The sequence below is a fragment of the Procambarus clarkii genome, chromosome 23, assembly GCF_040958095.1.
Source record: "Procambarus clarkii isolate CNS0578487 chromosome 23, FALCON_Pclarkii_2.0, whole genome shotgun sequence".
NCBI lineage: Eukaryota > Metazoa > Arthropoda > Malacostraca > Decapoda > Cambaridae > Procambarus > Procambarus clarkii.
The window spans coordinates 23,083,852-23,155,940 of NC_091172.1; the positions used below are offsets into that span (position 1 = coordinate 23,083,852).

The 72,089-nt window shown below is 41.1% G+C and overlaps 2 protein-coding genes and 1 long non-coding RNA gene across 7 annotated transcripts in view; 1 reads left to right on the forward strand and 2 right to left on the reverse strand.

Annotated features, from left to right (window-relative positions):
* The first annotated feature begins 5,211 nt into the window (after positions 1–5,211).
* LOC123763944 (formylglycine-generating enzyme) lies at positions 5,212–47,641 on the forward strand. Of its 5 annotated transcripts, none has more exons than XM_045751282.2 (8): positions 5,212–5,279; positions 10,093–10,602; positions 16,877–17,030; positions 19,368–19,539; positions 21,616–21,799; positions 25,604–25,677; positions 32,489–32,658; positions 47,541–47,641. In XM_045751282.2, exons 2-7 carry the CDS (start codon positions 10,156–10,158, stop codon positions 32,589–32,591), a joined length of 1,134 nt encoding a protein of 377 aa, XP_045607238.1. In that variant the 5' UTR covers positions 5,212–5,279; positions 10,093–10,155; the 3' UTR covers positions 32,592–32,658; positions 47,541–47,641. The 5 variants fall into 5 exon arrangements, with proteins under 5 accessions (XP_045607238.1, XP_045607235.1, XP_045607233.1 ...); XM_045751279.2 differs by lacking the exon at positions 5,212–5,279 and adding an exon at positions 5,907–6,270; XM_045751277.2 differs by lacking the exon at positions 5,212–5,279 and adding an exon at positions 5,909–6,247.
* On the reverse strand, positions 35,602–40,694 carry LOC138367883 (uncharacterized). The gene is made up of 2 exons (XR_011229442.1): positions 40,532–40,694; positions 35,602–35,650 (listed from the first exon to the last, which is right to left on the reverse strand). It is a non-coding gene; the product is annotated as an uncharacterized lncRNA (long non-coding RNA).
* A 24,213-nt stretch (positions 47,642–71,854) lies between the features above and the next one.
* Positions 71,855–72,089, reverse strand: part of LOC123763942 (endoplasmic reticulum-Golgi intermediate compartment protein 1) — a 23,876-nt gene continuing 23,641 nt past the window's right edge. The window contains exon 8 of the mRNA XM_045751273.2: positions 71,855–72,089. This exon is cut by the window's right edge and continues 3,023 nt beyond it. The gene's annotated coding sequence lies outside the window, so the exon portion shown is untranslated.

Genomic DNA, 72,089 nt, shown 5'->3' on the forward strand with positions numbered 1-72,089 from the left:
AATCTATATCTATCTTAATTATGGTATCTGTGCATGGGGTTCAACCACTGCAAACCACCTCAAATCCATCATCACTCAGCAAAAATCTGCTGTCAGAATAATAACAAACTCTGCTTTCAGACAACACTCAGCCCCCTTGTTTAAATCCCTCAACATGCTAAACAAACTCACTCCACACATTCTCTTGTGTCACTTATATTTACAAAACTCTGTTCTTAAATGCAAACCCTGCTCTGAAACTCTCCCTGGACACATGTAATAGGACCCTTTATCACCACACCAGAAATAAATATCTCTTTGATATCCCCAGAGTCAATCCCCAAAAATAAAGGGACCTGGTCTATGGAACTCACTCCCTAATGAATTGAAAAGCTGTCCAACTGTTGCCTCATTCAAAAAAAAAAAAACTAAAAATTACCTAATTTCATCTTCATAGTTTCCTACCTTGTGCCTTAAAATTGCACTGTATCTAGTGCTACCCAATCTTTATGTACCTAATCCAAACAACTTTACCATTATGATCATTGCTGTCTTCTTATATGTGCTATCAATATGCTGTTTTGTGCCTATTAATCTTTGTTAAATTACTATCAAGCTATCAATACAATCAATCAGAGCTACCGATGTGCTTTAATATACCTACTAATCTCTCTCATCTCATTTTTTTCTTGCAATGTATCTGTTATCATTTTATTAATTCCTCTAGAATTTACCTACTTAAAATTATCTGTTAGATTAAGGACCTGCCCAAAATGCTGCGCGTACTAGTGGCTTTACAAGAATGTAATTACCATGCTATGTATCCTCAAAAACCCAATGTACATTCTTGTATATAAATATAAATAAAAAGACCCTTACTCGACCAAGTACTCTCTGGGCTTGCACACATTGTTCCTGTATTGCTAAACTCAAACTGATAATTATTAAGCCATCAACATCAAAGTAGTGACATTGCACGTCACCACTTTGACGTGGTAACTTGCCATTGCACGTAATTAAAGTTAAAGTAAAGTAAAAGTCCACAACTGTACTATGTTTTGTATGTTTTTTTTTAATATACGATCAATTATTATTAGTCAATACCCTTAATAGATTTGATAATGGATATATAGCACTGACAACTGTATAGATAATTATTTAGCTAATGACAAACAAGTACATCAAAGGAGCTTTTAATACAACAAGCAATTGCAATTTTAGTGAAGCTTGCATGTATGGGATCTTGTATGAGATTACTCAGGATCTTGTGCCAACATCAGAAAAGGGCAACAGTAATCAAAGGATCTCTGTAGTACAGTTGGGTTCTTTCTCGACTCAGTCGGGAGTCCTGGGTTCGAATCTCGTGCAGGGTAGAAATGACTCGGCATGTTTCCTTTCATCTAATGCTTCTGTATACCTAACAGTAAACAGGTACTTGGGAGTTAGTTAACTGTTGTGAGTTGCATCCTGTGAAATGGTAGAATACTAGAATGGACAAAGCAAAGGTTAAATGGTCGTTCAAAATGGAAATGAATCTGACTGGAGAAATTTGATGAGTGGAGTACCGCAAGCTTCCATCTTGGGGCCAATCCATTTTTGTCATAAACATCAATGACATATATGGGAATATTGCAATCCACACCATCAAATTTGCACAAGACACTAAGATCTCCAGAAATCTGATAAATCTGATAAAGATCTCTGATAAAGTAAGAAGCAAAAATTATATCCAGACTTTACAAAGAGATGAACATGAACTTCTCAAATAGTCGGAAGACTGGCAAATGATTTTTGATATGGAAAATGCAGCACCTTACATGTGCTGCATTTTCCGTCTGGCCAGAAAATTTTCGGGGGGTTATGGGCCGCCTCCGTCTGGTCGCCCCCCAGGCCAGACGGGGGCGGCCCCAGTGCTACAAATCGGCATCTATAGCGCCCCTTAACCCCCCCCCCTGCAATTTTCATAAAGTCAAATCTGAAATAGAGATTGTGTTTACCGTAGATATATTTAGCAGTGTCAGTGGTTCGAAATATTACATTTTCCGAGAAAGAAAGTGGGGGAGGGGGAGGTGAAAAATGTTTGAATAGAGGGAAGGGGGAGAAAGGTGGAGAACGGAGATTAGAAAAGAGAGTGGAGAGTTAAGGAGAGGGGGATTTGAAAGTTGAGAGAGAGGAAAAACCTAGGTGCACCCAGGTACCCAATCTTTGCATAATATAAAATCATAATAACAACATGTAATCATATAATGATTAGTATATGATTATGGACTAATCACATGGTCTTTGTTGAAACTTTTGGCAAGGTACCACATGAAAGACTAGGAAGGAAACTACAGGCACTTGCAATAAATGGGAGAATACTGGAATGGATAAAACAATGGTTAAAACAATGAAAACCCGAGTCGTGCTAAATTAGAATAAATCTGACTGGAGAAATGTGGTAAGTGGGGTACTTTTGTCATTATACATCAATGACAGAAAATATTACTCACCACATAATCAAATTTGCAGATGACACTAAGACTTATGGTAAAGTGGGAAGTGAAAATGAGATTGAGACTTTACAAAGAGATCTACATGAACTCCACAAATGGTCATAAGAACGGCAAATTCGTTTTAATATCGATAAATGCAAGACCTTGCATGTGGGGCATAACAATCCACGTCACAACTAGCAAATTAACAGAATTCATTATTCATCATCAACCTTGCAGCAGATTGTCGGATAAAAGGACCTTACCTTGAGGTTACCTTGAGGTGGAGGTTAATTGGAGGTTACCAATTTTTGTCAACTACCATTCAAGCTGTCATTGCAACCAATCTTATATTGTTTCTGCTGTATTGTGCCTACCAATTTTTTGTCAACTACCATTCAAGCTGTCATTGCAATCAATCTCAGCTACCTATGTGCTTTAATATACTGTACCTACAATTTTCTCTCATCTTTTTTTTCATTTCATGTAATATGTTATCATTTTTTTTGTCTATAATTTTTGCAAGTATTTACCTCCTTAAAATTTTCTTAGATTAAGGACCTGCCCGAAACGCTGCGCGTGCTAGTGGCTTTATAAGACTGTAATTACCATATTTGTATCCTCACATTCCTTATGTACATTCTTGTATATGCATAAATAAATAAATAAATAAATAAATAAATAAGGTGCTTCCGGGGCTTAGCGTCCCCGCGGCCCGGTCGTCGACCAGTCCGCCTGGGTGCCGCCTGATCACGTCTTGTTTTCGCGATTTGGCTTTGCTACTGCCGTTTGGCATCCCTTTTCAGCGGTCCGATTGTACGACGCCTGGCGCACATATCGCCTTGGGTCACAGGATTATTGATAGATTTTTTTTTGACGTGTACTGGCTGGTTCTCCCGGCGGAGTGACGGTGTTCGGGGGCCGGCTTGGCCGAGAGGCGCCGGGGGTTGGCAGGTCTTGGTGGGCTCCTGGTGTGCCCTCAGTCGTGGCGGGCGGCTGGCTTCTGCTCTGCCGGGGGACGCTGGATGACTTTTTGCGTTTTAGTTTGGGGCAGAGTTTTGGTTTTGCTACCTGGTGTTCTCTGTGTGGAGAGGGGCCGGTGCTTGTCACCCTGAGGGACTCCTGGGCCTCCCCAATCATCTGATTCAGATTCAGATTCAGATGTTTATTCAGGTAAGGTATATACATACAAGTGATGTTACATTAATGGATTGATATATAGATAGAGCTAGTACATACAATGCCTAAAGCCACTATTACGCAATGCGTTTCGGGCAAGAAAAACATTAATATCTAGAACTTAATACTAATTGAGCATAAAGAATAAAAGATGTTGAGAACAAATACAAATAAAGATAAAAAAAAAGGGGGAACATGACTGAAAAAGCAGCACAAATACAATAGGTTGACAAACAGTGTTGATTAAAAAAAAAGAAAAAAAAAAAAAAAAAAAGAAAATAAAAAAAAGAAAATAAAAAAAAGAAAATAACAGACATGGGTTGACAATAGAGGAGTGAGGTAGATTACAGGGAATTTATTAGGTAGTGTTTAGTTTTTATCTTAAACTGGTTGAGAGAGGTACAGTCTTTAACATGGTTGGGAAGGTCATTCCACATTCTGGGCCCCTTGATTTGCAGAGCATTTCTAGTTTGATTAAGACGTACTCTAGGAATATCAAAACTGTATTTATTTCTGGTGTGGTGCTCATGGGTTCTGTTACAACCTTCTATGAAGCTTTTAAGATCAGGATTGGCATTATAGTTTAGCGTTTTATATATGTATAATACACATGAGAGAATGTGCAGTGACTTAATATCTAACATATTAAGAGATTTGAGTAGGGGTACCGAGTGATGTCTGGGGCCAGAGTTAGATATTGTTCTAATAGCGGCTTTGTGTTGGGTAATTAGAGGACGTAAGTGATTTTGGGTAGTAGAACCCCAAGCACAAATACCATAGTTGAGATAAGGATAGATAAGGGAGTAATAGAGAGTCACCAGAGCAGGGCGTGGTACATAATATCTGATCTTAGAAAGAATGCCCACAGTTTTTGAAACTTTTTTTGATATATTTAGAATGTGTCCCTGGAAATTCAGCTTGTGGTCAATGAGAATGCCAAGGAATTTGCCATCTAATTTGTTACAAATTTGGGTATTGTTTATTTTGAGATTTATAAGACTAGAGGATTTATTGCCAAACAGAATATAGAAGGTTTTGTCAATGTTAAGGGTGAGTTTGTTGGCAGTTAGCCAAAGATGGACTTTATTTAGCTCAGTATTTACTGTGGCATTTAGAGCAAGAGGGTCAGGACTGGAGTAAATGAAGGTTGTGTCGTCAGCAAATAGAATTGGTTTGAGGTGTTGGGAGGCATTTGGAAGGTCATTAATGTAGATGAGAAAGAGGAGAGGGCCAAGTATGCTGCCCTGAGGAACACCCTGAGGAACATCTGCCTGACTGTGCGTTTATTTGCCGTATGGCATATTAGTTTTGTAGCGAGTAGATTATCCCAATAATATACTCGCTCCAAATGCATTGTTAATATTCCTGTCAACCTTTGGAGATGAATGAGGTGAGGCGTTGCCTGGGCAACACGGTGAGGTGTTGCCCGAGCATATAAGCAACGCTTTGCGTAATAGTGGCTTTAGGCATTGTATGTACTAGCTATACCTATAAGTTAAACAATCCTTGTAAATATTTATTGTATGTATGTACCTTACCTAAATAAAATTGTATTGTATTGTATTGTATTGTATTGTATAAGTGTGGTCTAGAGCAGACACTTGCGAGATACTGTACCGACGCTCAGTGCGCTCAACTCACACCAAAGTATCACCGGTGTACTTCTGTATATTCGACCATATATATATATATAGTATCTTAGTGTCTGTGTTTATTTGTCACCATACTTTACGTAACAATAGAACCGTTACAGTTTCTAGTGATTGGCGTCACTCGTTTTGCGATTTGGCTTGGCGTTCCACCTCTCCAGGCTTCGCGATTCACCCTTAACGGGTACGCCGGGGCGCATCAGATCCCACGATCGTCGTCGCCCCTAAATCAACAACAACTGCCCACAGAGACTGCTTTCCTAAATGCCTTTCTTTTCCTTTCCTTTCCAAAACGAAAGGTTGGATGACATTGCCCGAAACGCTGCGCGTGCTAGTGGCTTTACAAGACTGTAATTACCATATTTGTATCCTCACATTCCTTATGTACATTCTTGTATATGCATAAATAAATAAATAAACATCCCATTACCCACACAAATGTTTGAAAAATGTGAAGATACTGAATTTAGAGATATACCCATAAAATAAAAGGTTCGAGACCCATCAGGTGAATGAAATATATCCATAACATGCACAAGAACATATGAAATGAAGGTAAAACTGCCGAAGACCTATTGGCCCATACGACGCATAATAAAATTAGATTGGGCTCGTCATCTAGTCAACATTTTGGGCTCGTTGTTAGCGTTGTCAACAGATTGAGTTCCTTATCCTTATCCTAAATCAACACAACTTATCCTTATCAGCGGGCGCATCCGATCCCACGATCGTCGTCGCCCCTAAATCAAAACAATCAATTATCTTTATCAGGCAATCAAAGACATTGATAACTTTCAATCTGCCAAATTATGAACATTGATGTACCACTGTGAGTGCCGCGTCTTTCACCATCAGCACACTTGCAGGCATCGTGAGGATTAAACCCTTACAAATTGCATCTACCATCAAGAAGAAGTTTTACAACGACGCATATGAGCTGTTTCAAGACCCCCTGCTGTCTACCACGTACTCACCTATTTGTGCTTGCGGTGGGGTTGAACTCTGGCTCTTTGGTCCCGCCTCTCAACTGTCAATCAACTGGTGTACAGATTCCTGAGCCTACTGGGCTCAGTAGGCTCAGGAATCATATTTACATATGGTTCATATTTAGATTCTGACCTTATCATATTTATATTATGTATGGAGTCAGCCTCCACCACATCTCTGCCTAATGCATTCCATCTACTAACTACTCTGACACGGAAAAAGTTCTTTCTAATGTCTCTGTGGCTCATCTGGGTACTAAGTTTCTACCTGTGTTCCCTTGTTCATGTTTCACCCATGCTAAAGAGTTTGTCTGTCCACCTTGTCAATTCCCCTTAGAATTTTGTAGGTGGTTATCATGTCTCCCCTTACTCTTCTGTCTTCCAGGGACGTGAGTTTCAGCTCCTTTAGCCTTACCTCGTAGCTCATACCTCTCAGTTCCAGAACGAGTCTGGTGGCATACCGCTGAATCTTCTCTTTGTCTTGTGTTTAACTAAGTATGGACTCCAAGCTGGAGCTGCATATTCCAGGATTGGTCGAACATTAGTGGTATACAGGGTCCTGAACGATACCTTACATAAGTTTCTAAAGGCAGTTTTTATGTTGGCCAGTCTAGCATATGCCGCTGAGGATATCCTTTTGATGTGGGTCTCTGGGGACAGGTTCGGTGTGATAACCCCCAGATCTTTCTCTGTATTTGACTTGTAGGATTTCACCTCCCATATGGTACCTTGTGTTCAGCCTTCTGCTCCCTTCGCCAAATTTCATTACTTTGCACTTTCCTGAGTTGAACTTTAGTAGCCATTTTCTAGACCATTCCTCCAGCCTGTCCAGGTCATCCTGTAGTCTCTGTCTATCATCATCTGTCTTGATTCGTCTCATAATTTTTGCATCATCAACAAACATTGAGAGGAATGAGTCTATACCCTCTGGAAGATCATTTACATATATTAGAAACAGGATGGGTACAAGTAAAGAGCCCTGTGGGACTCCGCTGGTGATATCTCGCCACTCTGATGTCTCCCCCCTCACAGTTACTCACTGTTTCCTGTTGCTTAGATACTGCCTTATCCACTGGAACACCTTACCTTTTACTCCTGCCTGTTGCTCCATCTTTCGTAATAGCCTTTTATGGGGTACAGTACTGTGTCAAAAGCTTTCTGACAGTCCAAGAAAATGCAGTCTGCCCACCCTTCTGTTTCTCACCTAATTTTTGTTGCTTGGTCATAGAACTCTATTAACCCTCTGAGGCACGATTTACCATCTCTGAACCCATGCTGGTGGTGTATTACAAAGCTATTTCCCCTCCAGATGCTCTATGAGCCTTTTTCTCGCAACCTTTTCCATCACCTTGCATGATATACAAGTTAGGGAAACTGGCCTGTAGTTCAGTGCCTCTTGCTTGTCACCCTTTTTGTATATTGGGACTACATTAGCTGTCTTCCAGCTTTCTGGTAGGTCTCCTGTTTCCAGTGACTGTTATACACCATAGAGAGTGGCATGCTTAGTGCTTCTGCACCTTCTTTTACTATCCACGGTGAGATTCCGTCATGCCCAATAGCCCTTGTCACATTCAGCTCCATCAGATTCCTTTTGAACTCATCACTGGTGAGGTCAAAATCCTCTAAAGGTTGCTTGATTTGCCTCCTCATTTAGCGCAGGGGCTTCTTGTTCTTTCGTGAAGACCTCCTGGAATCTCTTGTTGAGTTTTTCACACACCTCCTTGTCATTCTCTGTGTATCTATTCTCCAAGAGAATATGTATATTTGTATATATATATTTACTGTCACTAATTCGCATATACGTTTATCAACAGTCTATAATGATGCTTACGAGCTATTGTTGATTTAGGGGCGAAGACGATAATGCTTATAAGCTGTGATGCCCTCCCGCTAACCGCAATACATGTATTCCAAAAGATGTGTCGGGGGACAGGAAGCCAGAGTGTATTCATCTACATTTGGTTTTTATCGAGACATTTATCGATTTTATTTTTAACATATTTATATGATTCTACAGTATATTCCTTCAGATTTAATTGTTTATATAGACAATAAACATTATTGTTCCTAGAGCTGAACCCTGTGGTACTCCACTGGTAACACTTGTCTAGTCTGATAAATTGCCTCTGATTACTGGCAACATTTTTGTCAGAAATTTTTTCATCCATGTCAGATGTCACCCCTCCAGCATGTTGCAGTTAACATAACAATCTTTTATGTGGGACTCTGTCTAAAGCCTATTTAGGTCCAGATAAATGCAGTCAACCCAACCCTCTATATTTTTTTCCTGTTAAAACTTTGTGCTCCATCATATAAACTAAGTAAAACTTTTTCCAGGTGTTCTACCTATTTGGTTTTAATATATTTTCCAATGTTTTGACTAGTATGCTTGTCAGGTCTATAATTTAGAGGGTCTTCCCTGCAACTAATTTTATTCCCTTCCCTGCAACTAATTCGGTACAATGCCCGAAACGCTTTGCGTAATAGTGGCTTTAGGCATTGTATGTACTAGCTCTACCTATAAGTCAACCAATCTTTGTAAAAATTTCTTGTATGTACATTACCTAAATAAACATTTATTTATTTATTATTCTAGATTGGAATTATTTACCTGAATTTACCTGAGGGCCACTAACACTGTTTTGATGAGGACAGGATGCTGGCAGCTTGTCAAAGGTCTCCCCCCCCCATTTGCCTTGATCTTTTCCAGTTGGACTTTAAAATTTAACAGAGTTTTAGCATTTATGACTTTGTGCCATGGGTTTATAATCCTGTGGGTGAAAACGTATCTCCTGTTCTCCACCTACATTATGGCTTGTTGAGCTTGAAACAGTTGCTCCTCATTCATGTTACATCTGACCTTTTGAAGAAATTGTCCGAATCAACATCCTCCAAATTTTTCAGTATTTTAAAAGTTTCAAGTTTAATGAGATGAGTATATTCTAATGAATTCAATGAGATTTGCCCTGTCATGACTGGTTTGCAGTGACAGGTTATATTAGTCTTATTCCATATCTGCCAAAGCTCCTGTGATATTGATATACTATGTGTTAGTAACTTCAGGGATCCACTGGAGCTTACCCAGAAATTGACGTTTCATCACATTCAATGCTGGATTTTTTGCTTAATTTCTCTTTGCACTTTTTTTGCTTTATTTATTTAAAATATGCAAGGGAGTACCACCTCTGGCTGGAAGAAGGGGACCCTTAGCCTAGGAGGAAAGCACACACAACACATTATAACGGATGTTTAGGTCAGCCTCCAATACAGTTTCAATGTTTTTTTCTCCTACCACCCCTTCCTTTTGTGTTTTGTGTTTTGTTGTGCTTTAATAGATATTGACAGGTTACAAGATGAACATTGGTTGATACAGTGAGTGCTTGAAGGTTATAGATCTCTTGGAGCTCCTCCACTTCCAGACAGGAACCAAGGATGCAGCAGGCATTTCATTTATTTATTTGTATACTATATCTGGGACTTTGGGTCCCGGTAGTACAGTAGGGCTCATTCCAACTCACAGTCAAGAATTCTGGGTTCGATTCCTGGGTGGGACAGAAATGGTCAGCACATTTCCTACCATCTAATGCTACTATTCACTTAGCAGTAAGTAGGTACTCAGGAGTTAGTCAGCTTGTTGTGGGGGCTGCATCCTGGGCAGGGTCAGTAATTCGACCTGGGGGAGAGGGGGACTCAATATAACCCTAATGTGTATTAATACACTCTGGCTGCCTGTCCCCTGGCACAATGAATTATTATTATTAATTAAGTACTGTACTATAATTATTTCTTCCTAATGTTTATTGGAGATCTCTTTCTCTCTTTCAGATTTTATTCGCTGGTGAAAAGAGGTTTTCCTAAATACTGTATTTACATGAAAAATCTGTCATAATGCCAGATACCAAATATTTGATCTTTTTGTTGTTGGGACTCGGTGCAATCAGTCTCTGTCTTGGTAATGAGCAATACATTACTCCACAAGTTTGTGATAAAACATCTGAAAGTACATGTGGATGTGCTGCCACCAGCAGAAAGCAGTCTGAAAATATTGTTGAAACTGATGAGCTTAATGATAAGATAACAAGAGTGTCTCAAAATAATGACCCAAGTTTTAAATATAGCCAAGATGCCAACACAGTTGATAACTCAAGACGTACCAACCAAATGGTTGAGATTCCTGGAGGCAGATTTGTAATGGGTACCAATGACCCTGTTTTCCATGCTGATGGAGAACAACCTGCCAGATGGGTAGAAATTGATTCTTTTTATATGGATATGTATGAAGTGACTAATGCAGAATTTGAACTGTTTGTTAATGCAAGCAGCTACAAAACAGATGTAAGTTTCTAGTATCTCTTGGATGTTCTAATGAAACACACATTACATGTATTATAGTTTTCCGAGTGGTTGTCTAAGGTTTGAAAAGTCTAACTTATGGATCTTTCCACAAGTACACAATGTTAAAAAATATGCATGTGATACATGAGTTGTAAACAGGTAAATAGTAGATTGCCTGATCACTTCAACCCTTGCAGGGTGCAAATTATATATACATACAGTGGAACCTTTGTATTCTAACTTAATTGGTTCCTGAAGATGAGACGAATGCCGAAATGTTTGAATACTGAACAAAATTTTCCTGTAAGGAATAATTAAATTGGATTAATCTGTTCCAAACCACAAAAATAAATATATTAATGCAATAATTAAATGAAATAAATGGTAAGATAGTACGCACTTTACTTGCACTTAGAGTTGATGGCATATGTGAAGGTGGTGAGGCAGAGGAAGAGAGATGTTATTCTTTGGCAGGGGAGACCCCTACCATTATAATTCTGGTAGTTGTGCTTCTGGGGTTTACTCTTTTCTGTCTTGTTTTGTTTCCTTCATTAGGCTCACTGGATGCTTTTCTTAAAGGAAACTTGTCCAAGGATGATTGCTTTTGCCTGCACTTTAAAATGTTTCTAAAGCGAGACATAGCATTGTCATTCAACAGGTTTATAACATGATTGTCACTGTTTACCCGGATGCCCTGAGGCTGCTCCATTTGGGTTACAAGGACCTGTACTTAGAGGTGTTAGTCACTTCAACTTTGGTTTCGTCCACGCTCCCGAGTCCTTCCCAGGTTGGTGTTGTTCGTCCTATTCTTTCCCCCCTTCTGGTTCCCAAACATCTGAGGGTTTTAGAGTCGGGCAGGGTTTATACGGTAGTGAGACTTGGGCGACTTCAGGGGCTGCTCCATCCCAGTTGGCAACAGAGGCATTTGAGCCAGTTCTTCCTTCTGAAGCTTGTGTGTCTTACCAGCAGGCCCCATTCTTTTCTGCTGGACTCGGTCTTTTCTATGGGGGTTGAAGGCGTGGAGGACGGCTCTGCCCCGTGTCCTGGGCTGGAGAATCCTGCGGCTGGGGAGGAGTAGACTTGGAGGCTTGGGCTCTGTTTGACCCCGCTTGGGTGTTGGTACCCTCTTTGCAGGACAGGAAATGGCTTGGCGCTTTCCCCCCTGATAGTTCAAGTCTCCCTGTATGAGTATGACTTGGTGTCGGCTCATCCCCAGGTTTGGTTCTTCGGGGCCTTCTTTCCAGAGGTTTTCAGCTCGTCAAATCTAAGGAGGTTTGGGAGGCCATTCCTGCGAGACTCGGATTACGCCTCGGTGATGGATCTATCTTCTTTTGAGTTAGGGTCAACTTTTCCCTATTAGGTGCATTATGAGGTTCTGGAGTCTTCTTGGCTGGTGGACTGCACTTTCTTTTCATTGGGTGCATGGCATGGGTTTTGTCGGACCCACATGCTTAATTGGCGGGAGACTTCTACTGTTATACAGGTTTCCCTGGAAAAGGAAGTTTGAGTGCCTTAATGTGTGCTTGTTTGCCCATGTGCTTCCTAGGGATGTTGGCATTGTGCAGCTCCATGTGCAGGTTCCTGCCCTTTCGGCTGCCTTGGTTGCTTAGGACTTGAGTGCCTGTGGTGCATTTAGCCTCTGTGTTGCGTTTCTTTGCCCTTCTCGGGCTGTCCTCAGCAATCTGAGGACAGCTTGAGGAGGATGTGGAGGCGCTGGGTGTCAGCTCTTCCTCTGGTGCACTTGCCTCGGTGGCTCAGGTGTCGGCTGCCTTGTTGAAGGCAGCGACACCTGCGGCTGCGGTGTCGGCAGCCGCAGGTTTGCGTCGACTCTCAAGGAGGCGGTGTCTCTGTTTTTTGCTTCTCGCCACGGGTGTCGACAGGCTGTGCTTGTGCTCTCCTTGGAATCCGCTTGGGCTCTGGTTTTTAGGTTTTCATCGCCTTTTTACCCATTGCTGTTTGCAGTCTGCTGTCACGCAGACTGCATGACAGCAGACTGCAAAAGGCAGGCTGCCTTGTCTAGTTGCCGTCCCATGTCAGAATTGTTGGCTCTCCAGGGGGGGGAGGGCCGTGGAGGGCTTTCTCGGAAGGGTCGTGCCAGGGCTTCGGGGTTCCTCCAGTCATGGCAGGCCAACGGTACCAGTTTCTGAGCCGGTGCTTCCTTTGGAGCTGGCGTTGTCTGGTCGGCGCAATGATCGTGCTGCTCGTCGGTCGGCTTCTCATGAGGGGTGTTGGCCCTTTCGCGGATTGCCCCGTTGATGGGGCGATGCAAGGGTGGCTCGTGTTGTTTGCTCACGCCTGGTCTCACAATTCGTGGGCATTTCGAGTCGTCTCCTCTGGCGGCGTTGGGTGGCTCCTCCTCCTCTGGGGGTGGGTTCGGGGTTGGTGGTGCAGGCCTGTTCCTCCTCGCTTTGTTAGGTCATTTTAGAGTGGGTGCGCTAGGGCATGGTCGAAACCTCTACATCCCTCAGGTGGGTTTCCCCGCCTGTTTCCAGTTCCAAAATGGTACTGTGCGGATCTGAGGTTCATTCTGAACTTATCCTGTCTGAACCCCTGGATCTATTGCTCCTTTTTTTGTATGACCACTCTGTCCCAGGTCCAGCGTCTCTTGGAGTCAGGTGCATGTATGGTGTCTCTGTATCTCTAGGATGTGTATTTTTTTTTTTTTGAGATATATACAAGAGTTGTTACATTCTTGTACAGCCACTAGTACGCGTAGCGTTTCGGGCAAGTCCTTAATCCTACGATCCCCTGCCGCGAAGAATCGTTTTTTCATCCAAGTACACATTTTACTGTTGCGTTAAACAGAGGCTACAGTTAAGGAATTGCGCCCATTAAATCCTCCCCGGCCAGGATACGAACCCATGACATAGCGCTCGCGGAACGCCAGGCGAGTGTCTTACCACTACACCACGGAGACTGCAAATTGTATTGGCACATCTTGATTCATCTGGGGTTTCAGGTTAGGTTTTGTGGTGGGGCGTCAAGCTTTCCGCTTTCGTTATCTTCTGTTTGGTCTGAATCTGGCACCTCGCGTGTTCACGCGTTTTATCTGGGTCATGGTGACCCGTCTGCATCTGTTAGGGTTTTGGGTTTTTGCCTACCTCAACAATTGGCTGATGTGGGCTCCCAGTCGGTCTGCATGTCTACTCGGCAGGGGTGTGGTTCTTTCCCACCTCGCCGAGTTCTGGTTCCTGGTGAATTTGAGGAAGTTTCATCTGGTTCCATCTCGGGTTCGTATTTGGCTGGGTCTTGTATGGGACTCTCGGACTGCTTCCTTGTGTCTGCCTCTGGTGGCGTTTCTGTGGCTGCAGTCCCACCTTCAGCTGTTTCTGGAGGGCTCCCGAGTCATTCGGCAGTTGCTCGAACAGCTGTTTGGGAGTTTGAACTTCGCCACGCTAGTTTACCCGCCGGGTCGGGTTTGGTGTCGACTCTTCTGGTTTCCTCAGGCCCGTCCCTTCCACCACTCTTGTGATCGCTGGGTTCAACCTCCGGGGGCCTTGCATCGCCGGCTTCCTCTTTGGGTTTTTCAAGGTTCAGTACCGTGGTGCCTACCCGAGCCCTTGCTCAGTGTATTCATGAACGCTTCGTCTCTTGGCTGGGGCTTTGTGACCAGTGCTCACCAGGCCAGTCAGGGGCTGTGGATGCCATCATTCCAGTTTACTGAGGGGTATTTTGTGTATTAACAGTGTATAGTGTAGACACTGATAAAGAAGATCAAGATTGTTCACATTCACGATTGTTCTGCACCTAAACCTCTAACTTGCTCCTGCTTCTATCATCCCTGACTAGTACACCCAACTAAACATCAGCATACTATACATACACCCTCCCAAAGCTGGACCTCCCTATAAAAAATCCTTTTAAACAATGGACAAAATCCACCAATCTGAATTCTCTGCAGAAAATGTATATCTGAAGGAAAACCAGTGTTGAATGTAATAAAATGTCTCTTGCAGGGTGAGCCCCAATGGCTCCCTGTAGCTGTCCAAATTTGGCAGGAATCTGAATCCTCCTTAGAGCATGCCAAGAGGCCATAAACTTGAACACACTACTGTATTCACCTAATTGTGCTTGCAGGGGTTGAGCTCTGCTCTTTTGGCCCGCCTCTCAATTGTCAATCAATCAACTGTTACTAACTACTAATTCCCCCCCCCCACCCCCCGCCCCCCGCCCCCAGGAAGCAACCCGTAACAGCTGTCCAACTCCCAGGTACCTATTTACTGCTAGGTAACAGGGGCATCAGGGTGAAAGAAACTCTGCCCATCTGTTTTCGCCTAGTCCGGGAATCGAACCCAGGCCACAAGATTACGAGTCCTGCGCACTGTCCACTCAGCTACCAGACTCCTATGGTTCCATCAGTTGGAATGGACTTGGCCAGCCTGGTGAGTACTGGTCATGACACCTCAGCTGAAAACCAATGCAGCTGTAAACATGACATGGAGTGTTTATGGAGGAAGCCACCGAGGGAACAGAACCCTAAAAAAGCTGATAAAGCAGCTGGAAATGCAGCATCCGATGAAGGCTGATTGCAGTCTGAACCCAATGACTGCAGTAGTGGTGTAGGGGTGGAACTGGAGAAACCAGAACATCCCTCAAATCCACAACATCCCTCAAATCCACACCCTGCCCAGCAAAAAAAATCACCTGGGCATGGTTGAGGTGGCCACATTCCTATGGTGGTGTCCTGGCTGTTCCGGGTCCCAAAGTGGGACTCTGCAGATCTACAGTATATCCTTGATCTTTCAGGGTTTGAAAGCTTCATCCTCGTCTGACCTTCTGCATGACCATTTTGGCGCAAGTTCACCTGCTGTTATAGGCTGGAGCTTTAATAGAGTTCCTGGACCTTAAGGACATTTATTGGCACATCTCTATACATCTGAGTTCAGGGACTGGTTAGGTTTTGTTGTGGGACATCAGACTTACTGCTTCAATTTGAATCTGGCTCCCAGTGTGTTTACCAGGTTAGTTCAGGTTGTGTTTACCAGGTTCAGGTTGCTGTGGCCTTGCTTCATCTCGTAGAGAATCACTTGTTGGCCTACCTCCAACAGAGGGCCTGACGGCTGAGTGAACAGCACTCGGGTTTCGTAGTCCTAAGGTTCTGGGTTCGATCCCCGGCGGAGGCGGAAACAAATGGGCAGAATTTCTTTCACCCTGTTCATCTAGCAGTAAATAGGTACCTGGGAGTACCTATAGTACAGCTGCTATGGGCAGTTTTCTGGGGATGTGTAACAAAAAGGAGGCCTGGTCAAGGACTGGACCGTGGGGACACTAAACCCCAAAATCATCTCAAGATAAGAATCATAGAGAATTTCAGCTGGCCAGGGAATTGATTCTTTCCTAGATTGCTGGGTTCTGTTTCCTGATGAACTAGAGGAAGTTTCAGTTGGTTCCATCCAAGGCTTGGACTTGGCTGGGTGTCATTTGGGACATGCGGTCAGTTTCTACATCTCTGCTTCTGGTGGCTTTGCTCTGCCTGCCCCTTCTCACCGTCTGGTGTTGAATTGGCCCAGGGTGACTTGCAGGTTGGTTGAGCGGTTGTGCAGGAGCCTGCAGGTTGGTTGAGCGGTTGTGCAGGAGCCTGCAGGTTGGTTGAGCGGTTGTGCAGGAGCCTGCAGGTTGGTTGAGCGTTTGTGCAAGAGCCTGAACTTTGCCTGCATTGTCTTTTCCCTGGGCAGGACTTGCTCAAGGCATTATATCAATTTTTCTGGTTCCTCCTACAGTATTTTGCCACTCCTGAGACTGGTGGGTGAGGGGCCCCACCCGCCCTTCATTGGCTTCCCCTTTGGGCTTCAAATTAACGGTGGTATAGTGGTAGAGTATGGGGCTGGCAATGCCTTGGTTGCAGGTTTGCATCGCCTCACAGCCCCCAGTGGATTTTCTCATTGATATATATCACGCTAGTGTGATTTTCTGTGTGCATCATTCAATATTGGGTTTCTGGTGTGGGTATTCTTATTAATCCCCAGCACTCTTTGCCTCTGATGGGGAAGGTGGTTCAGGTTTTGGCCCTGGTTTCCAGTAGGTCAACAGGATTTCTATGGCTGATGTGATTCAGGATGGGAAGCCATCTCAGTGAGATACATTCTGGGAGCCACTTGGACTCTACAAAGAAAAAGTATTTCATTACATTAAATACAGTAAGAATATTGTTAAAACAAAGATTTTAAATTATTTGCGAGTCCTTATTTGCAATCCTTTTTATAATATAATTCTGTGATATTCAATATATTATACTTTGTTGCTATTGTCATCGACACATCTCTAAACCACACAGGCTGAGAAGTTTGGTGACTCGTTTGTACTGGAGGGGGAGTTATCAGAAGCAGTAAAATCTACAATACAAAATGCTGTTGCTGCTGCTCCATGGTGGCTTCCTGTGAAGGGAGCTGATTGGAGACATCCAGAAGGACCAGACTCTGATATCACTGGTAAGATATTTCTCTTGCACCACTGCTTTTTCTTATTTTCATATCAGAACAGAAAGCCATACAAGAGATAAAGAAAAAATCCAAAATATTTCAGCAACCAGGTGGCCTGGTCGACGACCGGGCCGCGGGGACGCTAAGCCCCGGAAGCACCTCAAGGTAAGGTAACCTGTAAAAACCTCCTCAGTATTGGACTCATTTTTACAAGTGAAGGTTCATATACAGAGAACAGCAAAGAAATTATTGAAATTGTAAAAAAACAGTGTTAGGACATGTTTAGCACCTCAATAAACAGCATGAAAGTGGAAGATCTAGACAGCTTCTTTAAGCATGATGTCCAAACCACTGAAAATATAACTGATATACACACAAACTCTGCATATTTTGAAGGAGAAACTGACAACATGCCCATGCACTCAGCCCTGGGTCCAGACTCATAAAATTCAATATTTATAAAGAAATGCAAAGTGCCAGTAGTGCAAGCAATTAGTATAATGTGGGAAAAAACTTGAACACTGTGAGATAACATAAATGCTTAAATCAGTAATTATAGCTCCTCTATATAAGGAAGGGAGCAATGCATTGCCTAAGAATTATAGACCAGTCCCACTAATGTCCCACATAATAAGAGTTTTGAGAGTGAACAGGAGTCAGATATCCAGTTTTATAGAGACCAATGACTCCTACAACCCAGGTCAGCATGTATTTAGAGTGGGAAGATCATGCCTTTTCCAGCTACTTGACTACTTGATTCTGTATCAGTGACAGAATCACTGATACATTAGAAGAAAAACAGAATGCAGATGTGATACTGTATTCACAGACTTTGCAAAAGCATTTGATAAATGGGACAATGGAGTGATAGCCCACAAAATGAGATTAGTAGGAATAACAGGTAAAGTAGTGAGATGGATATTAAATTTTGTCAAACAACTCACAAAGAGTAACAGTCAATACAATAAAAATTGAATCCAACCACAGCAAAAAGCTGTGTACCACAGGGCACAGTCCTTGCACCTCTGCTTTTCCTTATTCTCATATCAGGTACAGGTATAGACAAAAATACAAGTTCCAGCTTCATGTCATCATTTGCAAATGACTAAAAAATCAGCATGAAAGTTACTTACGTAGAAAACTTTGAAAACTACAGGTTGATATTAATTAAGTTTTGATTTGGCTGCAGAAAATAACATGATGTTTAACAGCATAACTTCCAGGTACTTGTGTATGGAAAAAATTAAGACCTTAAAAGAAATGCAGTGTACAAGACACAATCAGACCTACTCATACAGTAGTCCTTTCTCTCTCTTAGCTTTTCCTATTAGATCGGTATTTCATGTCGAATACAACCCAGAACGTGTCTGTGGACACGTTCTGGGTTGACCCGGTTTCTCTGGTTCCCTGTTCAAGGCCTTGTGTATCTCAGGTTGTCCGCAGTGTCATCAAGTGAAGCCAGCCTGTGGTCTACCCTTGTGCCCATGATGTTAGGAAGTATGCCCCTCTTTCGGCTGTGTGGCAATATGTCTTGGGATTATATTTGGGCGCAGGGGTTTTGGAGGTCAAGCAGGGTCCTGGCTTCCAGGTCAGTGTTCCAGACCTTCTGTGGCCTTGTGTTGCTTTGGGGCACCTGTTGTGGCTGACTGTCTCTTTCTCGCATTGAGACCTGCTGTACTGCCACCTTCCAGGTAAGTCTCACTTTCCTTCTCTGTGGGTAGTTAACTTTAGGGAGTTGACAGGACTTCCCACAGAAAACCAGCATTGAATGTAATGAAGCGCCAATTTTATTTCATTCTGGGTGAGCCCTGGAGGCTTGATGACACCCTCCCTCCCTCTGGTTGGTAGCTTTCATCTTTCAAGAACTGGATGGTGGGTGGCCTGGCTCACCTGGGCCGGCTCCCCCTTCCACCATGGGGGGATGGTATTAAAGAGTGGGGGCTTAGTTGAACAAATTGTTGCTTGTTTGTTTTCTTTCTGGGGAGTTTTTTTTTTTGCTATTTTGAGGATGTAGGTCACAATTTTCAACCAGTGATCCGTTTTGTTTCGCCTACCTTTCTGGGAGCCTTCCCTGGTCAATGGCAAGTATGATATACTTTAAATGTAAAGTGTTCATAGGTCATTGCTCCCTGCACCTCTCTGAGGGGGGCCAAGTTCTGGCTCGTGGTTCTCGGTAGGCAACAAGAATTCTGCGACTGATGACCCCAAATAATATAGCGCTATATCTGTATAGATAGTTTCAGAAAGTTTCCGGGGCTCGCCCAGAAACTGGCATTTCATTACATTTAATGCTGTTTATATATGACTACTTTTACTATATTTCATATTTTATTCCTTTATTTCTAGATCGTATGGATCACCCAGTTGTTCATGTGTCATGGAATGATGCAGTAGCTTTTTGCACATGGATGGGTAAACGACTCCCCACAGAGGCTGAGTGGGAACGTGCGTGCCGAGCTGGAAAACAGGAAAGGCTCTTTTCTTGGGGCAATAAATTTACTCCGAACAATCAGTACAGGTATTGGCTGCATATTCAATTTCAATAGATATATCTTAACTTTAGCAAATAAGTAACACAAATTTGCTGTTATTTAAGAATTTATGCAGTATTTACATGATGGTTGGATGTTACCTTTTTGAGAGGAGCCCTTTGGTAGTTTTCTCAAGCTATCGCTGAGATGGCTCCCCACTACTGGGTCACATCAGTCAAAGGAGTCCTGTTTGGCCTGTCAGGGACTCGAGCCAGAACCTGGCCCTCCTTACAGAGATTTTTCATAGTAGATTGTTAACATAATTCTCACTGGAAAACGTCATTGATGAATTTCAGATAACTGCAAGGGTTGATACGAGGCTGGTCACCTCATATTGTGGTTGCTGGCAGAGCCAGCTTGTGTTCTGGGTGGATGTCACTTCTGCCCCGTTTCGAAAGCGTTCTTGTGCTTTGTTTCACGAAAGCCTGAGCCGTCTTGGTCCTTGGACAGGGTGCTTTCTTTTGTCTTCCTCTCAGTTCGTGGTGGCCCCTTTGGTTCAAGATTGTTTTTCCAAGGCTTTCTTTCTGTTGGCATTGGCCTCTGGGAGTCGGGTTGGTGATCTTCATGCTCTCCTCCTGTGCAGGGGTTTCTGCTCTTTCGGTCTTGGTGGTAGGTTTGTTTGGTTGCAGCCTTCCCCTTCTTTTCTGGCGAAGAACAAGATGACCGCTTTCTGGAGGGGCCCTTGGGTCATTGATGCTTGGTTGGTCAGGCCGGGGTAGCATCATGTGTTGTGTCTGGTTGCGGCTCTTTGCTGTTACTTGCGCACCTCGACTTCAGTGGCCAAGGATGTGCTTTGGGTTGATCTGGTTTCCCCCTCATTCCTTGTTGCAGGGCTCAGGTCTTCCAGGTTGTCCGCTGGGTCATTAAGTCTAGCCAGCCTGCAGTCTATCCTCATGCCCACAACGTTCGTAAGTTTGCTGCTTTGATTGCTGTCTTTGGCAATATGTCCTGGGCTGACATTCAGGTGCAGGAATTTTGGAGGCTGAGCAGGGTCTTGGCTATGCGTTATCTCATCAACGTTCCTGGTCCTAGTCATCCTTGTGTGGCCTTGGGTCGCAGGTTGCAGACAGTTGTCTCGACTTTGAGTTGAGGAGCGAGTGGAGTCTGCCTCCCTGGTAAGTCCCCATTTCCTTCTTTTTGGTTATGTGGCTCCAAGGAGATGTAGGGGCTCCCCTCAGGAAACCAGTGTTGAATGTAATGAAACACCATTTTCTAGATGAGCCCCAGAGGCTCCCTGGCAACCTTCCCTCCCTCCCTCCGGTTGGTGGTTCTGTTTCCTTTTTGATGCTCAACCTCTGGACTGGATGGCTTGGGTATCCAGGGTGGTAGCTTGGGTTTGGTAGATGGCTTGGGTAGCCTGTATAACATTCTGGATAATGTGTGGGAGTGCACAGCTGACTGGTGGAAAATTAGTCACTCTCCAAATCTTCAAACTAATCCAGTATGTCCTTGATCCTTTCTTCCATCATCTCTGGGGGCCCCAAACCCCAGGGGATCCGGGGCTCTCCCCTCCTGCAGGGCCATTACTCCCTGTGCCTCTCTGAGGGGGGCCAGGTTCTGGCTCGTTGTCTCCGGTTGGCTAAACTCGTAGACTAATGCCCTGGTCTAATGTATTGCATATTAGCCCGATAGCTCCAGGGTGCCTCTGGGGTTCACCAAGAAAATGGCATTTCATTAGATTCAATGCTAGTTTTTTGTAGTCTGGAATGGATTAATCAAACTTTCTTTATGGGAAATGTTTTTTCAGTAGTCGAACGGCCTTCAGAAACCAGTTAAGTTCAAGTATTGAGGTTCCACAGTGCTCATTTAATTAAAACAATAACCAATGGATTAAACCAGTAACCAATGCATTAAAACATTAAACAATGCAATAAAACAATAAACACACTATGCATTTAAAAAGTAAACACTTAGTGTATTAAAACAGTAAACCAGATATTATCAATTTGATGAATATTTTGAATATTTTATAGCAAGGATTAATAAACATCAATAGAATTTTCCTTGTCTACCAATAATAAGTTAATTACTTAGGAGACTAATACATCTTACATTGCTCACAGGGCAAACATATGGCAAGGAACCTTTCCCAATGAAGACACAGGAGACGATGGGTGGGCGGGTCGTTGTCCAGTGACTGCTTTCCCTCCTAATGGCTATGGCCTGTATAACATCCTGGGTAATGTGTGGGAGTGGACAGCTGACTGGTGGAAAATTAGTCATTCTCCAAGTCTTCAAACTAATCCAGTATGTCCTTGATCCTTTCTTCCATCTGATAATAGTAATAACTAATTTGTGTCCATTGGACAGTTTAGCCAGTATACATACTAATATTTGTCCTCATTATATGACTGAATACCCAAATATATTTGTATCTTTATTTTTTATAATATGGTCACTACCTAATCAATTTTACTAAATAATATTTAATTGCATTCTCATATTATTAGTAGTAATAATGATAAAATCAGTAGGGAGAGAGGCAGACCGGGTCAACTGGCTGCTCCACTATCATTTCTTATGATGATGGAAACCACCCTGATGCCCTGAAAGTAGGGAGGATGTCAGGGAGCCACTGGGGCTCTCCCAAAAATTGGCATTTTATTATATGTTTTTCAAACAACAAGAAATTTAAACAGGAAAATGAAAGGAACAGTGCAGATGCTGAAGCGATCATACCAGTCTGAGGAATTGGAACAGAGAGCTATAAAAGAGATAACAAAAGTTCAAAATATTTTTTTACATATGCAAAATAAAAAAAAAAAACTCCATTATTATAGGACCTATACAGTACTTACAACTGAAGGTTTGTACACAGAGGATGACAAAGAAATTAGTGAAAGTAGTGAAATGTTTAGCTCACCAATAAACAACATGAAAGTTGAAGATCCTTGAATGACACCTAACCCCAGATAATATAACTGATATTAATACGAACGCAGGAGACTTTGAAAAAAAAACTGACATGATGCCCATGCACTCAGCCTCACGTCCTGACATGTGGAACTCAATATTCCTAAATAAATGTAAAGCACTAGTAGTGCGAGCACTCGGTGTAATATGGAGAAAGAGCCTGGATACAGGGATGATGCCAGCAGTACTTAAGCCAGCAGATACAGTTCCACTACACAAGGGAGGTAGTAAAGCTTTGGTGGAAAAACTATTGACCAGTTGCACTAACATTGCACATAATAAAGTTTTTGAAAGAGTGATTAACCACTTAACTGCGCCAACCGAGTATTCTCGGTCAGCGGGAAACTGCGCCAACCGAGAACTCTTTTTGACTTTTCGGTACCAATTCTAAATGTGTATGAGGTTGGTTGTGTACAAAATAGACTCTTAGGACCTCCAGTGAGAGGCAGCCATCTTGGAAAAAATTCCCAGAATGCCCTAGGGCTGCTGGCTGGGTTAGTACTGAATGAGCAACCATGGGTGGCGCACGCGCCTCTGGCTCCCAAACACCTGTCCGACGCGGTGTTGAAAGATAATGCTCTGTCAGTGAAATTCAAACCTTATTGTTTGAAGAACATAAGGGTCATAATATTGGTGAAGCTAGGCGCAATAAGGACCTAACACAAAGAGTCGGATGCAAGTGATACAGCACCTATGAAAACGATACAGCGAGCGTATCCAGTTGTAGCTCTGAGCGTCACCCTTGCAATCCTATGCTATCTCCAATTTATTTAGATGATACATAGATGAATCGTTTTCTGCATTCAGTGATGATGCATCTGATACAAGTAGCATAGATGAACAGTGTTAGCGGCTTCCATGGTGGTGTTTTCCATAGATATTTTCAAGAATACCTGAATCTCTTCCTAAACTGACACACTCTTTGAGGCTAGCTGAATCTCTTTCTGACTGACGGACACTCTTTGAGGCAAGCTGAATCTCTTCCTGTGTGGGACCATACAAAGCAATCTTTTCAAGACTACCTTACAAATTGATCTTTTCCTATAGTCTTTTCAATATTACCTTATGCTTTACAAGCTTGGCTACATACAACCTACAAGTACTAAAGCCAAGGGTGTACGTGAGTGCATTATTTGCAAGCACACGAATGAAGAAACAGGAAGCGAAAATTTATCTGTACCTGGTGCACTGAGAGCGAAGTCGCGCTGTGTACCATGGACTACTTCGTTGATTATTACTCACTTCCGAAGTACTGAGTGTGTAATACAGTGTGTTACTGTGTAAATAGTGTGTGAAACTATACATATTGTAATTTTAGTGAATTTTTAACAGGTAATATTGAGACAATAATCATTTATTGTGGACACATTACTGACACATGTATCACAGTTCCATGGAACATTATGAACATTCTACTGTATACATATTGTAATGGACACAAATATGCATCATATACGATAAAAAACAAATAACACCGCATTTGGAAATACATAAAACAAATAATTGAAAATATATTTGTGGCAACACCCAGTACTTGAATGGCCTGCACGACCGTGTCTGGGCGATTCACACACGGGTGACCAGGCCCTGATGATGATGCAGCGTACCTTGTCCACGTCCCCACAGCCAAAGTAAGTGGAATTCGGTATTTATTTTTACATAGACATGTTCAGGGAAGGGAATTTATCATTTTACGAAGAAAAAATAATTTTTTGGGAACACTTTATTTCATGCGCACCGTGGGAGTTTCACAATAAACTCGGCGCAGCACGGTAGTTAAGAATCAAATCTTCAGTTTTATGTAACTCAATGAGCTTCACAATCCATGGCCAGCATGGCCAGCACAGGGAGCCGGTCGGCCGAGCGGACAGCATGCTGGACTTGTGATCCTGTGGTCCTGGGTTCGATCCCAGGCGCCGGCGAGAAACAATGGGCAGAGTTTCTTTCACCCTATGCCCCTGTTACCTAGCAGTAAAATAGGTACCTGGGTGTTAGTCAGCTGTCACAGGCTGCTTCCTGGGGGTGGAGGCCTGGTCGAGGACCGGGCCGCTGGGACACTAAGGCCCCGAAATCATCTAAAGATAACTTCAAGATAGCATGGATTTAGTGGGAAGATCCTGTCTTTCACAGTTACTCAACCACTATAACAAAACTACAGAAGCATTATAAGAAAAACAAAATGCAGATGTTGTATACACAGACTTTGCCAAGGTATTTGATAAGTGTGACCATTGAGTGATAGCCCATAAAATGCAATCAATTAGAATAACAAGTAAAATGGAACATTGGATTTTCAACTTTGTCAAACACAATGCAAACAGTAACAGTCAATCAAATAAGATTAAGTCCAAGTGCAGTGAAAAGCTCTGTCCATGCACCACTGCTATTTCTCATTCTTATCTTGGATATAAACAAAAATACTGTACTAGTCACAGCTTTGTATCATCCTTTGCACATGATACAAAACTCAGCATGAAAGTTTCCGTTGTAGAAGACACCGAAAAACTACAGACCAATATTAATAAAGTCTTCGATCAGAGTTTGGCTCTGTGCTTGGCCAGAGTTTGGCTCTGTGCTTGGCCAGAGTTTGGCTCTGTGCTTGGCCAGAGTTTGGCTCTGTGCTTGGCCAGAGTTTGGCTCTGTGCTTGGCCAGAGTTTGGCTCTGTGCTTGGCCAGAGTTTGGCTCTGTGCTTGGCCAGAGTTTGGCTCTGTGCTTGGCCAGAGTTTGGCTCTGTGCTTGGCCAGAGTTTGGCTCTGTGCTTGGCCAGAGTTTGGCTCTGTGCTTGGCCAGAGTTTGGCTCTGTGCTTGGCCAGAGTTTGGCTCTGTGCTTGGCCAGAGTTTGGCTCTGTGCTTGGCCAGAGTTTGGCTCTGTGCTTGGCCAGAGTTTGGCTCTGTGCTTGGCCAGAGTTTGGCTCTGTGCTTGGCCAGAGTTTGGCTCTGTGCTTGGCCAGAGTTTGGCTCTGTGCTTGGCCAGAGTTTGGCTCTGTGCTTGGCCAGAGTTTGGCTCTGTGCTTGGCCAGAGTTTGGCCCCCCTAGTATTGTGCCTACTTTACTCCTGTGGAGAGTTCAGATTGTAAATCTTTAACCTGTACAGTAAAGGTTTATAGCCTATCCCTAAATTATTTTGTTATTAACAGCAGGGTGCAAGGTCTGGTGAAGACAAGGTCAAGAAGGGAGGATCATACATGTGCACCAAGGAGTACTGCTACAGGTAATGTTCTTTTGTGGCATTTACTGTTAATTACAATAAAATTATAGCACTCTTCCATTATTTTTACATGTATTGCATATCTAAATCTCTTTGAAATAAAAATCATTGCCAATTAATAGATCCAATTATATACAATTACTTAGCCCTTAGAGAGCAGTTATTGTCAAACGTCGATTCACTGGATAATGGGCTTATTGTCATTGTTAATTTAAAATATTGTTCTCTTGGTTTTACATGTATGATAATAATATGGATATAATAGCTCTTGGTAGATGTAATAGAGCTTAATTTGACACCTAAAAATATCCTGCTATCGTTTCATAATTACCTTACTATTTGAATGTAGTTATCATCATGTTACTATGCGAATGTGATAATCGTCATTGTTTAAAATTCCATAGTAATTACATGATATGTATACCAATTATGTTCATATGGCAATCACAATTTTATAAATGTAATGAAGTATACCAGGTCATCCAATCATCATTTGAACATAATAATAAAGGAACTACAGCAGGCTTATTGGCCCATATGAGGCAACTCCTGTTTACATCAGTATTAATTATTAATAGGAGCTGTCTTGTGTGGGCCAATACAAGGTAACTTCTATTTACACACAGAAATCACAATTGCGTGATGCATCAAATGAACAAACCCACAAGGGCCGTGACGAGGATTCGAACCTGCGTCCGAGAGCATCCCAGATGCTGCCTTAATCGACTGAGCTATGACATGGTCTAAAGGAGTTGAAACCGAAGTTCTACTGAACTTACTGGATCCTGCAGCCTCTCCAAGGCACAAACCAGGGTTTTACACAACTCCCCCCATGCACTTGAGCTATGTCAATAGGCCGTTCTCCCTCTTCGCCCTTACTGCATTACACAGAAATCGTACTTCATTACACACAGACATAGCTCGAGTGCATGGGGGGAGTTGTGTAAAACCCTGGTTTGTGCCTTGGAGAGGCTGCAGGATCCAGTAAGTTCAGTAGAACTTCGGTTTCAACTCCTTCTGGCCATGTCGTAGCTCAGTCGATTAAGGGAGCATCTGGGATGCTCTCGGACGCAGGTTCGAATCCTCGTCACGGCCCTTGTGGATTTGTTCATTTAACTTCTATTTATATTTATATAAATAAGAGCTCCCTCATTTGATCTAATAGGATTAATTGAGGCAGCTCCTATTTATATCAGTATAAATATGGGTTGCCTTGAATGGGCCCATATGAGGCAGTTCCTATATATATTGATATAAAGCAGAGCAGCCTCACATGGGCCTATTTATATCTAAGAATCGACAACTGACTTGAGAATGGTCCAAGACGGACTGAACGTCGTCGTCCCTTCACTTTCTAGTGTGTTGTTTGGTCAACATATTTATATCTATATTGCTTCCATTATACATACGATTGATCATTTAGACATCCAAGGTTAGTATGTTGAGAATATGTGGCTTGGGGGCAGTGTATTTCACTGACAGTTCTCGCGGTGACAGATGAGGCAGGTGCCATGGGCCACTACTCCCTGAATTTGTATGTATCTTGTGTAATTTAATTTCCTAAGTGTAGTCACAGGATGAGAGCTATGCTCATGGTGTCCCCTCTTCCCAGTACTCTTTGTCAAATAATGCTTTGAAACTACTGAGGGTTTTGGTCTCCATCACCTTCTCACTTAACTTGTTCCAACCGTCTACCTCTATGTTTGCAAAAGAAAACTTTCTAACAAAATTTCAGCACCTTTGTCTCCATAACTTGAATCTGTATCCTCTTGTTCTTGAAGTTGCTGGTTTCAGAAATTAATCTGTCAATTTGGTTGATTCCTATTATTTTGTATGTGGTGATCATATCACCTATTTCTGTTGGGAACCCTGTCGGCTCCCTGAAGCTATCCCACTGATATAGTGCTATCCTATTTGGGGGTCATCAATCACAAAGTACTTGTTGCCTACCAGGGACCAGCACCAGAATCTGCCCCCCCCCCCCTCCTCAGAAAGGTGCAAGGATCAGTGGCCTATGAATACTTTACATTTAAAGTATGTCATACTTGCCATTGGCCAAGGAAGGCACCCAGAAAGATAGGCTAAACAAAACAGGCCACTGTCTGGTTGAAAATTGCAACCTACAACCTCAAAAGAGCAAAAGAACTCCCCCAGAGAGAAAAGAAACAAACAATTCTTTGTCCAAATAAACCCCCTCCCCCCCTCCTTGCTTGTTAGTGCCACACCAGGTAGGGGGAACTGGCCCAGGTGAGCTGGGCCACCCACCCTTCAGTTCACCCCCAAATACTAGTCCCTAAAACTTAAGTAGGGCAGCTCTGGGGCTTCCAAACGGGCAACCAGCCTGGTACATTGCAACACTGAGAAATGCCTATGCAATGCAGCCCCTGCCTGATCTCACATAATATCAGAAGAGGGATGGGTGAATTGGAGGACAAGCGGGAAACAAGTCCCGCAAGACTGCAGGTTGTAGGTATCCTCGATCCTACAGGCAGCATGGCGGAGGCAGAAAGGATGATCGTCACCCTGAGGTACAGGCGACGAGCAACCCTAGAATTCGCACAAGGCAGGAGCGAGCTCAAAAGAGGGATCCTCTTGGGAGCATAGCCAAGCAAACATTGCGTCAGCCAGAAAAATGATAGGATGGATTACGAGAACCTTCAAATCCAGAGATCCCATCACAATGGTTGCACTCTTCAAATCACTTGTGCTGTCCCGGCTTGAGTACTGCTCAGTGCTCACTTTCCCCTTCAGAGCAGGAGAGATTGCTGAAATAGAGGGAATACAGAGAATATATACGGCATCCATAGACACGATAAAGCACCTAAATTATTGGGATCATCTCGAAGCTCTCCAAATGTACACACTAGAAAGGAGATGAGAGAGATATCAAATAATATATACGTGGAAAATACTGGAGGGCCAGGTCCCAAATCTGCACAGTAAAATAACAACGTACAGGAGTGAACAATATGGAAGAAAATGCAGAATAGAACCAGTGAAGAGCAGGGGTGCCATAGGCACAATCAGAGAACATTGTACATTATAAACATCAGAGTTCCACGGTTGTTCAACATCCTCCCAGCGAGTATAAGAAATATTGTCGGAACAACTGTGGACATCTTCAAGAGAAAACTAGATAGTTTTCTTCAAGGAGTGCCTGATCAACCGGGCTGTGGTGGGTATGTGGGCCTGTGGACCGCTCCAAGCAACAGCCTGGTGGACCGCTCCAAGCAACAGCCTGGTGGACCAAACTCTCACAAGTCGAACCTGTCCTCGGGCCGGGCTTGGGGAGTAGAACAACTCCCAGAACCCCATCAAGCAGGTATCAAGCAGGCATCCATAGTATATCGAGCCACCTGGGGATTTCCAGGGTTTGCAGGGTACACGAGCGCTACACGAACCCCAGGCACTGGGGCTAACTAAGCTGGTTACATCTGACCCGACTCTGATCACCCCGGGAAAGCCCCTGGGGTCACAAAGGAGGACCATCATCTACACCCTAGGCGCTGCCTTATCAGGTGAAAGGCAGAACTCCTCTGCCATAAAGGCAATACAAAAGGCCAGCAAATATAATAAAAATCACACTAACACCCTTGAAACCCCTCCCCCTGACAGTAAAACTAGCATTCGGAGAAAAACCCTGCGGGGGGGGGGGGGGAGCCAACAAGCATGGGGTTAGTTGGGCGAAGTTTTTTTTTTTTTTTTTGTGAGGGAGTTCTTTTGATATCTTGAGGACGTAAGTCACATTTTTCAACCAGATAGTAGTCTGTTTCAATTCATCTACCTTTCAGGAAAATGGCAAGATGATAAACACTCCCTGCACCTCTGTGAGGGGGCCAGGTTCTGGCTCTGATCCCCGGTAGGCATACAAGAACTCTGCGACTGATGACTCCAAATAGTGTGGCACTTAATCAGTATGCTAACATCAGGGAGCCAACGGGGTTCCCCACAGAAAATCCCAACTTCTCCATGTCACTACAACTAAACCACAATATACAGAGACTTTTTACTTGGATTTTTATGTTTCCTGGAGTTAACAAAGTTCAAAGAAAAAAAATTCTGATTTTTTTTTCTTGCACACCATGGGGATGTCAGCATTTGGTTATGCTGTTCAAGGGTTAAGGGCAAGGGCCCCCCCCCCTCAAAGGAGGAGGGGCCCCCCCTAAAAAGAGCATATCCCGAACGCCACAGGGAAGATAACCCTAACTGCGGAAGGGGAGTACTCCAAGAGCACACACAGAAGAGAACCCTGTGCACATGCAGCTCCAGGCATACAATAACTTCTGGCTCATGCTATGCAACTGCATATAAACAGCCTGAGAGCAGTGTTACCAAAACGCTACACGTACTCGCCTAGTTGTGCTTGCAGGTGTTGAATTTTGGCTTTTTGGTCCTGCCTCTCAACAGTCAATCAACTGGTGTACAGATTCCTGAGCCTACTGGGCTCTATCATATCTACATTTGTAACTGTGTATTGAGTCTGTCTCCACCACATCACTTTCTAATGCATTCCATTTGTTAACTACTCTAACACGAAAAAATTCTTTCTAACGTCTCTATGGCTCATTTAGGAACTAGGTTTCCACCTGTCTCCCTTTGTTCGTGTTCTGCCCGTGCTAAAGAGTTTGTCTTTGTCCACCCTGTCAATTCCCCTGAGAATTTTGTAGGTGGTTATCATGTCTCCCTTTACTCTTTTGTCTTCCAGGGACATGAGTTTCAGCTCCTTTAGCCTTTCCTTGTAGCTCATACCTCTCAGTTCCGAGACGAGTCTGGTGGCATACCGCTGAATTTTCTGTTAGTGGATGTGCGAGAATAGCAGCACACAAATGTAATGGACACCTACAAATCCAACGTACTTCCTGTAGAGAAGGAAGTAACGAAAGAATGAAAAAAAAAAAAAAAGAGCTGAAGCTGTGAATGGAAACAGCTGGAACACAGTTGGGCTCCATAAAACTCAATCAGGCTACAGAATCCAACAAGGCAGCCCTGTCTCAAAGGCCCTAAGCAACCACTAAGCTGAAATTTCCGCAAACCATTCAGTGGTTTGTTTTGGTTCTCCTACCTTTCTGGGTGCTTTGCTGGTGGTGGCATTTATGTTAAACTTCAAATGTAAAGTTTTTATAGACCATCACTCCCTGCGCCCCTTTGAGGTGACTGGGGTTCTGTCAGTGTCACTGGTAGGCCAATAAAAATTCCTGCAACTGATGGCACCTGAAGCATACAGCAGATGTATGGTTCCCAAATCTCAAGAAGCACATAAATAAACTGGAAAAGGTGCAATGGCACGCTACAAAATGTATTCCAGAACTGAAAAACAAGAGTTATGACGAGAGACTAGAGGCGTTAAACATGCCAAAACTAGAAGACAGAAGAAAAAGAGGTGATATGATCACCACTTACAAAATACTACCAGGAATCAACTAAATTGACAAAGCAGAATTCCTGAAACCAGGAACTACACAAACAAGAGGACACAGATTCAAGCTAAGGGAACAAAGTTGCCCAAAAAATATTAGACAGTTTTCTTTTGCAAACTTAGTAGACAGTTGGAACAAGCTAAGTGAAAAGGTGGTGGAGGCCAAAACAATCAGTAGTTTCAAAGTGTTATAAGATAGAGTACTGGGAAGATGGGACACCACAAACATAGTTTTCATCCTATAACTACACTTAGATAATTACTGATCAGTGTATGATAGCTTCAAGAAGCTGATGGGGCTCCCCCCCCCCCCCCGAAAAGACAAGTTGGATAACGAGAACCTTCCTAACAAGAGATGCCATGCCAATGATGATGGTTTTTAAGACATTAGTGGCTCTCTAGAGTGGAATATTGTTGCACAATAACAGCCCCATTCAAAGCTGGAGAAATTGCTAACCTGGAGAATGTGCTAAGATCTTTTACTGCTAGAATCCACTCTATAAAACATCTAAATTATTGGGACCGACTAAAATTGTTAAAACTGTATTCTCTAGAGCGCAGGCGAGAAAGAGATACATATTTTTCAGATTTTCACCTGGAAAATATTAGAGGAACTTTTTCCAAATCTGCACATGTAAATGACATGACATGAGACCAGGAGGCATGGCAGGATGTGCAAAATAGCCCCATTGAGAAGCAGAGGCACAATAGGTATACTAAGAGAGAACTCTTATCAACATCAAAGACCCAGAAATTTTCATCGCATTCCCTCAACACATAAAGGACATAAGTGACCGACCACTCATGGTGTTCAAGAGAGAACTCAATAAACACCTCCAAAGGATACCTTATCTACCAGGTTATGATTAATACGTCAGGCTGCGAGCAGCCGCATCCACCAGCCTGGTTAACCAACCCGCCGACCAGGAGGCCTGGTCAGAGACTGGACTGCAGGGACATTGATCCTCTGAATCATCACAGGGTAAAGTTGCCTCTTCCTCCCCCCCCCACCACTTTTCCCTAACATTCAATCCCACCTTTCTCTTGCAGTCCTCCTCAACATTCCCCTTCCATTTCCTTCCCCATTTTCCCTTTCCATTCCCACCCCATCTTCCCTTTCCATTCCCATCTCATCTTCCCTTTCCATTCCCATCTCATCTTCCCTTCCATTAACTCCCTCTTCCACATTAATTCACCCTCCCTATGTTCACATATTCCCTTCTCCATCTTCTCCTCCCTCTATTCTTTTCTGTTTCTTGTACTTGCAGTCATTGCGATGCGAGTTAATTTACCTTGGTTATGGCACTTTATTTTAGGATAAAGGATAAAAACACAGTGCAGTAGATAAGAATTAATAAAGTTAATTTGAGAATTACAGGTATATTTTTTTCCCCACAGATATCGATGTGCTGCAAGGAGCCAAAACACCCCAGATAGCACAGCTGGAAACCTTGGCTTCAGATGTGCTGCTCATAACCTTCCAGATTACCTCAAGAAATAATAATAGGAGTTTCTAAGTTGTCTCTTTCTTCTAACTAGGGATTTTTTCAAGATTCCCTACTTTCTAGGTACATATCCTATTCTTCCATATTTGTAGGTGATTTAGTATACAGTAGATTCTACCTAGGTTCTACCTACCTAAAATACCAAATGTCACCACCAGGGTCCCGATCTGGACCCTTGGATGTCCATGGATTCTTCTTGGTGTTTTGTAAATACCAAGAAGGATCGTATGTTCACAGGAGAAGGGTTCCCTTATCTTCCTGATCGGTATGAGTTTGATTTGACAGCAGCTTTTCCAAGGGCACGCTTCTGTGTGCTATTCAATCCTGTGGATTCATCTTTGCAGAGGTTTCCCTCTTTCTAAGTCTCCACTTCAGTTGGTCGTGAAGGTATTTTGCATTATCTCTTACAGAACCTTGCTTCCATGATGGACCCTGGTTCCTTTGAATTCGGGTTAGCATTACTTTTTTGGCGTTGTTATAAGGTTCTGGATTCATCCTGGGGACATGGCAGGGGTTCTGTTATGCCTGTATGCTTGAATGGCGTAAAGTGCTGAACGCTCTTCAGGTGTTCTTGGTTGACACTCCTTATTCCCAGCTCGAGCACTGCTTATTTGCTCCTGCTCTTCCCCAAGGATGTGGGTAAGTGGCAGCTTCACATTCACCTGCTAGTGCTGTCCTCTGCCCTTATCACAGATCACGGGGCTCATATGCACTTGGCAACAGTCATGCATTTTTGGGCTCTTGTGGAGCTTATTCTCCGATCAGGGGCCAGATTCACGAAACAGTTACACAAGTACAGTACTTACGAACGTGTACATCTTTCCTCAATCTTTGACGGCTTTGGTTACATTTATTATACGGTTTACAAGCATAAAAACTTCTCAATCAACTGTTGTTATTGTTATAAACAGCCTCTTGGTGCTTCAGAGCTCATTAACTGTTTAATAATTGTAAACAAAGCCGCCAAAGATTGAGAAAAGATATACAGGTTCGTAAGTGCTTGCATAACTGCTTCGTGAATCTGGCCCCAGCTCCGTGAGGACGTGGACTCACTTGGTTTGATTCCAGGTGTGGAGGGTTTGACATCTGCAGTGCCAGCGACCTTGCCCAAGATGCCTTCTCCCATCCTTTGAAAGGTGGTGGCAGCATTTTACGCATTTTGCCTCACATGTCAGCAGGCCCTCCTTGATCATTGTTTAGATATGGCTTGGTCCTTAGCCCTTTTATCTGCTGCTGCTTTTTTTACCTCTCCTCTTTCCTGAGGACATTGTTGTCTAGTTTTATCAATGGCGGCTTCTTTCTGCAGTCTGATTTCCCAACTTGGTTTGTGTATCCGAGGAGATGGTTGGCAACCATCTCCTTCTTTTCTGGTGAAGAATAAGTCATTGGGCTTCTGGAGATATCCATTGGTCATTGATACTTGGTTGATTCAGCTGGGGGATACATGATTTGTTGAGTCTGTTGGTGATTTTTTGTTACCTGTGTGCCACCGCCTCAGCCTTGGAGCATGCTCTTTGGTTTGATCCAGTCTCCTTGGTCCCCTATTCCAAGACTCATATTTTTCAGGTTGTCTGCAGTATCATGAAGGCTAACCAGCCTGCAGTTTATCCATGGGCCCATGATGTTTGCAAATACGCTGCACTTGTAGTGGTGTTCTGTAATATGTCTTCAACGGATATTTAGGCTCGTAGATTTTGGCAGACTAATATGGTCATGGCGGCCAGGTATTTAGTCATTGTCCCTGGTCGTCCTTGATCCTGTGTTGTTCTGGGTCATGTTCCCGATCATTGGTCTTGATTTCGTCTTGGTGCCTGCTGCCTTTTCCCCTCTCCGGTAAGTCCCTCTAATTTTCTCTGTAGTTATTTAGCTACAGGGAGCCACCAAGAGACTTCCCCAGAAGCCCAGCATTGAATGTAATGAGACACCCTCTCTCTCTCTGGTAGAGCCTTGGTGGCTACCTGTCTCCCTCCCACGTTCATCAGTTCATGACAGTGTTCATCAGCTCCTGAACTGATGTGTGGGCTGACAGTGGACTGATCACCAGGCCACCTGGCGGTGGCATTCAGTACTGTCAAGTTTTAGCTAGTTTTGTGTTTGCTTTTGTTTATTTTTTGTTTTGGGTTTTGAGTACTGGGAACCCAACTGTTGCTTGTAAAGCTTTGCTGACTTTCTGGATGCTTTTCCAGTGAAATGGCTGAATGTCATTTGTTCCTGTGCCTCATGTGAAGGGGGCCAGGCTATGGCTCTGGTCCCTGGAAGACCAAATGAGCTCATGCAACTGATGTGACTGATAGATTGCAGCAATCTCAGTGAAATAGCTACAGGGAGCCACTGTGGCTCCTCCAGAAACAGACATTTCCTTACATTCAATGCTGGATTTTCCCTGTCAGTATTTATGCAAAGAACTACTTTGTTATTCAGCCTGAATTCCTAACTATTTTTTTGTTTGTTTTTTTTTATTTTATATTTTTCAACACTTTAGTTCACTCTTGCATTTGTGATTAAAGCTTTGGATGGAGATGACATTCATCACTTCTTTCAATGCATTCCACTTTTTTTACTACTGTTTGTCCCTCATATAGTATAAGTATTTTCTTCTGTCTCTGACTCATTTAACTTTCATCCCTATGCTCTTGTTCTATTATTCCCTCATTTGGACCATGCTGTACATGTCGACTTTGTCTTTTTCCTTTGTTATTTTACAGTATGACTTTATCTTTTCTGTCCCATCTCCCCTCTAATGGTAGCTAGATTGATTTCCATTCATCAGTTTACATAGATTAGCTCTTATTTCAGACAGCAACTTTGATATGAATTGCTGGACATGCTAATTATTTTATACATAATAAGATAAGAAATCTATGCTGGTGCTATGTATTTTCAAATTGGCTGTGTATATAATCTTAAGTGAATCACTGTTAAGCTCTTAAAAGCCTTTTGTATGTTTGGTAATTTTCCATCTGTTATTGTTATTGACCAAGGCCGGAGGTAAATAATGTACAATACTTGATTTCATTTTCCTCAGCTTTAATTGACTTGGTTTCCTACATGATATCTGAAATAACACAAATCAAAGGTATCAGGAGGGAATTACAAAATCCTCATAATAATGAACTCTACAAAATGAGACAAATGAATATAATCTAATGAATAAGATATTTTTAAAATATCACATTCTTTCTTCCTTCTGATTGTTTGCTAATAGTAAGTAAACATAGCAGATAACTTAAATAAATACTTCTCATCAGCACACTAATTACATAATCTTAATCCCAGCCATAACAATCAGGAGGCCTTGGCAACCGGGCAGACTTTCTGGGGTCTCTCTGGAGAAAGTAGATCATTGTCACTGAGCATTAGCATTGCTCAGTGACAATGCTGATATGCAGAGGATTAGCATTGTATCCTATCTGCTAATTCACTATCTTAAATACCAAGTGTAGTTAGGGAGCCCATCCTTCCTGTCCCAATGTCATGGACTGGAGAGGGTCGATTCTTGTGATTATGCCCTCATGATTATCATCATGATGTTGCTTCATGGGAGTATCAGACCCACTGGACATTGATCATGGATAGATACTGTAGAATGGCATCCATCTGGATACGTAATGTTTACATAAGTTGGATTTTCATCAATGAGCTCAACCTGATCAACTAGGGGGTTAGTCTTATTAGACCGAACAAAACATCGAAGTAGCACTGGACCAGGAGACATAAGCCACAATATCAATGGACTTCCATGTGTTGAGCATCACTGAAATCTAAAAAAATGCTCATATGGGGGTTGTATTGGTTGAGGTAGATAAAAAAAAAAAAGAGATCTAATGGAGTGTAATGCATTTGGAAGCACCAGTTCCCAATGATTTTCTGCTAGATTGTGTAACTTTAATGTTAAATGTAGAGCCTTCCATATGATACGGTTATACCGTTCGACCTGTGTGATTCCTGTGGGGTGGTGGGGCATTGTCCTGCTTGTTGCAGTGCACTTTTGAGAAAGTTATGCCTTGAGCTCCTAGGACATAAAGGAGGTACCTCTGTCTGAATGGATAAAGTTAGGCATTCCACAAAGGTTAAATATTGCTTTAAGGCAATATTAGGATTAGCATTGGATTATCACAGTCATTATGTGCATGTTAGGGCATGGAAATGCAAAGGAAAATGTGAATACTTATCAATGACTGTTAGCATATAAGGATTATGGGTCGCTGATGGTAGTGGCCCCTTTAAATCAATACTGAATCGCTCCATAGGTCGAGTCTCCCAACCACTTGGACTGACTACCATCTCGCTTCATGTAGGTCAGCGTTCAATCCCTGACCGTCCAAATGGTTGGGCACAATTCCTTCCACCACACCCTAGGTATAGCTTAATGAGGATCCAGGCAGAACTCTGCAAAACCAGGCAAAAGCTTCAAACAGAGAAAGAAAACAATAAAACCCACGAAACTCTCCAACTGCCAACGAGCAGTCGGAAAGAAATGTCGGCTGCCGCGTGATAGCTTAAGCAGGCTGCGCCAGCTGCAGTGTGCCCCACAAGCAAACACACACTCACCTACCCAGGGTAAGGCAGAAAGCCCAAGACTCCAAAATGCAACCAAAGGACGAGGATAACTACAAGCGAGAAAGTCCTCTAACGGGGAGTGATTCCCGAATGCCCCAGGGAAGATAACCCTGACCATGCAAGGGCAGTACTCTCGGAGCACCTAGGGTAGGTGGCCCTAGACGCATGCAGCTCTGGTACCCAGGAACTCCAGGAAAACACACACCACAAGTGCAGGAACAGCCGTACAAGGCAAAATCCCAAAACAGGAAAACATGGCCCGAGGTGACATCCGACTGCCAGCACATCAGTCAAGAACTGAAGGGTGGGTAGCCCGGCTGACCCTGGCCGACTCCCCCTCCCCTTGTCGGGGGGGGGGGGGGGAATGTTTGTGGCGCCAACGAGCGGGGGGTCTAGCTGGACGAAGATTTGCTTGTTTGTTTTCTTTCTGGGGGAGTTTTTTGCTGTTTTGAGGCCATAGGTCTCAATTTTTACCAGATAGTGTTACTTTTCATACTTCCTTTTGCTTCTTTAAATCTATTCTCATAAAGGAAAGTTCGGCTCTTTGTATTATATTTGTAAATACAGTATTGATGAGTATCTCTTAACTTCTTCTTTTGTAACTAGGCCAATCCTATGGTTTTTTTCATATTGTGTTTCTTGTTAATTGCTTTAAGTATGCCACTTGTGAGCCATGGGTTGTTTAATCCTTTAGCAGTTACTTGCTTTGTGAGGAGAGAACAGTGAATATTGTAGAGGCTTAGAGTTTTGGAGAGAAAGATGTTGGCTAATGAATTTATATCCCGTGTATTGTTGAATTTAGATTCCCAGTTTATATTAAGAAGTGCATTAATGAGGTTACCTATTACTGCTTTGCTGTGTAGTCTAAAGGTAAGTTTCTTGGTATCTGTGGGTGTTATGTTCATGTTTGCTGAGAGGAAGGTAGGCTACTGGTCAGTTGTTCTGTCTGTGATTATACCAGAGGCAAGGCGGGCTGTTATGTTAGTCCATATGTGGTCCAGGGTTGTAGCAGATGTTTGAGTAATTTGTGTGGGCTTAGTGATTGTGGGGATTTGCATACAGGAGTTCATAGTTCATGCTGTTTGGGAAGTATTCGACTTGGGGGGGCTATTTTGTTGGCAAAGGTCAATGTTGAAGTTACTTCCTAAGATGATGTGATTTTTTATGAGTTTGTTGTTTATGATTAGGTTCCTTATATTATCTGAGAATGCAGTTGTATTAGTATTGGAAAATCTATAAATAACTCCAATAGTTAATGACGATTTGAATGAGAATTGAGTAAAGGTATATTCACAGTAGTTGTTTCTATTGCTAATAGCACTTGTGCAAGTGACATTATCTTGATAATAGATAGCTGTACCACCACCACTTTTATCAGGCCTGCAAATGTGAATGGCTTTATATCCGGCAAAGTTGTATAGTTGGGTATGGTCTTTACTTAGCCATGTTTCTGTTAAAATTATGAAGGATAGTTTAGTACCTAGTGCTGTGAGTAGTGCATTGATGTCATCAAAATATTTACCAAGTGATCTGACATATTGGTTGAATACTGATTGGCTTGCATTATTTTGGAGTTTGTTTTTTGCAAGGTTTACTGTGTAGTAACTGCAGTGGTGATGATCAATGTGCTAGTTATTGTAGATATGTGATAGCAGATTTAGTTTTTTTTTTTTTTTTTTTTTGAGATATATACAAGAGTTGTTACATTCTTGTACAGCCACTAGTATGCGTAGCGTTTCGGGCAAGTCCTTAATCCTATGGTCCCTGGAATACGATCCCCTGCCGCGAAGAATCGTTTTTTCATCCAAGTACACATTTTACTGTTGCGTTAAACAGAGGCTACAGTTAAGGAATTGCGCCCAGTAAATCCTCCCCGGCCAGGATACGAACCCATGACATAGTGCTCGCGGAACGCCAGGCGAGTGTCTTACCACTACACCACGGAGACTGTGAGTTCAGAGTCGATGGTAGTTTGCATGGAGTAAGAATGGAGAAGACATTAAGGATATTCTGATTAGAATATGGGGGAGGTGTGTGACAGTAAATTACAATAAAAATTACAATAAAAATTCAAATTAAAAAATAACCACAGATGAAAGTGGAATACAAAAATAATGGCATATGATTAGTAATTAAATAAACTTGACAAAATTACTAAAATTACACTAGAATAAAATGATGATAAGAATAAAAGTAATTTAAGTACAATAATAAAACGAGCAATCACAAAAAATTCTAGATATAAAAACAACTACATAACAAAAAATGCAAATACACGTTTGATAGGACCAAATAAAAAAAGAATGTAATTAGTCAACAAGGATACAGATGACAAGTAGAAAAAATAAGGATTCAATAAAGATTGACAAGAATAATAGTCTATTTTGAGATAGACAAGATTAATTTTTTATATATTTTTATAATATAAAAAATGCTATATTTCTAATATATGCAAAAAATACTAATCAATGTAATTAGACAAGTAGAATACAGGTGACAAAAATAAGGATTCAATACAGATTGACTTTAGAAAAAATAAACGGCAAAATTACTAAAATTGAAATATAATAAGCGAGGTAGATTATTTTCAGGTACACTGAAAACAAAACTTTACAATGCAAATAAACATAGCCAGAGTACAATGGAGGAAGGGAGTATGGAGAGACTATGTAACCTAGGTAACAATGCAACAATAGAATTTGGGTAATTCTATGGACCGACCTAGATTACTTAGCCTGCACTAGGTAACAAGGTTGCAGATCTCATAATTTTTTTTTTAAATATTGAACAACGTGGAGGATATCAATCTAGACCACTTCTTGAAAAGATCAGATGTAACAAACATGGAGTAACGTAACTGTTTCAAGCTCAACAAGTCACACTGTAGGACTGAGAACAGATGCTTTTTCCACCCCCAGGGTTATAAACTGATGGAACTGCCTACCCGCCGAAGCCGTAAAGGCCAAAATATTGTTTAATTTTAGAATCCAGTTAGGAAAAAATCGTGATAAATGGAGAGTTGGTTGGAACTTTGACAAGCCGCTGGCTTCCTGTCCTCGTCAAGGCCACTAGTGTTTATTTATTTTATTTTTTAAAATATACAAGAGTTGTTACATTCTTGTACAGCCACTAGTACGCGTAGCGTTTCGGGCAGGTCCCTGGAATACGATCCACGCCGCGAAGAATCGTAATTAGTGGCCCTCGGGTAAATAGATAATTATTCATGAACTTCAGGCGTATTTCATATAACCAACGCTCTCCTCTATTCTTAATTCATGGTTTTGACACATTTAACATAGTAGTGTGCTACAGTACTTCATTAAGAAATGTACGTCAATAGAGCAAAACAAAAAAAATGAAAAAAGAAGAGACTTACGTATGTGACGTAGTGCAGCCATTATAATGGAAGGCATTGTTTGATACATCACAGTGTGTGTGTGTGTAGTCCGTGAGGGTGTTTGTCTGAATTGAGCATAATTGTTTAGGCTAAATTTATCCCACCATGGGAGACTATTGAGTAGTGAGGGCGTGGCTGAAGCCGGGGCCGCGGCACCCCTCTGCACACACTTCAGGACAATGGCCTCAAGCATTGTACATATGTAATTGCTAATACATTGTTACTTTTTAATAAAAATTTTTAGGTAACCGAGCTTGTTATAAATGCTTAAATAATTAAAACTTGAAGAGTTACTTAAGAGAGCCAGGATATAAAGGATGTTAAGGATCAATGTTTGTTTACATGGTGGGAACTGAGCGAGGGTGAAGGGTAATTGTCTTTAGTTGTGTGTTTCCTCAGCACCAACAGCCAGCCACGCTCCTTCACCACCACACCAACACGGCCATCACAACAATGGCTGATCTAGAGTGGAAGCCTTTTTCCTTAACGTACGTGGAGTATCCTCAAGGTAGGTGTCTGGGTCGCCTGTCGCTACTCAAGATGTCAAACTCGTTTACTATGGAGGGCTAGAGTTTTGTGTGATTCTACATGATGAGGACCATGTCAGGGAAGACTTGTTCCTCTAGTGGCAAGCGTGAAGCACTCGTAAAAGAAAAAGTATAGTAATAATACAAATGACACTTTTATAACCTTGTGTTGCTAAATTATGTACTTGCCATCTTTTGACCTGCCAGATTGTATCAAAGTTTGTAACAAATGACAGGTACATCACCATTGGGTATAGAATTATTGTGTCGAGTTGAGAGAAAAAAATAAATTTTATAATGTTTTTTACAATAAAAAATGATAAATGAACAGAAAGCTTTCTGAATGAATACAGTACATCAGTGTTTGCACTAGAAAGATTAGACAGCATCCCATTACCAACACAAATATTTAAAGGAAGTGAAGAGAATGAAATGACATAATCAGGGAGAGCATTGACAGACTACAAGACTCGAATGTCCCAGGTGTGAACGAAATTCAATCCACGCTCATTACGGAACTGGTAGATAAACTATGCCTACCATTGAAACTCTCTTTCAGAAAATCTTTGGTCCAAGGGATAGTCTCCCTAAATTGGAAATATGCAAATGTCACCACTATTTAAAAAAAAAAAAAAAAGGCAGAGAGAGCTTGGCAGAAAACTATCATCCTATCAGCTTAACCTCGGACATCTTCATGCTCATGGAGACAACCCTAAGGAAGGGAATCATTCGCCGTCTCACAGTGGATAATCTTGTAAAATCAGCACAACATGGATTTGTTAAAAATAGAACTTGCCTTACAAACCTACTCACATTTATGAAAACTAATCTGCTTTTCAGACAAAAAACTTCCGGTAGATTTTATTTTATTTTTGTTTATTTTTTTTATATAAAAGAAGATACATTGGGGTTTGTTACATTTTTGCAAAGCCAATAATGTGCATAGTGTTTTAGGCAGATCCTTAAGTTAACCAATAAAAGTATTAATAGGTTCATTGTAACAGAATTTGAGTTAAACATAATTACTATATATATATATATATATATATAATATATATATATATATATATATATATATATAATATATTTTGTAATGTACCTAGTAGCCAGAACATCGTACTCGGCCTACTATGCAAGGCCCGATTTGCCTAATAAGCAAAGTTTTCCTGAATTTATATATTTTTCCCAATTTTTTCTTATGAAATGATAAATCTGCCCATTTCATTATTTATAAGTTGTTGAAATTTGAATTAAAACTAACGTAGATATATGACCGAACCTAACCAACCTTACCTAACCTATCTAAACCTTATCTAAACTAACACAACTAAGTCGATAATTTATGTTCCTAATATAATATAATAATAATAATTAAAATAAACTAATGGAAACAATTTATTGAAAATAAAGAAAATCACTCGGCCTATTAGGCAAATTTGGCCTTGCATAGTAGGATAAGAAGTGCATTCTGGCTACTAGGTAGCCAGAATGCACTTCTTGGTGTAATTACCTAAGTGTAATTACCTAAGTGTAATTACCTAAGTGTAGTTACAGGATGAGAGCTACGCTCGTGGTGTCCCGTCTTCCCAGCACTCTGTCATATAACGCTTTGAAACTACTGACGGTCTTGGCCTCCACCACCTTCTCACTTAACTTGTTCCAACCGTCTACCACTCTATTTGCGAAGGTGAATTTTCTTATATTTCTTTGGCATCTGTGTTTAGCTAGTTTAAATCTATGACCTCTTGTTCTTGAAATTCCAGGTCTCGGGAAGTCTTCTCTGTCGATTTTATCAATTCCTGTTACTATTTTGTATGTAGTGATCATATCACCTCTTTTTCTTCTGTCTTCTAGTTTTGGCATATTTAATGCTTCTAACCTCTCCTCGTAGCTCTTGCCCTTCAGTTCTGGGAGCCACTTAGTAGCATGTCTTTGCACCTTTTCCAGTTTGTTGATGTGCTTCTTAAGATATGGGCACCACACAACAGCTGCATATTCTAGCTTTGGCCTAACAAAAGTCATGAACAATTTCTTTAGTATATCGCCATCCATGTATTTAAATGCAATTCTGAAGTTAGAAAGCATAGCATAGGCTCCTTGCACAATATTCTTTATGTGGTCCTCAGGTGATAGTTTTCTATCTAGAACCACTCCTAGATCTCTTTCTTTATCAGAATTCTTTAAAGATTTCTCACATAATATATAGGTTGTGTGGGGTCTATGTTCTCCTATTCCACATTCCATAACATGACATTTATTAACATTAAATTCCATTTGCCAAGTGGTGCTCCATATACTTATTTTGTCCAGGTCTTCTTGAAGGGCATGACAGTCATCTAAATTTCTTATCCTTCCTATTATCTTAGCATCATCAGCAAACATGTTCATATAATTCTGTATACCAACTGGTAGATCATTTATGTACACAATAAACATCACTGGTGCAAGAACTGAACCCTGTGGTACTCCACTTGTGACATTTCTCCATTCCGATACATTGCCTCTGATTACTGCCCTATTTACTGATTACTGATTGCTGTGTGTGTGTGTGTGTGTGTGTATTAAAAACACACACACACACACACACACTATCTGGACCTAAAAAAGGCTTTCGACAGAGTTCCACATAAGAGGTTGTTCTGGAAACTGGAAAATATTGGAGGGGTGACAGGTAAGCTTCTATCATGGATGAAAAATTTTCTGACTGATAGAAAAATGAGGGCAATAATCAGAGGCAATGTATCGGAATGGAGAAATGTCACAAGTGGAGTACCACAGGGTTCAGTTCTTGCACCTGTGATGTTTATTGTCTACATAAATGATCTACCAGTTGGTATACAGAATTATATGAACATGTTTGCTGATGATGCTAAGATAATAGGAAGGATAAGAAATTTAGATGACTGTCATGCCCTTCAAGAAGACCTGGACAAAATAAGTATATGGAGCACCACTTGGCAAATGGAATTTAATGTTAATAAATGTCATGTTATGGAATGTGGAATAGGAGAACATAGACCCCACACAACCTATATATTATGTGAGAAATCTTTAAAGAATTCTGATAAAGAAAGAGATCTAGGAGTGGTTCTAGATAGAAAACTATCACCTGAGGACCACATAAAGAATATTGTGCAAGGAGCCTATGCAATGCTTTCTAACTTCAGAATTGCATTTAAATACATGGATGGCGATATACTAAAGAAATTGTTCATGACTTTTGTTAGGCCAAAGCTAGAATATGCAGCTGTTGTGTGGTGCCCATATCTTAAGAAGCACATCAACAAACTGGAAAAGGTGCAAAGACATGCTACTAAGTGGCTCCCAGAACTGAAGGGCAAGAGCTACGAGGAGAGGTTAGAAGCATTAAATATGCCAAAACTAGAAGACAGAAGAAAAAGAGGTGATATGATCACTACGTACAAAATAGTAACAGGAATTGACAAAATCGACAGGGAAGACTTCCTGAGACCTGGAACTTCAAGAACAAGAGGTCATAGATTTAAACTAGCAAAACACAGATGCCGAAGAAATATAAGAAAATTCACCTTCGCAAATAGAGTGGTAGACGGTTGGAACAAGTTAAGTGAGAAGGTGGTGGAGGCCAAGACCGTCAGTAGTTTCAAAGCATTATATGACAAAGAGTGCTGGGAAGACGGGACACCACGAGCGTAGCTCTCATCCTGTAACTACACTTAGGTAATTACACTTAGGTAATTACACACACACATACATACAGTGGCACCTCGAGATACGATTGCCCCTACTTATGATAATTTCGAGTTACGATATAAATTTCATCGAAAAATGCGAATCGACATCCGATGGTGTCGTCGACTTTCGATATTTGTTGGTACACGTTCGGGTCGACCGAGCGCGTGGTTCCCAGTCACGCGACCGACCTACCTCAGTTTACTATAGCTGCCCGCTTAGTGACGATCGCGCCTATAAGAAATTCCGCTTTTGTGGTGATTTTTTGCATTTTGAACATTAAAGTAATTATTATATATCACACCATGAGTCCCAGGAAAGTCAGTGGTAAGGCTTAACATATGAGATCCCTTGTAAGAATGACCATAGAGCAGAAACAAGAGATCATTCGTAAATATGAAGATGGTGTGTGGGTAGGTGAACTGATTACGCAGTACAACAAATCTCAGTCAACGATATCCACCATACTGGCTAAGAAAAAGGACATTATGAGTGCTAAAGTGACAAAAGGCGTATCAATAATCATGAAACATAGACCACAAACACTTGAGGATGTTGAACAGTTATTATTAATTTAGATACACAACAAGGAGTTAGCGGGTGATAGCGTTTCGGAGGCCATCATTTGTGAAAAGGCAAGAAAATTGCATGAAGACCTTTTAAAGAAAACCCCTTGAACGAGTGATGCAGAAGTGAGAGTTTAAGGCAAGCAGGGGATGGTTTGAGAAATTTAGAAAAAGAAATGGAATTCATGATATGAGGCATGGGGAGGCTGCCAGCTCGGACAAACCAGCGGCTGAAAGATTCATTGGCGAATTTAAAGATTTTGTGCAGAGTGAGGCATACCTACCACAACAAGTGTTTAATTGTGACGAGACAGGGCTATTCTGGAAAAGATTTCCAAAGAAAACATACATTACCAAGGAGGAGAAGTCATTGCCTGGACAAAAGCCTATGAAAGATCGGTTTACTCTTGTGTTGTGGTAATGCGAGTGGCGATTTGACAGCTGAGGAAATTTCTTCAGGGGAGGATGTGCCAATACAGAATGTCTCTTCCTCAACAATTAAGAAAATGTGTGCAGCATGGGAAGAATTGCAAACCTTTGCTGAAACGACTCACCCAAATCAAGCTGCAGTAGGTCGTTGCCTTAACCTATTCAAGGACATTGTGATGCATCTTTACAGACAAATGTTAAAACGAAGGGAAGAATAAATGTCTCTTGACAAATTTGTATTGAGACAAACAATCACTGAACCACAACCAGGTCCTAGTGGTATTCAGGCAAAACGTAGGAGAGAGAGTATCCCAGAGAGTACCCCTTCCATTATCACATCACTGCCTGATGTGATAATGGAACGGGACTCCCCTTCCAAACAGTAACAACTCTCCTCCTCCCCCCTCATCACCATCTTCCATATGCCATCAAGAGCCCTCCATAAAGGTAAGAGAAACTTAGGTACTGTATTGTAGTTAGAAAAAAACTTTGTATTCAGTATAAAATGTATTTGTATGTTAATATTTTGGAGGGTGGGGAACGAATTAATTCAATTCCCTATATTTCTTATGGGAAAAATCGCTTCGACTTGCGATATTTCGACATACGATTCGTCTCTGGGAACGGATTAGCATTGTATTTGTTAATTCCCAAATTCAGTATAGTTGTATACTGTATCAACAATTGTAGTATAGTTGATTCATTCTTAAAAACATTAATTTACTATCGTAAGTGGAGTGTTCCTGTGGTAATTCCTTTGGTAGACGACCTTGGGTGAGACTGGGTCAGTAGGCAGGGCTCTCACTTTGCGCCTCTCCTCCCCCTTCACCACCCTTACTCCGCCTCCCTCACATTTCCTCCTTCCTTGCAGTCAAGTGGATTAGGTATAGTAGATATACTAGTCTGTATTTGAAAGATTACTTAAATGTGTAAATATTTAAGTCAGGGTTAATTTTTTATATAGCCTGTGAATTAATCTAAAGATTAATTAAAGTAGCTTATATGTTTCTAAGTATTATCAGTAATAGGAATTTTGTATGTCATAATATTAACTAATCTATAAGAATTGACATGCCATGATTTGGGTAATCTGTTAGTTTATATTTACAATATTCGTGTATTACATTTGTTCAAGATAGAATTCATCATTGCTGGGTACTGAGAATTCAGGGATTGAAGTAAGATAAGCTTGGTTTTCAGGGACCCAAGTAGAAGAAATGAAGTGATTTTAGCTGAAGGTAAGGTGTGTGTATTAATTTGTGGGTTTATCAAGTTAGAATCATGTTGGTATTTTATGTCGGTTCATTATTTACATTCTTGTTCTCCTAATCTTTCTCACATTCCCATTTCTGTCATGCTATTCCTTCAGCTCATTCTTTTTTAGTTTCCTGTATTACACTTGATTGATAACCATCACGTAATAAAGATGAATGTGAGACAGATATGGAGTGGCAGTGAGAGAATTTCTGTTGGACGCAACAAGTGACATCACTGGAAATGCTGCAAGATCTTTTGGCATTGAATATCTTGGTTAGATCAACAGTGTCTAATTACTTCCATGCACCATATATGACCCTGTTGTACTGCTGCCTGTTCGTCTTCTTGTCTGACTGAAGTGATGTGCATTTTATAGTGCACATCATAATACTTATGAGTAGCAAAAGTCTGAGAAATGCAGCATTTCTTATGTCTTGCTTTATTGTCATATACTGAAAGTTAATTCTAAAGATGTTGATGTGTAATTTTTTCTTGCAGGGGATACTATAGGAAAAGTCTTGGCAATAAGCAGCTTAGCACCAGTAGCCATTATTGTTGGATTTATTACTCTGATTCTCTTCAGACGAGATTTACACACAGTAAGTAGTTTCTGTCATGAATGTTTGTAGTGTGTCTTAGGTACAGTGGTTCACCCAAGAGCATGCTTTAGGGGGACGATGATTAAATCAAAGTTAATATTTATGTATATTCAAAGTTCTGAACAGCATATCCTCCAAGTCTAATTTTCATACCAAGTCTGATCTGTATTTTGATATAAAATATTTTGTTTATTACGTACCTCATTTTGGGGAGTTCTGTTATTGATAATAATAGGACATCTTTGTGTACAGTGGTGTCTCCAAGGTCCACACTTCTCTATAAATGATCACTCTAAACATTTCACCAAATTCAGCCTCCGAATCTTTCACCACATTTCAAATTTGTCAGAGAAAATCGATTTCAGAGGGGGGGGGGGGCGCTGTGAAATTCAGATCATTAAGTAAAATAATTTCCTGCAGATTATTAAAAACCTTGCATTGTACATGATGAAACGCCACTTTTTGGTAGAACTCCAGTGGCCCCTTGAAGCTGTGTTGCTAAGATTTCTCCATCTAATGGGTTGCATCAGTGCAGGAGTTTTATTTGGCCTACCAGGGACCAGAGCCAGAACCTGGTCCTCCTTCCCCTTACAGATGTGCAGAGAGCACGTGACAATTCACCACCCCACCGGGAAAGCATCCAGGAATTCGCCGAGGCTTTACAGACTCCTGTAGGGCTCACAGAAAATGAAGCCTCAAAACCACCAAACAACTCTATAAATGATTCAAATGAAACAATAGATTCACTCAAAACTAGCATGAACCATGCTAGAACTAAGGGAGCCGATTAGTTCTGGAGCCGATGAAGCTCCGTCACCCTCCCTTTCCCAGAGTGTCAATGTGTTTCATCGTCATAGAATTGATGGTGGGGTGGGCAGGCTGACCTGATATACCTCCCTCATTCCCCCGAATGAGGGAAAGGTGGGGTAAACTGGCATGCCCCAGTTTTACAAAATGTTGGGTTTGGTTTCATTGTTTGGGGGAGTTCTTTTGGTAATATTGTGGCTGCGGTCTCGTTTTTAACCATGCAATAGTCAGTTTTGGTTCACTTAACTTTTTGGGTGCTTCCCTGGTGGTGGCAATTATGATTAACTTTAAAGATAAGGTGTTCATTGGCCATCACTCCCTGCTCCTCTCTGCAGGGGCCAGGTTCTGGCTTGTGGTCCCTGGTGAGCCAATAGAGCTCTGCGATTGATGGCACCTAGTAGTATGTCACTAATCAGTGTATGATAGCTCAAGGGAGGACCCTCCAGGGCATGCCCAGAAATTGGATTTTCATTACATTCATTGCTGGTTTAATATTATTACAGAACATATTCTGTTTACAAAAATACTGTACAAGATTAGTTATGGTCTTTTAATTATATTTTGCTGGTGGCATTGAAGGTAGCGATATTTTTGCAAGAATTGTTTTTTGTATATTTAAGTACTGTACTTTACCATTTTCAGATTTTGCATAATACAGTAATTTAAAAAGATAATCTAATTATTCATGGTTCAATCTTTTTACAGATAATGTTTTTTTTGGGGGCTCTGTTAAATGAAGCAATAAACTTGGTACTGAAGAGCATAATAGCAGAGCCACGACCTATACAGAGAGGTGGACTCTACACAGAGTATGGGATGCCGTCCTCTCATTCGCAGATGATGTGGTTCTTTGCAGTATACTCAGTACTCTTCTTAATTTTCAGGTGAGATAATATTGTTAACAAAATACAGTATAGCTCAATAAATTTCTTTATTACATATGCTGTCATGCATTACAGTCTTAACACTTGTGGTGCAGCTTGTTCAGATTTATCACTTCCTAGCTAACAAAGGCAAGCTGGGAAAATATAGGCAACCTTATTTTAAAAATAAAAATTTTAACATTTACATCTTAGTATACAACACAGGAATTGTTGTATACTGTAAGGAAATATATTCTTCAGTTCTGGAAATAGCAATAATATTTGATTACTATATTATTTATAAATAAATAACAATTTATATTTGAATTAATTATCCGTTATGGTCATAAACCAAGGAAATTGGGACGTTTCTCATTAGCTTATCTGAGTTTCAGAGCCTTGTACCGATTGTGGGGCTAACCATTTGAGCTCTCGGAAGTAAAAGCAATTTGCCATGTGTTAATAACACTTTCGTGTTCCCGGCGTGCCTGCCCCAACCCACCCCAAGGTGGGCCTGTCATTTCTCGTGTCGTGCACCCACACTAAAATGTGCATACTTTTTTTTCAGTTTTCTCACGTCAATTTTCGTGTTACATCGTTCATTTTGGTATCAAAATGTTTGCAATAGAATTCTCTAAAGGGATATGTGCATATAAGGTCAAAAAGCCCGGCGTGCCATCCAGAGCAAACCTGAAAATCGGCCGAGCGTTACCCATGAGTGAGCACCCATCCGCGCACCATCACTAAAATGTGTATACTCTGTTCAATTTTCTCACCTCAATTTTCGTGCTATGTCATTCATTCTGATATTAAATTGTTCGCGATCTAAAGGTGCACATTTTAAAACTAGTCCCATATGAACAGGAAAAAATGGAATCTTAACATAGTATATTTTAATTTTGGATGCCACATGCATTCCCGCCGGACATCCACAGAGTTATTTGTGGACGTCAACACCGTCCCTAGAGGACGAAAGTGTTAAAAAGCCTCGGAGCTTTCACTTTGTTTGGTCCTGCATTCATTAAAAAGTCAGAGGGCTTGCTGTTTAGCCAAGTTCTTAAGTAATATTATGGTTATTTCTTTACTACAACTAGTCTTGCTATGACAGGTGTCTATTGCCTTAATTTATTTTTCATAAAATATACACTGTACTGAAAATATAGGGAAATTGATTATGCCAATATTAGTACTGCAGTATACTATAGTTTGTATACAACCTAAGATAAAATCTAACTTATGAAAGTTGCAGTTGTAGATGTTTCTGTGAAGATGTCAAAAACTCTAAAGGAATGCTGTAGATTCATTTAATTTTTATTTAGTTACTGTATTTGTAAATATAGTATGTTTTATATATATATATATATATATATATATATATATATATATATATATATATATATATATATATATATATATATAATATATATATATATTGAAGAATATTGTACTAGTCAGACTTAATTTTGATAAACATTGTGAGGAGTGGAGTTCCAGCTCTTTTGTGTGTATGCAGTTGGCTTCCACAACCACCCCTCCTACAACACATTTCATTTATTCGTCACCCTCGCACTGAAAAAATTAATGTTAATATTTTGCTTTTTTGAAGATTCAATTTGTATTTGTGTCCCATCCCAATGTTCTGTCATTTCAATCAAATCCCCCTTGTACATTTCTGTAACTTTACAAATGTTGTTGGTTTTACTTTTCTTGAATTGTCTCTTTCCTAGTAGTAGTAGTAGTAGTAGTAGTAGGCATTGATTACTGGTTTTTTTTATCACAATCAGGGTTCTTCTGTAATACTATCATCACTAAATGATACCATTTTCATATATATTTTGACATTTTTAGGCAATGCTGTGGTCACAAGCTGAACAGCAGTGCTGTGAGCTCATGCTACATGCGCCAGCCTTGGTGGCTCACTTAGTACTGAAGCTCTCACACCCGGGAATGTTGCTTACATTTTTTTTTTTAAATGGCGTCTGTTTACAAGAGCCCTGAGGAAGCTGATGTTAACCCCGTGTAGCTGCGGGACTTTTAAATCTTGCACTGTACTCCAACACATCAATAGCTGTGGTGCGCAATTCTGCGACAGTTATTCACCACAGCTATTGATGTGTTGGGCAGTTTAAGGGTTAAAAGGATGTAGTTATCTACTGTGTAACAAAGAGTAGATGATGATGGAAACAATAGGTGCTCCAGTTTCCACACAAATTGCATAATTCTCTCGGTTGTTTACCTGTTGGTAAACAGGTCTCAGTTGTTTTATTGAGCTCCCATACTATAACTTTTGTAGGGCACATACTTGTAGTTAAAATTGTGTTAACAATTTGGTGGTGATTATTTTGTAAAAAAAGAAAATGGTTTGAAAGTTCCTGCCCAAAATAAATGTTTTCTGGGAGGGCTTCCTTGCTGGTTCCTTAATGCTAGCCACTTTGATAGTTCTACATGTATCATATTGCACCATGCCCTGGTGAGTCAAAATATGTATTTTTTATTTATTTATATATACAAGAGTTCTTACATTCTTGTACAGCCACTAGCATGCATAGCGTTTCGGGCAAGTCCTTATTCCTAATTTTCTCCAGAATACGACCCGCCAAATTGTTTAACAACCAAGTACCCATTCACTACTGGGTAAACAGAGGCTGCAGTTAAGGATTGGCGCCCAGTCAGTCCTCCACGGCCAGGATATGAACCCAGGCCAAAATGCTCTCGAAGTGCCGGGCAAGTGCTTTACCACTATGCCATGGGGACTACTATCACCTACCACAGGGAAAAGGCCAAAACTTGGCCTACTCAAAAAAGTATAGGGAGTAGGGGTTACTAGATTACTTAAACCAAGAGAAAAAGCCACTAGAAAGGTAGAACAAATATGAAATATGAACAACTGACAACCTGGAACACAGTACTGTTAGTTAGGGCATTACCCCCATTTCTTCATCTCTTCCACGCTTTTGTTTACAATGAGTGATATTCTTACTCGCAAGGGCCTTGTGTGACGTGATGTGTGCAGAGTTATCCAGGGAACTTACACCAAAAGGCACCATGAGGCCTACCAGAAAGAGCTGTTTCATTACAATCAACACTAGATTATTGTGTTTTTTTAATTGCTCATTCTCTTGTTGTTTTCTAGAGAGAGCTCCCCTGGTGGCTCCTTGAAGCTATCTCACTGATATTGCTCCCCACTTCTTGGTCACATCATTTGCAGGTGTTATGTTTGCCAGGGGCCAGAACCTATGGCACCCTCATGGAGATACAGGGAGTGAGTGACAATTCGCCACCCCACTGGGGAAGCATCCAGAATGGTTGTCTGTAAAGCCCTGCAGAGCTTTACAGACAACTGCAAAGTTCACAGAAAACAAAGCATTGGAACTGTCAAACAAATCTGGAAATGATTCTAGTCAAACAATTGGTTCAGCCAAAACTATCTTGAACTCATTAGTACCGATAGCCGCCACCAGGCGGCCCAGGCCTCTGCCCACAGCTGGCCACCCTGGATCAGTTCTGCCATTTATGCTGTTGTATTAACAATCTGTAGTGCTCCTGGATCCTAAGCTTTTGCAGCAAGCCCCCTCTGATTTTTCCCATAGGGGGCCATTTGCTTATATTATCTGTGGGGAGCTTCATCAGCTCCCCACAGACTACTGTCTTTCCTTGGGTTTGGAAGTGTTTTTGGCTGGTGGGGCACACTGCAGTCTGCGTGACCTGTTATTATGTTAGCACACTGCACACTATAAGTTTCTTCCAGGCTGCTTGTTTGCCAGAGTTAGGTCCTGGGGGTTTCTTGACGTTTTTCATTTACATTCTGTTTTCACTTGTCTCTTCGGCTTAGGGGTTCTCCCTTTCGCCTTATTAGGCAAGCTTAGGGTGTGTGCAGTGGAACCTTTTGGTTACCCCCTTGTCTTTTCCTTTGGCTTCAAGTGGTCTGGTTGCCTGCAATGACAGGGTTTACCAGTATAGCAGACACCAGTGCCTGGGATCCTGCAGGCCCTGGAAAATGCCTGCAGGCTTGGTAGTATTATGGATACCTCTTCCAAGACCACTCTCGCTTTGTGTTAATTAAAGGGTTGTTCGTTACCTGTGCCACCTGGTGACATTCATACGTTCTGCCTCTGCCTTGCTTCCAATAGGGTCGGTGACACCTTCAACCCGAGTCTTGTGAGACTTGTCCCCCTCCCCCCATGTGCTACATGTCACTCATTCCTCTGTTATTAGGTCCAGTCCATAGTTATTAGGAAGAGGTCACTTTGCATTGTAGGTTTTCTGTTTTGCAGCAGGCCAGGTTGTGTGCCAGGTACTCCTCTTAATATATATATACTGTATAATAACAAATACCCTGTATATACAGTATAGTATAACTCATAATGTTAACTTACTTGTGTTCTTACCAGATTACGTCACATAAGTAACTCGGTCATGGAGCTGCTGTGGAAAGTGATGGTAGCTGTCGGCCTTGTTACTGCAGCTTTAATTGTTATGTATTCCAGGTATTGTTTATTATTACTGAGTTTATTATGATGTAAGGCATGGGGAACCTTTGACCTGCTGTGTGTTTGGGAGTCCTGCCACAGTTATCATATTTTGTTTTGCATTTTACATGTCAATTATGTAAAGATATGACATTAAACAAAATTTATTTACCAGGAATTGTTATAACTTCCTTAAATCTTAAAGGCTGATTATTGTTAAATGACATTCTCTGTAGGGGCACTAGTCAGCAACATATGACAGTTTTGGTGCCAGTGTTGGAACAGCATGCCGAGTTGCCAATAGACATCTTTGATATTGCCCTGCAGTTACTTTCCACTATGGTACTCGTAAAGTCAGGATGCTAAAGCTACATAGTCTTTTAGGCTTGGTGCTTTCTTTTGATAATTATTTACGATTTAGAGTACAGCACATTAGTGTCGGTTCACAAATTAGACTTACGGGGTGGACCTTGATCTGAATCACTCGGAGATCCAAATTACCAAAATTTCCATATGTAATGAGCATATATTTACAGCTCAAAGACAGCATCTTCATAAAATAAGTAGAACAAAATTACAGTGCAACCTCAATTCATAGAACTATGTGGGACCAACCCTGATTCATTGGAGTGAAGGATTCATTGCAATGCCTTCTAGAGTCTTCTGGAAGATGAATTTTTTTTGTTTTGATTTTAAGATGAAAAATACATTGCTTCAGCTGTTTCCTTCTAATGTTGCTTCTATGTACAAAAATCATTCAAAATATGATTGGAGGCATATTAGTTACTATTCATACACTAATATTTCCTATGCTCTGTGGTACAATGTCACTGAGGGAAATTTTCCCTCGGGTCAGGGTTTACTTCTCTGGGGTGTTTGGGATATGCTCCCTTTAGATGGCCTCGTCACTGGGGGTGGTCTTTGCCCTTAAGGTAAGCCAGTGGTCTGTGACTGTTTGTCTTCCCTGGGGCTGGGAGTGTCTTTGGCTGGTGGGGTTCAATGGGAGTTACACAACTAGCTATTCTATTAGCACATAGGGGCGCCAGTGTTTCTCCATAGTTGCCCATTTTCCGCTGCTTAGTTTTGGGTGCTGGGGTTTTGTGTTTTGTTTTTTTATTTTCTTATTTGATTCCTTTTTTCTGCACCCCTTTGACCTTTCCATTGGTTTCGGGTAGCTAGGTTGCCTGTTACCTGCAGGGACTTCTACCAGCATGGTATTCCCAGTGCCTGGGCTGCCTGTAGAGCGCATACCCTACAGACTCAGTTGTACTATGATTACTTCTTCTGAGTCTGCTCTTGCCTTGTGCAAATTTTAGGGTTATTCATTGCTTGTGTCACTTGGCGACGTTCATAAGTTCTGCCTCTGCCATGCTGCCTGTTGGGTCGGTGACACCTATGAATCAGTATCATGTGGAACTTTTTCTCCCCCATGTGTTTCAGATCACCTACTTCCCTGGTGAAGCTTAGAGGTTTCAGGCAATGACCACTTTATATTCCTAGTTTTCGATTTTACAGCGGTCTTGGTAGTGTGCTCGGTTGGATCTTCTGGATCTGCCTCGCTTAATGTTTAGGGACTCAGATTTGGAGGAGTTATTCAACTCGACCTTGGTTCCATCCACGCCACCTCTTCCTTCCCTGGTTGGCTGGCTGCACTCTTCTCCGACCTGCTTCCTGCTCCAAAGCATTTGAGGGCTTCAGTTTCAGAGCAGGGTTTAGCTCGGGATGTCACTTGAAGGTTCTGGGGTTTGCCCCTACCGACATGGGCTTATTGCTTAATGGGCAGTTGAGCTTTAAGATTCTTCTGAAACCTCCTATGTCTTCCCAGTTGACCACTTCTTTCGAAGCTTTTAGTTTCTCTTCCGGGTGGTGGGTATGGATGAGAGTTCTTCCCCGGGGGGGGGTCCTCTTCCGCAGTTCACGGGGCTCGGGGTAGTTGGATTGGAGCTCTTGGGTGTTCAACACACACTCTAGGTTGTTGCACTACCTGGTTGTTAAATGATTTGGCAGGTCATGTTCCAGGGAACATAGGATTAAGGAATTGCCTGTAATGCTGTGCATGCTAGTGGCTATACAAGAATGTAAGAACTCTTGTATATATAAATAAATAATTAAATAAATAAAGTGTTCAACCCATTTGGTTTTAACTATTGTTTCTAGTGTTTTGACCACCACACTTCTTTATGATTAGAGCCTATAATTTAGAGGCTCTTCTTGATTGCTATTTTTATAGATTAGTACTATGTTTGCCTTATATATCTGTAAGATTCCTGTGCACAAGGATGTCTGAAATATTAATTGGATTTAAATGCTCGGCTCAGTTGCACATTCTCGCTGTACCCAAGGTGAATGCCATCAGGTCCAGCTACTTTATTTCTTCCTAGCCCCTTGAGTAATTTTTCCACTTCGACTTAAGATTCTGCTATGTATTCAATGGCGTGCTCTGGAAATTGCCGTTGAGTCCGGCTCTCTGAAATCCTCATTTTGTACAAACACACTTTTTGCTGTTTTTTTTTTTTTTCACCCATTTTAGTGGTCCTCTCCCTTTTTTGTCTTTCTGTGGATCAGCATCTTATGCTGAATACCGACACCTAGTCTCATTTCACCATAGTGAAACCACTTTTATTGCTTTTGCCTCCACTTGTCAAGCTATGAAGCTTCATGCTCACTTCAAGAAGCATAGGCTTTGTTCTTTTGGCCCTGGTGGGCAGTTTTGTTGTTTGCAGCCTTCTCCTTTTCTCTGGTTAAGAATGAGTTGGTTTCCAGAGGGGTCCTTTGGTTATTGATTTGTGATTCAACCAGCCAGGGGTGCATCATTTATTACCTAAGGGTAGTTACAGGATGAGAGCGTCTAGTTACAGGTGTTAGCATTGCAGGTGGTGTCGAGTTGTGTCTAGATGCATGTGTCTGTCGCTATCTGCTAGCTACCCAGACTGCTTCACACGACTCGTTATGTGGGTCCCATTTCTCTGTGCTTAGCAAGAAGGTGCCACATTTTGGCTGTCTGGAAACCAGCATTTGATTTGTAATGAAACGCCTCATTCTGAGGGGTGGCTTTGGGGGCTCCCTGCCCGATAGTTCCATGGGTTTGCCTTATGACTGAAGGTTTGTTGACATGGGATCCAGCAGCTCCATTGGTACTTCGACCAGGTGATGGGAAGCAGTAGCTAAGAGGGTGGGTGTTAGCTAACTACTGGGTGGATTGTTTGCTGTGTTGTTTACTCTTTTGATCTTGCTGTTGTCTGTTATGCTTCACTACTTTTTGGGGGCTTGACTTCTCAGTGAAGGTGATCATGTATTCCTTGCTCTGTGTGCTTCTTTACGAGGACCAGGTTTTGGCCTACGATTCCCGGTAGGGTTTAAGTGATTCTCAGGGGCTGCTGTAACTTAATATTGTGGAGGAATCTCAGTGTGTTTAGCAACAAGGAGCCACTGAGGCTTCTACAAAAAGAGGCATGCAATGCTTTATTTTTATCTGAAAAGAACAAGATGAGTCAATTGCTGAAGATTTTAAGATTTATAATTTTATCAAATGGCATTTTGGTAGTACTGTAGTAAGAATGTTAATATTAACAATCCTTGTGAAAGAGCTAAAAGAGCAAAAAGTGTTAGGTTGAAAGGTTATATATAAAGGTTGAAACTGTTTGAAGACAATTTAATTTCCTGAAAATGCAATTATATAACACTTCCTTTTAACATGACAGAGTGTACCTGCTTTACCACACATGGAGTCAAGTGCTATTGGGTGCACTTGTGGGTGTATTACTTGGCTGTAGCTGGTTCACACTCACCCATCTGGTATTGACTCCAGTCTTCCCAGTTATTGCATCATGGTAGGTGACCTGTACTTCTCACATCTCTTCTGGGGAAGCCCCTTGTGGCTCCTACCTATCTGTTGACTACCTGCTGAAGATTCTGGGTCTTCCAGGACTTAATGTCCACACGGCCCGGTCTCTGACCAGGCCTCCTGGTTGCTGGTCTGATCCGCCAGGCTGTTTGATGCGGCTGCTCGCAGCCTGATGTACAAGTCACATGACTCATACATTTTGCCATGTTCTCCAGGTCACAGCCTGGTTTATCAGATATCCTTTGAAGGTGCTTGTTGAATTCTCTTTTGAACACTGCGAGAGGACGGCCAGTTATGTCCCGTATGTGTTGAGAGGGGGGGGGGGGGGGGAAGAGTGTTGAAAAGTCTTGGACCTTTAATGTTGATTGAGTTCTCTGTCTTCCTATTGTACCTCTGCTTTTCAGTGGAGCTATTTTGCACATCTTTCCTTACTTTCTGGACCCATGTGGTCTTATTTCTGTGTGCAGATTTGGAATCAGTTCTTATATTTTCCAAGTATAGATTATTATGCAACTCTCCCACCGATGCTCCACGGAATACAGATTTAACATTTTTAGGCAGTCCCAATAATTTAGAGGTTTTATTGAGTGTATTCTAACAATAAAGGACCTTTGCCATGTTCTCCAGGTCAGCAATTTCTCCAGCTTTGAATGGGGTTGTTATTGTGCAACAGTATTCCACTCTACAGAGCACTAATGTCGTAAAAAGTATTATCATTGGCGTGGCATCTCTTGTTTGGAAGGTTCCTGTTATCCAACCCTGTCATTTTTCTTGCAGCTGTGACAGCAACTTTGTTGTGTTCTTTAAAAGCAAGGTCTTCCAACATAATTGTTCCTAAAACCTTTACATAGTTTTTTCTTTCAATAGTAAGAATGGATTTTTTTATATATGGTTTCTGCTTTGATGTGTTCATTTTTTCTAAATAGAACAGTAATTGGGACTTATCCTCGTTAAACATCATGTTATTTTCTGTGACCCATTGAAAGGCATGATTAACTTCAGATTGGAGGTTTGCCATGTCCTCTATGTTGTCTACTCTCATGAAAATTAGTGTCATCTGCAAAGGATAATACAGTACTATGGTTTGTATCCTCGTCTATGCCCAATATGAGGATGAGGAAAAGTACAGGAGCAAGTAAAGAACCCTGGGAGAACTGAGCTTTTGACTGTGTGGATGATTCAGATTTTACTTGGTTGACTATTACACTCTGGGTTCTGTTTGTTAGGCAGTAAAAGATCCATCTACCTACTTTACCAGTAATTCCTTTTGTGCACATTGTGTGTGCAATAACACCATAGTCACAATTGTCAAATGCTTTTGCAAAAACTGTGTATATTATATCAGCTTTTTGTTTGTCTTTCATAGCATCTAGGGTCATGTTATAGTGGTCTAGCAATTGTAAAAGGCAAGTGTGCCCTATTCTGAATCCATATTGCCCAGGGTTATGTACACTGTTTCCTTGTGCTTTGTGATCTTACCTCTTAGCACCCTTTCAAAGATTTTAATGATGTACAATGTTAGGTCTATAATTTTGTTTGCATCAGCTTTACTACCACCTTTGTGAAGTGGCATGATCTCTCCTGTTTTAAGTATGTCAAGGATAACACCAGTATCTAGGCTTTGGCCTACTGACCAACTACTGGCCTAGTTGACCAGTATTGGAATTACTGGCAAAGTAGAGAAATGCATCTTTAACATTCTAATGAACAGAACCCAAAGTGTAATAGTCCACAAAGTAAAAATCCAGATCATCCATCGTGAAAAGTTTTGCCCTCCCCCCCCCCTATGGTACCGTACTTGCTCCAGTACTTTTTCTCATCCTCATGTCAGACATAGACAAGAATACAAACTATAGTACTGTATCATCATTTGCAGGTGACATTAGGATTTTCATGCGAGTAGACAATATAGGGGACACAGCAAACCTCCAGTTAATTGGGTATTTCAATGGGTAACTGATAATATGATGTTTAATGAAGATAAGTTAAAGCTCCTGTACTATGGAAAAACAAAAATATAAACACAGAAACCATATATAAAATGCAGTCAAATTATGCTATAGAATGAAAAAGCAATACAGTATAAGGGATCAAGGAGTAATCATGTAGGAAGATCTTTACTTTAAAAAATACAATAAAATAGCTGTCAAACTGCAAAAAAAAAAAAAAAAAAACAGGTTGGATAACAACCTTCCAAACAAGGGATGCCATACCTGCCATACCAATGATAACACTTTTAAAGACACAAGTGCTCTCTTGGGTGGAATATTGTTGGACATTAACAGCCCCATTTAATGCCAGAGAATTGCTAACCTGGAGAGTGTGCAAATATCCTTTACTACTAGAGAGGATCTAGTGTAAGAGTTTACTTGTGTACATTGTGTTTACAAAGTGTACAAAGAGTGTACACTGTACCAGGTGACCAGGCCTCCATGGGTCGTTGATCCCCAGAAGCCACACAAGGTAGACACCCTTTATATTTCTCTATAAAATGTCTAAATTATTGGGACAATTGAAAGTTTTAAATCTGTATTCTCTAGAGCGTACACGAGAGGGGTACTTTATAATTTACACATGGAAAATATTGGAGGTAGTGGTTCCAAATCTACAAATGGAAATAACATCACAGGAAACCAGTAGGCATGGCAAGATGTACAAAATAGCCCCATTGAAATGCATAGGTGCAATAGATACACTGAGAGAAAACTCTATCAACATCAAAGCCCAAGACTTTTCAACACACTCCCACTACACATAAGGAGCATAAGTGGCCTGCCTGTTATGGTGTTCAAGAGTAAACTTGATAAACACCTCAAAGGATACCTTATAAACCAGGTTGCGATTCATGTCAGGCTACGAGCAGCCACATCCCCTGGTTGACCAACCAGGAGGCCTGGTGAAAGACCAGTCAGCAAGAACGTTAATCTTCGGAACCACCACAAGGTAACAAGGTAAGGCACACTTGGCTGGTTTGGGTGCACTGTATCATATTACTTATATAATTCCTTGCAAGTGTTCCCAGTGTCTGGGTGGTCCTGTTTGCACCTCACTGACTTGGAGCAGTAATGGTAGCTATTTGACTGTTCTTGAGACTGGACCTCAACAATGCTTGCTTGTGCCAAACCGCTGGAGATGGGAAGTAACATTTCAGCCAACAGATTGAAATCGGTGAATATGCAGCTGGAGATCATCAGGAATCATATACTCATCAGAATAATTTAGATCAAAATTTTTGGTCCATGTAAGGAGACTAAACATACCATTTAATGTGGGAGCATGCAAGGCATGAGAGCAAGCCAAGGGTGAGTATGATGCCACAGATCCCCATGCATAGTGAAGGGAGTATATAGCATCATCGAAGATTTTGTAAGAGATGAAGAGCTGGTCACACCAGATGAGATAGTATGAACTCCAAGGGTAACAAGGAGAGTATTGGGGGATATCCAATGAGGAATCTGAATGGCAACCCAGGGACCAATAGGGATACTTACCCTCCAGTGCCTGCTTGACCCAAGTACAGCTATGCCAATTAGCCAGACTTGCAGATTGTCAGGCATTGCTGAACCTCCTATTTTACTCCTGTAGTCCCACCACAGATGCATATATCCTAGGAGCTGCAATCACTGGGTAGGCTCAGAATCCAGATGAAGGAAAATTGGGAATATACAAGATTCTGTACATGGCAAATGTATTGGTGGCAAAGCTAGACATATTTGGTCGAGCTCCTTCTACCCCAGCAGTCATCTGTAGAAACCCACTTACAGAGCCAGCTTGGCTGAAGGCACTCGAGCCACACTGCTGTCAATGACAGACTGCTATATAGCCTATATAATTATAAAAAAGGCTTAACACTTTTTGATAATTACTTGTATTATGCATGGGAAGTAATGTGCTAAATTGCTTTACAGAAATGTGGATCCAGATAACATTGTTAGTTTCTGAAGTCCATACTATAATAAAACAAAATATAAAATCACATTGTTTTATATAAAGAACGCTGTACTGCATTTGCAACAATCCTACTGTACATGGTTATTTAAAATCTAGAATTTGTAGTATAATTAATTAATTCCTAATTGTTGATCAGACCACACACTAGAAGGTGAAGGGACGACGACATTTTGGTCCATCCTGGACCACTCTCAATCGACTTGAGAATGGTCCAGGACGGACCGAAACGTTGTCGTCCCTTTGCCTTCTAGTGTGTGGTCTGGTCAACATACTTCAGCCACGTTATAGTGACTTCTCGTCTGCATAATTCCTAATTAATTGTAATCTAATTAATAGTCTTATTTATGCTCATCATTTTGGGCAATTCTTAAGGCTAAGAGAAAAGGTTTGATAAGAATAGTAATGAATTGGGGGCAATACTGTATTATAAATTAGTTTTCTTAATTCTACATGGTATTAACAAGATTTGCAGTTTTATTAACAAAACAATTCTTTGACTAGTGGCTTTCAAAGTGTCCTATTGATTAATATTTCAGGAGTGTTTGTGAGCGGTTTATGATTCGTGACACCTCTCTGATCCCTAACATCTTGTGGTTTGAATATACACATGCACGTACAGAGAATAGAGCTAGAAGCCGCAAACTTACGTCCATGAAGAGTCAGTGATTTAATGGATAGAAAACTGTCCATGTGTGGACCAACAGGTTTGCTGACTTGGTGGGTAATTGATTATTTTTATGAAAAGGAGATTTTACTAACAAATCCTTGTAATTTTTACAAATAAAAATGATAGTATGAAGGGTAACATTCCTGACTGAAATTTCATACAACCGTGGACCAATAGGTTTGTTGTTGAAGTGTTGAATAGAACTTGCCATAAAATGATTAACACAAATTAAGCACAAGTTAAGGTGAAACTGGTTTTGGTGGTAAAGGATTTTAATCATTTTGTTAAATTTGTTCTAATTCCATTTGAATTCAGACTAAAATACTGAACTGTACTTCAGTTGTTACTTGAATAAGTACAGTATAGACTAGAATGTTTAAACAAAGATTTAATTGCTTTTTTTATTAGACAAAAGCATTTGATAATAGACTCGTGTGTGTCCTTCCATTTACAGTACTGTATTGTACTACCATGAATAGACCTGTGTGTAGTGTATTTTGTGTGTACATTATTTGATCACAAGTATATTTATTGCAGGTGTACCACCTCCAAGGCAACAACTCCTAGTCTCACTGTTAGTAGTTTTAATTAAAACAGACACTATTACTGTGAATTGTGTTGTCATTTATCCTAATCACAAGACAGCCTACCAAAAATTAAATTGATACAGTATACTGTATGTGTTTAATTACAAGACAGTATGAGAGATCCTAAGTATTTGTCTTACCATTGTTACACAACAGTAGTTGTGCTTGTCTTACCAAAGTTACACAACAGTAGTTGTGCTTGTCTTACCATAGTTACACAACAGTAGTTGTGCTTGTCTTACCATAGTTACACAACAGTAGTTGTGCTTGTCTTACCATAGTTACACAACAGTAGTTGTGCTTGTCTTACCATAGTTACACAACAGTAGTTGTGCTTGACTTACCAAAGTTACACACCAGTAGTTGTGCTTGTCTTACCAAAGTTACACAACAGTAGTTGTGCTTGTCTTACCATAGTTACACAACAGTAGTTGTGCTTGTCTTACCATAGTTACACAACAGTAGTTGTGCTTGACTTACCAAAGTTACACACCAGTAGTTGTGCTTGTCTTACCAAAGTTACACAACAGTAGTTGTGCTTGTCTTACCATAGTTACACACCAGTAGTTGTGCTTGTCTTACCAAAGTTACACAACAGTAGTTGTGCTTGTCTTACCATAGTTACACAACAGTAGTTGTGCTTGTCTTACCAAAGTTACACAACAGTAGTTGTGCTTGTCTTACCAAAGTTACACAACAGTAGTTGTGCTTGTCTTGTAATTACTAGGCACCAATCCTTAACTGCCTGTTCAGCCAGCTGGTTGTTAAACGATTCGCAGTTTGTATTCCTGGGAAACATAGTGTGTAAGGTTTACCATGAGTTATGGGAAGGGAATGCTCTTGGCCTGCTAACAGGAGTCGGCAGTTGTCGGTTCCTGTACTCGCCTGTTGAAAAAAAAGAAAACTATCAAAACTCCTATTTTGTAGCTTAAAGCTTTTACAACCATTACAGGGGTTGCAATGTACAGGTGTTTAACATTAGAGGCAGTAAGTATGCAGGTGTCATATACAGCTGTCATTAAATCAGTTTCAATCTCATCTGTCTGGTGTATAGCACTGTTGTACAATGTTTAGTATTTCTCTTAGAGTATACTGCATTTATTATGGGGCCCAGAGGAAACATCCATGACATTTGGTACCCTTTTGCATAAACTTTTTATTTTTATACTTTTACTCCAAAATTCATAAAAAAAAATTTTCTTAAAAGGTTATCAGCAACTTTTGATCTTAAAATATTATATTTCTCTTTCTTAATCCACTTTATGGCTTGATGATACTGAGCCATAGTGCTACATCTGGTCTGAGGTAACCAGCCATCTCGGCGGCACCCCACTTCTTCCCATAGATTATACCAAAATATAGATATATTTTGGGATTCCCCTAGCGTGATCGTTCCAAGCAGGCCTGCCTCTCCATCTGTTCTTGGAGGGATACTTTCTTACCCCGCCCTAACTAGCATATCTTCTTGAGGTTATCTTGAGATGATTTCGGGGCTTTTTAGTGTCCCCACGGCCCGGTCCTCGACCAGGCCTCCACCCCCAGGAAGCAGCCCGTGACAGCTGACTAACACCCAGGTACCTATTTTACTGCTAGGTAACAGGGGCATAGGGTGAAAGAAACTCTGCCCATTGTTTCTCGCCGGCGCCTGGGATCGAACCCAGGATCACAGGATCACAAGTCCAGCGTGCTGTCCGCTCGGCTCCCAGACCGACTCTCCCTCATTGAGACTGTTCTGATGCATGTTACATAGTTCTGGCAATTTCATCGATTGCAATTTGAATATTATCACGTTTTCCATTAAGCAGGCTTTTAAACTTATCCAGGTCAACAATAGTGGCTTTCTCACAGGTTAAATGAGTTTTAGGGAGGTTTTTGTTCTCACTGCCAGCAGCAACTTGCAAGTGAGGTATATTGAAGGTGGCTATGACAGGAAGATGCCCAGACAGGTTGTCACCATCACTTATATTCTTATATGCAGAGATGTGACCAGTTGGATCATCATCAATGAGAAAGCGATCAGTGCGTAGCGAGTAGATTATCCCAATACTGTAATATACTCGCTCTAAATGCTTTGTTAATATTCCTGTCAACCTTTGGAGATGAATGAGGTGAGGCGTTGCCCGGGCATATAAGCAGCAGAATAGCAAACATTAACCAGAGTCTACTTTCAAGTGTGGTCTAGAGCAGACACTTGCGAGATACTGTACCGACGCTCAGTGCGCTCAACTCACACCAAAGTATCACCTGTGTACTTCTGTATATTCGACCAAATATATATATAGTATCTTAGTGTCTCTGTTTATTTGTCACCATACTTTACGTAACAATAGAACCGTTACAAGTGTGAGACCTGCCCCCAAAAGCCCAGCAAGGAAGAAGTTGACACAGCAGCTGGCAAAGGGGTACACCTAACGATTGTGACAGCAGCAAAAGGGGCTGAACTGGAGATAACAGAACAGCTGTCAAAACAGGCAAAGTTCAAACTCCCTCACAACCACTCAAACAACCATCAAGTAGCCTGGGTCATATTCAATACCTACAGACGGCAGTGCTGAAGCCAGGTCGAGGTTGCCAAAGGAAGGAATAGCAAAGTAGACTGGGTCCCACATGAGGCCCCAACCCATCCTCACACTAAGCTGTTTAAAGCAGCGACCATCCTCCCCAGACGCATTTATCAATTTTACCATACTGTGTACTGTATTAATTAAAAATTGCTTTGTTCTCATATATAAATTAATATTATTATACGTACAAATTCTATGTATAGTTAGGCATAGGTTCTGCTGTCGATTATTTGTTTTTGAAGTAAGTGGGTGAAACATTTATAGAATTGTGGTTCAAACAGAGGACGAGCGAAGCACTTATTCCGGAAGTGTTCGGACGTCATCGGTTGTAAACTGCTTTTCATTCATAAACCAACCCGTTCTCGCAAATTTAATAAGTCAATATTGACTTATTAAATATGTGCATAGGTGACATACTTAACATAATAGATACCCTTAAAAAGATTCATAGAAAACACCGACCTTACCTAACCTACTTAGTATGTTAAGATAAGCATCTTATTGCTTCGTAATTACAATTATTACCTAACCTATAATAGGTATAGGTTAAGTAATAATTGTAATTACGAAGCAATAAGATGCTTATCTTAAGATACTAACAAGGTTAGGTAAGGTCGGTGTTTTCTATGAATCTTTTTAAGGGTATCTATTATGTTTAGTATATCACCTATGCACGTAGTTAATAAGTCAATATTGACTTTACGAATTTGCGAGAACGGGTTGTCATAAACAGGGGGTTTGGCAGCTGGATTGACGAGCATGGATCTTTGTATGCAAGGATGGGCTGGAGGCCCAGCCAAGTCTGAACCTAGAACAGAATCAACTGGACCCCTCACTACGGTGGGATTATTTTCCTTATTCATTTATTTTCAGTTTTAGTTCTTTATTTGTTGCCCGTTTGCAATTTATTAGTTTTATTTACCAAGTTTTCTTTAGACACATTACCCTCACTGCTTTTACATGCCTTTTCCAATTTATTTATTAATAATAATAATTCATTGTGTTGTGAGACAGGCAGCCAGTTTATTCACACAGTTCATGTTAGGCTTATATTGAGGTTCTCCCCAGGGTCGAATTACTGATCCTCTCCAGGATGCAACCCCGGACTCAACTCTCGGATACCTATTTATTCCTAGGTAAACAAGAGCATTAGACGATAGGAAATGTGCCCAACCATTTTTGTCCTGCCCGGGATTCTCGAATAAACTCGACTGTGCTACCGATATCTCTTAAAAAAAAATTTACTTATATTTACTAAATTTTTTAATTGGACACGCTCCTTCTCAGCTATTACATGATTAGACACGCTCCTTCTCAGCTATTACATGGTTACTTGTTATTCACTTTGTTTTTAGTGTTATATTTATTTTCATTGGCCATGTTCCTCTTTTTCCCCTCTGCTTCTTTCTCATTGTATACGTTCCGTTTACTCCTAAGCTGCCGTTGCGAGGAGGAGGCCACTGTTTAGTTCCTGTAGGTCCAGACAGCTACCTCCACCTGGCTTACTCCCACCAGAAAAAGCCTAGTATCCACTTTTTATATTTACACCAATAGTTCAGTTCTGGTTTACATTACTACTTTATTACTACATTGCTGAATTTTTTTTGTTTTACACATTAACATTTTATTCTCTAGGTGAACTATATATAAATCCAAATACTGATGTGCATTATGAGCCTCACAGCACTTTGATGTCACTTCCTTAGTCCATCATCAGATTCACACTGCCTAGCAAGGTAGCAAGAGGAAGACTATAGGGACAGGCTACTTTGAAAAGTTCGCCATTTGATTCCAGTAACAGACCATTGACATTTCTAAAGATTGCAAACTGCAGAATGAACGATGGTAGAAAACTGAATAAGGAACCCTTTACTGAAGATACAACAGGCTTGTATTCCTCTTTAGCAACTGTGTGTGTGCAAGTTCATTTGAGGTAACATTAATATGGCTGAGGTACCCAGCAAAATTCAACTTACATCTGTCTTAAATCTGCTGAAGATGAGAAAGTCAGCAATGACTTTCAAGCACCACAGAATGTAAATGGTAGACACTCGAGAGCCATGAGGGCAATAATGAACACTGATGCATAAAAAAGTAGCTGGTAAAGAGCACACACAAGTGTATAAAGCTCTGCTGTGAAGGTGCTAGTCTCTGGGGTATGCAATGCATGCAGGTTTAACAAGAAAAAAATGTAGAACCCAACCCCATCAGCAGACTGACCCATTTGTGAAGAGAGCATAAAGAATGAGAATGGCATGAACTGCTTTTATTTTTTTTTATTTTTTTTTTTTTTTTTTTTTTTTTGAGATATATACAAGAGTTTTTACATTCTTGTACAGCCACTAGTACGCGTAGCGTTTCGGGCAGGTCCCTGGAATACGATTCCCTGCCGCGAAGAATCGTTTTTTCATCCAAGTACACATTTTACTGTTGCGTTAAACAGAGGCTACAGTTAAGGATTTGCGCCCAGTAAATCCTCCCCGGCCAGGATACGAACCCATGACATAGCGCTCGCGGAACGCCAGGCGAGTGTCTTACCACTACACCACGGGGACATTTCTTTAACATTTTTCTAATAGGAAGGATGTAAATCTTCATGTGGGTCAATGCCTTGCACAATCTCACAAGTGGGACCCGCCATGGGGTGTGGTAGGAAGTGCGAGGGTAGATACCAAAGATGGGTACCGGGCGAGAAGCTTGCAAATGTGTCAGCCTAGTAGTAAAGAAGTGAGGAAATGGGGCCTATCACAGTGGAAGTAGGCAAAGTATGGTACAAGTTTGAACAGCAGTATTGGAGGGACCACATGAAGCAATAAAGGCAGTAACTACTGTGACAGTCCTTTAGAGATTGAATGCTGGTGTCAAGATATAAGCATTGGACAGCATGAATGAAGGGCACTAGAGCCGAGGCATGACCCTGTATGATGTAAAGCATTGAGGGAGAAGCTGACAGAGCACCCGTAGTCTTCTTTAGATTGTGATACACAAGTGCCCCCTTGCCACACCAAGGAACACCCCATGAAGGGGATCCAGCCAAGATGGGTTTTGTCAAGTAAGTAATTATCAAAAGAAGGCACCAAACCGGGAAGGCTATGTAGCACCATCAAACTGCGAAATAATCGGAGGGCGCTAAATATCACCAAGAATGCTAATACCAGAACAGAAACACATAAGGCGAACGATATCAAAAGTATCAGATTCGCCAAGAATTCTATCGAGGGACGAGCGACTGCGAGAGATGGTCGGAAAGCAAGAGACACCCTCGTCTTAGACATCAGGACATGCACAACTGTAAGAGGGACAACGCAATTTGGACAATATGGAGCAGGGCGGCGCTCCATTGAGTGAGTATGGCCAATCCGCAACCTTGCTAGAGCAGTTTCCCACCGTTGGTTACGGTGGCAGGAGGAAGGCCACGGGGGACACTACGTTTGAGTGCGCGCAGCTTGTTACCAACTACAGAAAACCAACAACCCTGCTAACTGGCAAGGATGGAGGAATGAATAACAGGATAAAAGTCGGAATAAGGAATACCTTTACAGGAGATGGGACAAGAACGGATAATTTCCCTAGCGGCAGCATCCGCACGCTCATTTAAAGACACCAATATGGCTGGGAACCCAGTAAAACTACCGATTTAAATTTACTAGAGATAAACAGTCAATGTTGCAATGTTGAATCTCGGTGACCACCGGATGGACAGGATTAAAGGACCCAAGAGCCATGAGGGCACTACGAGAGTCAACTACAACCACAAAGAAGGATCGACAATGAGAAAGCAAGAGACAGAGCATATGGGTGTTAAGGAAATCTGATTAACAAACTTATTGAGGGTCCATATTTTGGAGTGGAAGAGCAAAATTTCCAGTCCTAATCATTGAGACATTGTATGTGGGTAGTGCTCAGCATAATGAAACAACAGTTCTGACAGCTGGGTGAACATTTGTTTTAGTAAGTGTGTGGCACTAAGACTTCTGCATACAGAAGTGTTTCTCCAATTCCTATTTTGTTGTGAAAGTCATCAGATTTCCAACAAACTTGATTAAAAAAAAAATAACACATTGTAGAGTTGTCTTTCAGTGCTATAACATTCATGTTAATATTAATGATCTTAATTATTAAAAGACAGACAGGCTTAAAATTTTTATTAAACAAATTGTGAAACTTTAATGAGTTGTATAAAAATACATTCCACACAAGTTTATTTCATAATTATAGTTTATGGACTAATATTTCATAAAGCACTAACTAGTGCCAACACCAGAGTTAAAATTCCTTGCATTTTATAAACTGAAAACTCACACCCCAGAAGCGACTCGAACCCATACTGCCAGGAGCACTATGCAACTGGTGTACAGGGCACCTTACCCACTCGACCATCACGACCAGACAAAAGCTGATGGGAGCAGAGGTTATTTCCGTCATCAGCCCGCCGGCACTCTGATGGTAATCTTGAGCATAGTATTTTATCAAATCACCTCATTCCTTGGGGCACACGTGAGGAACACAAATGCGAACAAGCTTGAAGGGTCCCCAGGCATACATGCAACTGAATGCCTGGGGACCATTCAGGCTTGTTCGCATTTGTGTTCCTCACGTGTGCCCCAAGGAATAAGGTGATTTGATAAAATACTATGCTCAAGATTACCATCAGAGTGCCGGCGGGCTGATGGGGGAAATAGCCTCTGCTCCCATCAGCTTTTGTCTGGTCTTGATGGTCGAGTGGGTAAGGTGCCCTGTACACTAGTTGCATAGTGCTCCTGGCAGTATGGGTTCGAGTCGCTTCTGGGGTGAGAGTTTTCAGTTATTTATATATATACTGTATATATATTATATATATATATGTCGTACCTAGTAGCCAGAACGCATTTTTTGGCCTACTATGCAAGGCCCGATTTGCCTAATAAGCCAAGTTTTCCTGAATTAATATATTTTCTCTAATTTTTTTCTTATGAAATGATAAAGCTACCCATTTCATTATGTATGAGGTCAATTTTTATTAATTGGAGTTAAAATTAACGTAGATATATGACCGAACCTAACCAACCCTACCTAACCTAACCTAACCTATCTTTATTGGTTAGGTTAGGTTAGGTAGCCGAAAAAGTTAGGTTAGGTTAGGTAGGTTAGGTAGTCGAAAGACAATTCATGAAAACTTGGCTTATTAGGCAAATCGGGCATTGCATAGTAGTCTGAGAAGTGTGTTCTGGCTACTAGGTACGACATATATATATATATATATATATATATATATATATATATATATATATATATATATATATATATATATATATGTCGTACCTAATAGCCAGAACGCACTTCTCAGCCTACTATTCAAGGCCCGATTTGCCTAATAAGCCAAGTTTTCATGAATTAATGTTTTTTCGTCTACCTAACCTACCTAACCTAACCTAACCTAGCTTTTTTTGGCTACCTAACCTAACCTTACCTATAAATATAGGTTAGGTTAGGTTAGGTAGGGTTGGTTAGGTTCGGTCATATATCTACGTTAATTTTAACTCCAATAAAAAAAAATTGACCTCATACATAGAGAAAAGGGTTGCTTTATCATTTCATAAGAAAAAAATTATAGTAAATATATTAATTCAGGAAAACTTGGCTTATTAGGCAAATCGGGCCTTGAATAGTAGGCTGAGAAGTGAGTTCTGGCTACTAGGTACGACATATATATATATATATATATATATATATATATATATATATATATATATATATATATATATATATATATATATATATATATATATATATATATATATATATATAAAATTTCAGTATTTGAAGAGCAGAAAATCAAAACAATACAGTATTATATATAAATAAAATATAGTACAGTACCTGTACTTTAAAACTAATAGAAAATGAATATTCAACATTTCATGTAATCACAAAACATTGGCTAGAAGATAAAATTAGCCACATGTACTGCTGTTGCTAATTATTTACCATGTACATACATTACTATGAATAGTAACAAGATGGATAAAGGACTTGTTTTCAGTGCCCAAGAAATATCATGTAAGTTCTGCATAATTAAATACTACAAAATATACATTACAATCAAATAAATAAAGTTAAGTATGCAGGCGATGAGTCACAATAATGTGGCTAAAGTAAGTTGACCAGACCACACACTAGAAGGTGAAGGGACGACGACGTTTCGGTCCATCCTAGACCATCGACTTGAGAATGGTCCAGGACAGACCGAAACGTTGTCATCCCTTCACCTTCTAGTGTGAAGTCTGGTCAATAAAGTTAAGTAGTTTTAAATTTGTGTACAATCTAAATATTTAGTTCAACAGTTAATAAATTTGAATCTGGTAAACACATTGTCCATGTTTGTGTTGTACCATACTTAAGGCCAAACTCTAACAATCGTAGTTATTCAATAGAGCAACTCAAGCTTGTCCCATCACATTACATGAATAATCAAACATTCGTTTAAATGCTCCACAAACTTTTAATTATAAAACAATAATTACAAGATTGTTTTTGAATAGCCTTTTATTGTATAACAAAGTAAAATAATTGCCCATTAAACAGTTTGCACACAACACATTTCCCAGCACCTTATTAAAAAATTACTAAAATATGCACAATTTCTTTAAAAGAAACCTCTTATCTTTGTGCAAAATAGATAGCAGCTGTGTAAGCACAAATTGAGAATCACCAGCT

Excerpts from the sequence above, each read along its gene's own strand:
- LOC123763944 (XM_045751282.2), top strand. The coding sequence starts at position 10,156 with ATGCCAGATACCAAATATTTGATCTTTTTGTTGTTGGGACTCGGTGCA. Across the intron at positions 21,800-25,603 it reads CAAGTCTTCAAACTAATCCA|CAGGGTGCAAGGTCTGGTGA; the intron begins GTATGTCCTTGA and ends TGTTATTAACAG. Across the intron at positions 25,678-32,488 it reads ACCAAGGAGTACTGCTACAG|ATATCGATGTGCTGCAAGGA; the intron begins GTAATGTTCTTT and ends TTTTCCCCACAG.